A 72089-nucleotide genomic window follows, 5' to 3' on the forward strand; every position below is an offset into this window, starting at 1 on the left:
TTCCCTAAATAGTTTTTCATTAAATTCATTACAACTTGCGTCCCAAGAAACATTTCACGATTTCTTTTATCTTTTTTCCCTAAGTACACATTTCCCTGCAGGACGTAGCCATGGGAGCTTGCTAAAACCCAAACTTTAAATCCCCACTTCGTTGGCTTTCCTTGGATGTATTGTTTGATGTAATGACGTCCTTTAAAAGCAACCATCGCCTCGTCAACACTTAATTCCCTACCTGGTTTATACTTATGCTGAAAAGTTTCCATTACATCAAGAACCGGCCTAATTTTATGCAATACATCAAAACCCTCCTCTCCCTGTTTTTTTTCCTGAGTTATATCACTAATATGGAAATATTTTGAAATTTTTGTGTATCTTCCAAAGGTCATACAGTCACGAACAATTGAGCAGTCAATATCTTGGCTATGCCAGTAATCCCTGCTTTCAGGCAAATCGAATATTCCCATGTATACTAGCACTCCAATGTATGCCACCATTTCATCGCATGTAACATCTACCCAGTCTTTGTCAGCCTTTCCTGAGGAATGTTGAAGATGTTCTGCATATTTGTTTGTGTTCTTGACAATGCTGTGAAAAAAATCTTCGCCCCCTAGCATATATTTTAGGAAGGAAAATTCATTGTCACCTATCGCCAAGTTATGAATAGGCCCTCTCTCTTCTTTGAACTCCGACGGTTCTTCAAAAATCAGGGTGTCCCTCCAAGAGTCATGCACCTGATGATCACCTTTTAAATCACTCGTGCTTGGGGTAACGTCATCCTCCAATGGTACATCACCTGATCTGACACTATCACTGTATCCTTCTTCTCCATTCAAACAACTAGAACCATCTGAATCACTCGAAAATTCGCTTCTGTTCACTTCTTCTGCGATAGCATCCTCACTTAACGAAGCCATGGTCAGAACTGAGGGGCATTAGGTTTCTTTTTATTTGAGCTGAGCTTCGCCTCCTCGCCATATGAGATAGGAAAAGTGTGAGAGTGCCTGTGACCACCCACAAACAGAACTGAGGGGGATTAATTTTCTTTTCATTTGAGCTGAGCTTCGCCTCCTTGCCATGTGAGATAGGAAAAGCGTGAGCTTGTGTGTGACCACACAGAAAGAAATATCGCCATTAGACGTGACAGTCACTCTAAATAACACAGGACAGGCCTAGGGTTTTCGTATCACACCATTTCAAAACTGGCCCTCCTAAAAATCCCATCATAATGGCTTAAAAATCTTTTCTCATTATTTCTCAGTTAATGTGCCACGCTGGAACAAAGCACCTTATTGTCTCGGGATTTTGGCTTATGGTGACGACCCTCTGCTTCTTCTTAATGAAACGAGAGATAGGAAGGATGCTTGGGCTAGCAAAGATAAACACTCTCAAGATAAAACAGATGCCTATGAAGCTCAAAAGGCTGCCCCAAGTATAGCAGGCCAGGCCGGGCGGATTCGGCCGGTTTATGAAGGAGCGACTTAAATGCTGGCGGCCGGTTTCGGCCGGGTTAGGACGGAGCGGAGAATGAGGCATTTAAACTTCAATAGGGAGAGGGTTAAATCTATTATCCAGATATAAAAGTGAATGTGGTCATATCGCATCCACACGCTTACTCTGTTGCCGTACTCTCCGCCGCCGCTAACCCTAACCGGAGTCGACCCTATGGACCACACGCATTGAACCAGAAAAGTTACTTAGTAAAATAATAATATAGCCGTCATTTTTTTCGCAAAAATTCTCATAAATGTCGAGTTATAAACAATTTGGCGTCAATTTACGTGTAATGTAAATGGTTAAAATGTAAATCTGTGACAAGAGAGTAAGGTATTATTAAGATGATAGTAAAAAAAATCAGCTGCAAGGTTTTGCAAGGATCCGAATAACAACCATTTTGTGCCTATCTGCCGCACGTGTGAGTGTCAACGCGCGAGTATCAGCTTAGTCTAGGCTCACGGTAAAATGTGTCTTCATTTCATTGACGAGGATTACAAAAAAAGAATTTTCATTTTATATATTATTTTCTATTTTATAACTGCCCAAAAGTACCATATGGAGCAATAAAAAAAATTGGTTTTCAATGTTGAGCGCATTCGTGATGCTGGGACAGGAGGAGGAAAATATTTTGGTCAAGGGAGTGGTTGCCACGCAATACTAGGTGATGCTCGTGCCAAGGGAGATAATTTGTCGACGAAGATGGAAAATGGTTGGCTCAGATTAAGCATAAAATGGCAATGGAGGTTCTACTAATGTAAGTCTAGAATACCTGTTTCAGTGAGCTCAGTTTCAAGAACCTTTTGCAAGGAATAATTATTAATTAGCCCAACATATGGAAAACTTATAGCAGATTGAAATTGTGACGGAAAAAAACAGAGAAGTACAGACTGATACAAAATAAAATAATTTTCCTTGAGAAAATATGGACGGATGTAATTCATGTACGGTTGTTTGAGGTACCTATAATTAGTATATCCCGAAATAATGAGAAAAAGCCAGTAGCACAGCGAAAAACAGAAATATAAATCGTGATGCAAAAAGCGCTTCAGGAAAACAAAGTAAAGCATAAACATTAGAATAGAATATATTGGACACGTAAGCTATTGAAAAGAAGCTAAAATATTCCACTTAATTATTTTCTTCAAAAATTTTCAATTATAAATGACACACTAACAACGTCTCGCCTCAAATTACATGATTAATTTCATTCATTTGCGGGGGACCAAAAGGGTTCTCTAATATCCATTGATGTACAAGCTCTAGGATCGATTATCTCTGGCAGAAGAGCCTCCTTGTAGAAAATAAAACAATTTTTGTTCCATTTTCTCCGACCAAAATTCGTCATCCCGTAAAATTCTGGTATAGCGGCAATCTTGCCTCGTCCATACCACGAATTCACAGAATGGCGCACCTGTGGCATGCAATTGACCTTGCACCTGATAATGGTAATTATGAATTTTTTTTAACTGAGAGTTTTTGTCAAGACAAAAGCACTTAATAGTTTTTGCTGCATCTTCCAATGTTAAATTTTCCGCCGACTAGGTACATTTCAATTCAATAATGCCACCGTCATCGGTTATGCCATCCGGAGAAGCGGCAAGGAAACATTGATTTAGGTCAATGAATAATCCCGATGGCGATACTCGACGTCCTGAGATTTGCTCGTACTTCCTTATCGCTTCCTTTTCGTGCATCTTCCCATACTGAGTCGCTTCATTGGTGAACTTAGTGCTGTACAGAAGGCGTTTCACAATCGGGACCCATTTACTTGTCGTGCGCCTTTAGCAGATAATACCGAAGTTGGACGACGATAGGCGATTCTTCCTCTTCCCACCATCTTTCCTGCTCCGATTGACCCTGAGTTTCTTTCTCCAGTCTATTTCTTGAAGCTGGATTAACTTCCAATGATTTCATTAGTGCGGCCGCTTCTCTCTGCAATTCTTCGTTGTCCATGTCCACATTTCACCATAATCAGCTCCATCATTCTTCTTTGAGAGATTTTTTTTGTTTATAAACGCCTTTCTTGGCTAAACACCTCTGCACTGCTTGTACACGCCGAAGTCTTCGCTGGTAAGTAAATTTAAACACCTTGTGGGGACTTTTTCCACTGAGAACTTACCAAGCTGAATACCTCCACATAGGCCAACCTGGAAATCGAGACCAGAACCATAAGCCCTGTGTTGGTATGACCCCCTTTTTCTCCTGTTCACTTGTTTACCACCGGAAAATTTGGCCACGAGTGACATAAAATTATCCGCATGATTACTAGTGTCGTTGGTAATTAACTGCCCTGATTTGCGCACAAGCGGCTTCAAAGCCAACTCAATTTTTTCTAGGCCAGCATTTTCTTCGGCACTGAAAGTCTTCAGGTGCCTGTCAGCAGCTTCGCAAAAGTAATCCCGGCATTGTGCGTGACTCCCAAACACATGCTTAGGTCCATTTTTCAAGTCATTAATTAAGGATTCAACGCTATTTCCTGTTGTAGAATTATGCGCAATGGCTCCGCGAGCTGCTTTTTTTAATCGCAGAATTTTTTGTCTCGTTAAAATGGCTTTTAAATCGGGCCCTTCGTCAACAATTTTAAATAAAGCTTTGGTGTAGCACTTCACAGCATGATTAGCGCATTCCATTTTTTTTGACATGTCTACCTTATGGAACTAATTTCCTCACTTTTTTCATTACAGTGGAGTCGCCATCTCCAATAAGGTAATGATACTCCAAACCATGCAGCTTCATGCTAGATCTAAATGCATTGACAACCTTATCGGCTTCCATAGCCCCCGAGGAGGAATTCCAATTTTTATAGCATTTCTCACGAGTAGTCGATTCCCCTATTTTTTCTAAATAGGCGCACATGGAACAATATTTATTTCTAACATCCAAGTGAAGCAACCTTTTAGTGCGATGCCCAATCACACATTTATCAGCCTTACCTATCCTAATTTTTCTTCGCATTTTCCGAAGGTTGCCTTGTCTATACTACGCATTCCTATGGTAGAGAATGCCTCCTCTAAGTTGGCATGCCCTCCTCCTGTTGACATAAACCCCCAAACTGCACTGTCTGCAATTTTTAAGGAAGTATTTACGTTTTCCCCAATTTTCTCCTCAGTTTCCACATCTTGGTGGCTGGGTTCGCTAAATACTGTCCTTTTCAATTTACAAAAAAGACACTGAAAATCCAAGCGCCAAACAAGAGATTTTGTGGACGTAGACAATAGTCTGAAATATCCATTACTGCTTAGTAGGCACGTCGTTCGATGGAATTCAAGAGATCGAATTTCTCTCAAGAAATGCTGTCTGTCAACGATAAATCTCCCATTAATCAGGCTGATTGCTGAATCAAGACCCGGATTATGCACTTCTTCTGTACTTAAGTCCAATGAGTCCCTGAAATACAAAACAAATCCATATGCATTAAAGCAATAGTAGGTACTATATGCAGCAATAATAGCATATAAAGCAGCTTAGAAAATTATAAACTAAGGGTGTGCTGCAATTCCCAGATGGAATTATATCATTGAAATAACGTAATTAATTAACTTTGAGTTCAGCACGCCAAATGCTCAAAGCTACAGCGAACGTGAACGGATTCAAGGTATTTATTAACCTGGGGTAAAAGTATTCTTCTTCAGAAGGTGATGTATCCCGAGAGTATTCTGTCCATCGTGCAGCGAAACTATACGAATTTTCGTCTCAAATAACCTCTAGGGAAAAGCTTTCATTGAATCTGGCGCAAGACAATACTTCATAAAGGCGTCTTGGATGGGTTTGAACTAGTAGTGAATTGTACTTAATTGCCAAATTTTTAGCCATAATTAACAAGGCTAAAATATTATTTTCTAGCAGTGTCCCTTGTGCATGATTGTGTCCGCTAGAAACGAAGTCTTTATCACACAGAAAATAAGGATTCTTCATTGCGTTTAATTTGCATCAAACTTGCTAGCAAAAGCATACGATGTAATTTATTCATCCCAAATAAAATGTATTCATGTATGTCATCTAGCGTGTCAAAAGTATTGTGAAAATTATTTCCCTCTTTGCATTTCAACCTAACTCCGATCGTGTTGTCAAGTTGGACTAGCCATTACGTGGAACGAATCCTCATGACAAGACGCTCTGAGCCATTCATGTAACATGATCCCACACTCCGGAATATGAGCTGGAGTTTGGATCAGGTGTGTCGACTGCCTGACGCCAGTCCCCCTGCCCTCGCTATTTCCCCTCTCAGTTCGAGCGGCCGCTGCCGTTGCCAGCCCTAGTGCGCAGTGAGACTCACATGCCGGATAAATGGGAGGATATGTGGTCCGTGTGGTCGCGCAAGGCTCGTGCGAAGTGCGGTGTGTGTGTGTTAGGAAGATTGGTCTTTGTCTCTATAATTTGAAGCATACAACAGTGGGATGGACTAAAATAAAAATAAAAGATACTTAATTTGAGTGGAAGGAAATTTTATCTTTATCTTCTTATTTGACAGGCCAACCCGCGGAAAAACATAGATTTTCGCTAAATTGTCGTCTGCGCAGTTAAATTTGTCTCAAGATCAAATATGAGACTTTAAATGAAGAATATCAGACCTCAGCGGAGGCTACTTTGAACTTGGTACGCGAAAAATTAAGTTTTTCCTTCAATAATATAGGAAGCGTAGAACATAGAGAGAATTATCAACCAATCTATTTTCGTCCGCCCTATACACCTCCCAAATCCCGTCTATTCCAAAGCTTCACAAAAGGAAGTCCGAATACGATTACCATGCGTTATAGAAAATTAAGTATTACTCAGGACATAAATTTATTTTACGGATATTATTTCTAAAGAACTTTACGGAATATGAGCCTGTTTACCGTAAAGAAGTGGAATTCTAAGAATAATTCTAAGAACATCCTTTGGAACTTAGATATGGTACTTATTCTACAGCAACAAAGTCGATTTTCTTTGATTGGGGTATGTGATTTTGTAATGGAGAATGATTTCATAAGTATTAGAAAAATTCGTATTTAAACTATTACTCAAAGAAAAAATGTGAAATAACAGCTGTATACTTCATCTACATCTACATCTACATAATACCCTGCAAGCCGCCTAAAAGGCGTGTGGCAGGGGGTGTTAGGACACCAGCCGTTTACAGATATAAAAAAAAAAAAAAGAAGTGCTCTAACGAGGTTGGGACAAGCGTTTATTAAAGTCCTTTATTGTTCGGGGGAAAAACGAATTCCCATATCTATCCGTTCGGCAAAAAATCTCTCTTAATTTATCGCTTCTGTCGGACCTGGAAATATAGTGTGGCTCTAAGATTATGTTCTCTGTGTGGCTCTTAAAGATATCCATTCTTAATTGTTCAAGCAATCTAAGCCTAGCGCGCAGCCTCCGAGTCTCCAACGGCTCCCAGCCTAATTCGCTTAACATCTGGGTAACACTGTCTGTACGCCCGTAGCGGTTTTTGACGAAACGCGCAGCCTTCCTTTGTATCTTATTCAGTTCGCGGATTAAGTCTTTCTGCACTGGATCCCATACACTCGCTGCATATTCAAGGTGCGGTCGGACGAGAGCGAAATAGCACCTTTCTTTTACTTTCTCATCCGAAAATCTTCCCACAATACGCTTGACGAATCCTAATTTCTTCAGGGCTATGCCGCAAATATTCTTTATATGTGTTCCCCACGTGAGGTTCGAGGTTATCGTAACTCCCAGGTACTTCACTTCGTCTGTTGCCTTTATGTTAATGCCATCCACTGCATAAACATTGTTAGTGTTGGATGAATTCCGCAAGAAATGTACCGCCATGCATTTGCTCAGATTGAGTTCGAGTTCCCACTCTTGACTCCACAAATGAACGTTGTTTAAGTCCGATGATAGAATTTCAGAGTCAGAGTGATCACTAATTTCGCGATAGATGACAGCGTCGTCAGCAAATAAACGTATTTTACTATCGTCAGTAGTGTATACACTTTCGAAGTGGGCATTTAAAGTGTTAGCTTTGCCAATATTTTCGGTGACAAGTTTACCATCTTTATCAAATAACGAATCTACGGTTGAATGTTTTCCCTGAAGCTCTCTCGCATACGACCAAAAGGATTTCGGATTTTCTTCGAGTAATTCACCAAGTACTTTTTTCTTAAACTTTCGCATTGCAGTTCGCATTGATTTCTTGGTTATTGAGCGTTGAGCAGCGTAACTTTCTTTAGCTTCAAGTTCCTTCGATTTATTACGAGACGTGATGGACTTTCTGTACAAGTTGTATAGTTTTCTCTGTTTCCTAAGTTCTCTTCTGACATCGTTATTGTACCAGCGAGGTTCCTTATTATCACATTTCAGTTTTTGCGGAATATGTTCGTTGATTCCTTGGCGCAGAATTTCTAAGAAACGTGTCCATATTACATCTGTGCTTTGGTCCTTTGATGTAACAACGAATTTTTTGTAGGAGTCATTAAGCATCTCGCCAAATTTAGTGAAGTTACATTTATCGAATAGGTAAATATTGCGTTTTGGTTTTACGGCTGACACCACATCAACTTTTAACGTCGCAAAGATTACTCTGTGGTCGCTTATACCGTCAATAATATCGACTTGTTTTATCAACTTAGGATGGCTTACTGCTAAAAGGTCTAATAGCTTGTTTCCTCTCGTAGGTTTGTCAACTACTTGGGCGAGAGAGTGATTTGCAAGTATGTTGAGTAATACCTCGCTGATTTCTTTATTCCTTGAATTCGGTTTTACAGTGTAAGTATCCCAGTTTATGGATGGAAGATTAAAATCTCCCCCGATTACTATTACACCTTTACTGTCTCTTTGAGTAAATGCGGATATTTGATTTTCTAGAAGGTACATAATATCGACTTCGGACTTCGGCGGTCTATAAAAAGAGCAAACATGAATACTCCTTTTGTTTCGTTGTTTAATTGTACACCATACGCTTTCAATTTCGTTGTCAATTATTTCGTGGGCGGCGCTTTGTAAATGGGATTTAACTGCAATAAAAACTCCGCCACCTGTCCTATTGCGTCGATCGCATCTGTAAATTTTATATTCTGGAGGAAAAACTTCGCTGTCGCTTATATCTTCCGTAAGCCAGCTCTCTGTCCCCATAACCACGTCTGCGTCCTGAAAAATATGCTCGATTTCGGCGCGCTTGTTTTTTACACTACGGCAATTAACTACAACAAGGTTAATGTCATATTCTGTAGTTAGAGTTTCGGTTGGTTCTTTTCTAGGCTTTTGTATACTCAGCGGGAGAATTTTATTGGCAGTACTAATAATATTTGATATTTTTTCTTTCTCTGGAGCCCGCGTTTTGGGAATTATGACGCTATTGTCCGGCGTTAACGCTTCTAAGCTTACTTTCTTGTATATTTCGCATTGCGGATTTCCTCGGAGGCTACGTTCAATTAAATCTTTGCTAACCCCGCTAGATGACCTACCCTCTAGTCTAAAAAATACCTACAGTGCTCAAAAATCCTACGAGCCACCCGTTCCGACGCCTCTTTGGAATAATGCACCCCAGACGAATTGAGGGGAGCCCGGCACGATCTAAGCACCGGCCGAAGATCCACGAACTCTGCTCCAATGCTCACACAGAGTTCCCACAGCCTCTTGTTGATCCAGGAAATCCTGTCCCAAACTCGAGGGCCGCAGTCCGTCCGTGGAACAATGCTACAGATGGACAGTCGCATATCAACACCAGTGCCCCTCCGAACGCGTTCCACTTCCGAGCTTAGATCCCTGAAGGAATTTAAGATCTCATCAGCTCTGCGTTCGGAGGCATCATTAGTGCCGACATGGGCCACCACCCGCAGTCTAGAACAGCCCGTGTCCTTCACCGCTGCTTTTACCGCCGCCGTAGTGTGGGATACAAGACCTCCTGGTATACACCAGGAAGAGACCCGTTGGTCCGCTCCGTCTCTCCTTGCCCTCTTCTCCAACTGGGGGAAAATCCGCCGGACGTTGGAACTCCCTAACAGAACAATCCCCGCCCTCCCTCCCCGGCTGCCTCTCGAAGCTGCATCCCTCGCGACAGGGGGTTCCTTCACGACCTCGCCAATTAGCTCCCCGGAATTGTCCTCCGACAAGACCGCGAAGCTGTTGTGAACGGGGATGGGGTTAGCCTTCGCTTCCCCCACTCCCCGACTTGGCCGTGCCACCGCCCCCCGCCCTTGGGGTACAGCCACCCACTCGGGCCTCAGGCTATGAGTAATCCCCCGACCCGAAGACTGCACCGTCCTCTCCAAGGTCTCCGCGCAGGCTACCGCCCCCGAGCTTGCTCGAGACTCCACCTTGGAATTGCTCGGACCCGTAGAGGGGACGCTACGATCCCCGGACCGTGGGATTTCCACAAAACCCGTTACCCGGGCGTGTATTTCTGCCACCAATTTCTCGAGTTCGGTGACGCGTGCCTCAAGAAGGTCGCTTTTCGCCTTACTCTTGATCTTGGTGACGGAAGATCGGCCAGCCATACTACTCTAGGGGCTTTATCGGCTTAAAAAAAAACGCTATGAAATTACAGAAATCGATAATAATGATACAAATATTGCGTAAGAGGAAGTTAGTTTTCTAAACGAGTTAGTTAAGACAGGTAATAATGATGAAGAACAAGGGTGAATGATAGAGCTCGCACACAAATGAAGGATCAAGTAACTTTTAGGAATTAACACTAATACCTTAAATCTATCAATAAGTCCTAATAGTATTATAACTAGGCAATCTTTACAAACAATTGAGGCAACTTGAAATAAGGAAGAGAGAAGAGAAATTAAAAGCAAGTAAGTTGGTCAGCGACTACTTATCCGTTTCCCCGTCGCGTGGCAGGCACAGCAGCAGCTACAGGACCAGGCGGCTTCACAATACTACTTCACTATTACACTTTTACTACTCTTACTACTTCGCAAAATATGAATAGCAGAAGTACACACTAAAATCACTACACTAAGAAAAACGGAAGTAACGGCGTGAAAGCCCAAAGTGATCGCTGTCGGTCAGTGAAGAACCGGTTTCAGGAGCGCACGGCAAACACAACCTCACTCTACGAGAGCTGGTCGAGTTGATACTTACATTAAGCCTTCAGAATTCAAATGATGAGTTGGGTCTAAATATTATGGATTATCTACAGTGGTACTTAATTTCCTGAAAAGTCGGTGGATAAACGTTAATAAATATTAAAAATTGGCTACAAATAGATAATAATATATGCATTGTATTGCCATATCTGAATACTCACTTCACTCGCCACTTCCTGATACTTTATGCTGACCTCTTCTTCCTCTTTGCCGACAGGAATAAGGCTCCCTTTTTGCTGCGTCGATAGTCCCTCTTAGAATTAGTAGTTTCCATCGATAAGCTTTCTTGTTTGACTCAGGCAAAACCAAAATTCAACAATGAAAAAAATTAGCGTCGCATGGGCACGATCGAAGAAAGTGCGACCAGAATCCCCAGCCGAAGAAATCGAAACTCGATAACTCTCTCGGAGTTGTCTAGAAGTGACAAGATCACACGACTGCAAGATACTACTTCTTATCCTGTGCGCTCCTGAGTCGTTCGTTACCTCCCTTTAAGTCCATCAAGCAGCTCAAAGCTTCGAAGAAAGAGGGAGGACGCTCCTTCCCCTACCCGACCCCTCCCCCTGCCGTGCTACCGCTGCCTCCCCTTCCTCTTGCCGAGCGATCAAGTCCTTCTAGTACCCTCACCTCGCCGCAAGCGACGCCCTACGACGGCTCCTGTTTTAGTCATTATTATTCGGCAATTTATGACTTAATGCATGTGTATTTCTTGGTTTTAAAACTCATAATTGACTATTAACGTAGCTGGGTATTTCCCGTTGTGATTGGTTTTTGCTTAACACAATGCGTTCACTTAATTCCTACGTGTTAAAATTGCAATTTCCACTTTATGTAAATTTGGATAAGCTAGGGAGAACATATACATTAACTTTTATGCAATGGCGAAAATTTCACTCCGATATTTTCATTATCACCGCTTAAATTAGAAAACGCGTTTACCGGGCAATCACCTTTCGCCTTAATTACGAACCACCCGAATCTTATACCGAGTGCATAGGGTGGATTCCCACCCCTTGGGTCCGGGGCCATACCTCCATACAAGGCAGTGATCTTTTTCACTGAAGTCCCGATATGTAATTGCGTGCTGCATGAAGACAGCTTTACATATTGGACTCCGTCTGTATGATGGGACGTTAAACTTTGATCCGTCTCCCACGATAAATTTCTTATTGCTGGTTACCTGAATGGGAAACTTGGTTAATGGGAAACCGGTCAAGCTAATCGTAAAATGGGTTTTGTTAAAAGAATATTAGGAAAGTGCGACGACAAAGTCATAGAAATTAGCTACTTTTCCCTTGTTAGACCACATTTAGAGTTCGCTGCCAGTGTTTGGGGCCCTCATGAAACAGGCTTAATAACAGAGTTATAACGCGTGCAAAGAAAAGCTGCCAGGTGTGTGAAAGGCCGTTACGATAGTCTTGTTAGTTTAACTGACCTCTTAGTTAAACTCAGATGGGAATCTCTGTTAGACCGTAGATTGAAAAGTAGATTAAACCTATTACGTAAGTTTGAGAGCAGTGTCTTTTCTGACGAAGTTAACCATATCTTACGGACGCCAACATACTACGGACGATCAGATCATATAAACAAAATAAGAAAGATAGATTACAGAACAGATTGATTAAGGATGTCTTTTTTTCCACGATCAATCAGAGATAATAACGGCAGCGATAAAACTCATAAATAGATTAAATAACTTGTAGTGTAGCTCGCTAATCTAAGTAAAAATAAATGCATGATTCTTAATTTTAATATTATTTCTAACAGCTCATGGCAGTATAATTTGCTAGTATACGTGACGTTTTTTGTACTACATGGTGTGCATGTTGGAGTCCAATTGCATGCTGCATGCTAGAGATTGATCACCCCCTGCCAAACACCCTAGAGGTGGCTCGCGGGGTGTTGGCGCCATAGGAAGTCCTATGCTGTAATCACCACTCGCCTGATTGTTGTTTAGTGGGCGCCCGTGTGGGCGAGAGTCTAATTCTTTTAAGTATTGTTTTCGTGTTTGTTGGCCGTTGGATATAATGCCTATACCTATCCGTTAGGCAATATATCTCTTAATTAGTCCTTTTAGTGGGAAATAGAAGCATAGGAAAATTCAAAGATGATTGCAGGATTTCTTTTCAGGGACTCCACCGAGTCTGGTTATCAATGGCCGATGCCTCGATGCTCGACTCGCACGTTCGGTGGTGAACCCGATCAGAATTCTCATTATCAGTGGACCGGGAAAGTTTGCGATCATGTCTCTTACAAGATAATGCTCTCCACGTCACTCTTAGAATTATTATTCTCTATAGGGTGGTTTCCTATCAGTTTTTTTGCCTAAATCGAAAGATTATAATTCCTGGAGTAGGTATTTAACGCATTTGGATTTTTAAATGACGATATCTAATGTTCGCGATCAAACGAAAATTGAAAATTTTCATGCGCGCGACAACACGACGGCTAAGTAGGAATGATGGGAAAAGTTCGTGTGACGTATTTCTGGATCCCGATGCCGCCCTGTGAGGTGACCTTGAGGAGAGGCTTCAGCGCTGATACGACGAAGGCTGCCAGCAGGTAGCAGAGTACCCAGCTAGCAGGTAGCGCTTGGCTTAATTAAGGACTATTAATACCCTATCAAACGAAGGAAACTTTCCAACCTTAGCCAGTTTTAATAGGTGATTATTAAGACATGTTTCCCTGAGCTCTGTGCCTCCTGCATGCATTGGTTTGCAATCTGCATCTCCAATCCAATCCAATCCAGAGTCCAATCTCGGACGCCGCCCCTCCCAAATATTTGAAAAAGTAAAAAAAATAAATATCCATTAATTTGTAGTTATGCATCTAATAAATCAAAGCGTTTTTTCAGTCCCATACATCGAAAAATTTGGAAAAACACGAAAAGAAATAGCGAGAGAAGTTCGTATTTGTAGCCGTGGGGCGCTGGCCAGAACGTTCCAATCCATCCCAATGCAGTTATATGGAAAATGGTAGTGGTGGGGGCCGCTGGTGCTATGACGCGTCTAACGTTGTGTCTTATGGAAGTCTTGGGACGTCGTCCGAAAATGCGCAGAGCGACGAGTGAGTTGACATCGCTGCGCAGGCCGGCGGGCGTATAATCTGGCGTCTACTTGGTGCTGCCACAGAAAAGGGACCTACGGAATCAGAATGGTCACTGTACTGGGTGTAGTTATACGATTTTAATTTTTAATTACTGGTAGGTATTGCTACAGTAAATAAATTATATTATTATGATTGCGTTTTTTGGTGTTTGAATTCCGGAACACATAAAATCCAACCAGTTAACCCTAGAACGACGGACTGGGTCCAATGGACCCAGGCCCGTCCAGTTGGTAGTTTTGAAAGTTTATAAATATGTCAAAAATGCACGAAACTGATTTTGACGCCGTGACTTTTCCTAAATGTATGTCCTCTAAAACATAGCAAGAAATAACGAAAATGGGCTCATTACATTTTATAGTATACTACAAAGTTACATAGTGGACGGACTGGGTCCATTGGACCCAGTCGACTATTTTCAATGCTATGGGTGATTCATTTCAACTTATAAGCAATTTTCTTATTTACTTTGTAGTTTTTGGAGATTCAATGCTTATGTAGTTATAAACAAAGTCGTAGGCGATACTAATAACCAATAAGTGGGCAATTTTTATGGATTTGTGTGAAGCCTTGCATATGCTCTTACAATGTCACATTTAGAGTGATACGGTCAGAAACATGTATCCACATCGTTTCGTAATGGGTAGTTTTTGCAAATTACTCTGGTTTGACGCATAGACAGTGTGAATTATCTACATTCAGTCCCATAATCTGTCAATTTAATATGTGAGACCGCCCATCTAGCGTCTGAGGTGCTTTGGTTGTGGTCAGTCAGAAGTTACGATCGCAAGCAGGAGTGGTCTTGCTGCCTGCCGACATTTGCTTTTATTCCAACTAGCTGACTGAAGACATTGAAGAATTTGAATTCCATAATTACATTTTGATACCGTACATGGTAAGAAAAACCTTTATGGGTTATATAAAAGAATATACTCGTTCATTCTAATGTACTACTTCAGTATTTACCACATTTACCAAATCGTTTACTCTTCCGATGGATTAGTTAGATGAAGTGGTGCATTGATTTTCATCTACCACTATATACAGCAATTTTATTATTCCTATCTTTACAGGATGCTTAGTGGTACCAAATTTTGTGTTGTGTGGTATCGATGTGACTGAATTCATAGAGTGACTATTGGTATACTGTGTAGCTGAGGAGCTAAGAAATCGGCGTCGCCTTTTGGATATTACAGTCAAAATAACTATCAAGATATTTTTGAGGCAATAATAAAAAAAACATTGTTTATAATAATTCTAAAAATTAGCTTTTCTAGTAAAATAATTGAGCTCTATAATATGAGACAGTGCTTGGCTAATTTTTACCTCAATTCACAACAAAGGACTAACACTAACAATGTTCCATTATTCCATTTATACCTAAATAAAGTTTGGAATGAAAAATTGTTAAATTTCATGATCACTTTATCCACAGGCTCGGTAATAGTGACACAAATTTGGAGTGCGTTCATCTAAAAATTGCAGAAGGACGTGTTCAGCACCTAAACATACAGCGCTGACAGGAGGAGGGTAGTAGTGACTCCGGTGGACATGAAGCCTAAAATATTGAATGAGGATAGAGAAGAACTGACCCTTGGGCGATTTTTCTTCATCTTGCTGAGAAGATGATAGAATTACGAAAATGGGGAATTCCTATCTGGAGAAAATTTTTATTTCACGCAATCTGAAAGAGGTGTGATAAACAAAACCTCATGCCACTAAAATGGGTAGAATGCGAAGGCGTAATATTTTGCGTCAGATCCTGTGTGCCGTGCGGAATTTTTATTCTGTCTCCTACTTTTGCTAATTTTGCGTCCACCAACGACACTCAGTTTTTCAAGCTCTGTAGAATGAAGAAAATTACTCTGAAATAAATAAGATTGTGGGACTGCTAGTATTTATCTTTTTTACAAGTCAAAAATGAAAATGTTTCACAACTTTGGAGTAAACTAAACTGGCTACCAATATTCAACAGTATTATAGAGTCAAAATAATACTGCGGGTTATTCGATTTGATAATGCGACAGAAAAGCAGAGGCAGACTAAGTTGAAGACTATTAGAGAGATATTTGATGGGTGAAATGAATACTTGAAATATGCACACGTGCCAAGGTTCTGCATGACAGTTGACGAACAGTTATTGATGTTCCATGGGCGCTGTACCTTTAGAGAGTTTGTTTCATCAAAACCAGGAAAGTATGGAATTAAAATTTTAAATAAAATTAAAATTTTGGCTGCAAGTGGTAGTAGTGATTCATACAAGTGGAATATCCAAGTATACACAGGTAGAGACTCTAATATAAGTCAAGAGGTCAATCAAGGGAAAAGATTATTACAGGCATGGTTGAGGGACTAATCAGCCAGAAACATAAAATGTGAAAGTAGACCGCCTACTATTCAAAGGTTTAGCGATTGTAGAGATCATGAGGTAAAATAAACGAGGGATTCCACCCGAGCTCACGTCTATAAATGCCATACAGCCTACAGGGTTTCCCAACAAAGTGGTATCTCATAAATCTTATGAAATCCAAGAGAAAACCAAATATAGGAAGAATTTACATCGTGAAAAAGAAAATGTGACACAGTCCTTGATAACCTCAGCAACCTAGGAAAATAATTGTTGTAAGTAAGTGAAATTACAAAATAGATAGAAATGCATGAGCATCCTCTTCACGATGGGCACAAAAAATATGCCAAGAGCATTCAGAAATTTTATGCAATCAGTGCTGGTAGTAAAATAACAGTTTTTAATAACATTTGTAAATGTATCATACTTTTGTTTCATTCAATTTGTTCTATGACTTATTAGTCATTGACAAATAATCCGTTTTGTAATTTGTGTTAATGTAATTGTGCTAATGAACATACATAAAAATGGTAAAAGTGGAGTGACATTTCTGGTAGAGGGAATAATATTATGCTTCGCTGCAGTAATGTCTTCCAACAATATAACTAAATAATAATAAAGTGGTGAAGAAATATGTTGAGGAAGTAAATAATATAGAAACCATCACTTAACTCAGCCTAAATTCATCATAAACTAATAATATTGTGGAAAAAATGTTTGAGGGTCCATTGGACCCAGTCAGGCTACTACGCGATAATTTTTTTTCAGTCTTCCTAGGGTTAAAGGCCGTATTGACGAAGGAAAACTATTCTCGAGTATTTGACACAGTTATGTTATGATTACGAATTTCAAGAACCTTGGGGAAACTAATATTTTAATATTTAGGCCTGAACAATGTATTCATATCTTCCCGATGATTAGAAATGCGGTACCTATTTTTCAGATAAATTTATCAAAAGACCTGCAGTATTAGGAAAAATCAGTTAACATTCCCCACTAATTTATAATTTAAGAAATAGTTGCGTGCGTGATAGGGTGAAGGATTAAATATGATTTAAATCGTTAAGCGCGACTTTAAATAGAGCCATTCAATTAATGTCATGAAGTGCCGCGTACAATGCACCTTTTGTGCGTAGGCTCATCATTTTTCTACCCGTCCTTGTTGTATTAGTTCATGATCACCTAATTCCTCAGCGGCAGAGCGGTAGCTGTCTGACGGAAAATGCCCATTTGGGTCTGATTTAAGTGTCCTCGAAGAGTTCATATCATTGCGGAAATCCTTACAGCTCCCATCTGTGGCTCAGTCGAGTTGTCTTCTTTTACGATCTAGAACTTATTTTCTATTACATCATGGCAATGATTTCGAAGACACGGTTATTCCAAATGCGACCCGTTGGCGTCTCGTGTGTTTACCACATATGAATCTTAGACTCAAGGAGATGGTCCGTGACGTCCTTTGTTTGCTAGAATGCCTTTGCTGACCTTAAATTCGTCCCTCAGCTGAATCAGCATTAGTGGGCCACGACTTCTATCTCCCTTGAGTCGTCCTTATAGTAACGGCAAGACTCTCGGAAAGAACGGAGTGAAATGAGTTCAGACATCATTTTCGAGGAGTTAACTGTGCGTAATTGCCGATTAAGAAGTTTTTTAGTGCTGTGTGTACATTCAAGAAGACAATTTTGAATTAATCAACAGTGCTCGTTTTTTTAAGGGAAATGTAGGGAAAAATTGTTCCAATTCTGTGTCCAGTCACCTTGTTCTTTTTGGTCGAATTTTTCGTCATCCTATTTTGTGTCGTCCCTTGTTTATTAATAGACTAGTGCCCTTGCCGCAACTACACATTGCACATGAACTCATGGAGGAAACCAGATTTAAACAGACAAATGTCATCATCGTTACACAAAATGCTGACAGTTTTCTATCCTCAATACTGACGATATCCAAATCTTTGAACAATCACGATTAATTTATTATGTTATTCCGCATGACTACCAGCTTTGCAAAAAAATATCGAACCGATGGATCAGGCGCGCAGCTAGGAATTAAGGCAAGGGGGGAGTTTCAGAAGCAACAAATACTGGGAGGCATGGAATACGAGAGTTGCGGGATTCTTCCCCCAGAAATATTTTTAGGATAAATGGTTCAAAATGGTGAGTTACGGCTTTCGGAGGAATTATTGTTTTTAATCCTTACTCTATTCCGCAAGTAATATTTATCCAATTAAGTCAAATCGATAAAATATAAAAATTTCTCTGAGTTCTGGGGGTGTTTTATTGCCCAAACCCCCCCCCCCTTCCCTCGCAGCGCCTTTGCGATGGATAGCAGAAGAAAATTCCTTTGCGGCTCGATGATGTACTAAAATATTCTTGTAGTAGAGAAGTGAGAGCGCTTGGTAACAAAATGAAGATGGTTAAATGTAAATGATAAAATGCAAAGCGTCTACTTTTGCTTGAAGCATATGAATTAGCATATCGTACAAGAATTTGCCCAATTAAAACATAAATTCTTTTAAAAATTGCTTTAATTGTTGCTGCGAGGACAATGACTAATTGACCAGAAATACGATAATTTCTTTTCCCAAGAATACGCACTAATTTGGCTTGAAAAGTCGCACAGGGAGATGCAGGTTGCTCAGCGACGGTTTTGACATCAAATCGATGTTAGGCTGATGTATTTCAAAATACGAGCATTCAGTTTCAATGCCATTCACATGTGATTTTAGCTATTTTAATATTTATTGGGAAGATATTTTAATTGGGTCACCCATCCACCGCAATTATGCCGATGTTTGCGCCAAATTGACACCGATTATTGAAATACAAGAATGTCAATCACCAACCAATGAATTGATGAAATGGACGTAAATATAAATGGGAAGAATATAAATGTTAAGCTAGCTTTGACTCAATGAAGTTAATGGTTCCTTGCGATACTTTATGGAATGGGAACAAATTTTTACTTCTCATTCAGATTGAGTAGATTTGACTCCCCAGAAATTGACCCGGCAGTGGTCGCGTGGGGTGTCCCAGACACCCCAGTCTTATATAAGCGCTATTTTTTCATGCAATTGTGACTGCAATGACCTGTAACCTCCTCTAGCTGATTTTTTAAGCTTTCTGAGGGTACATGTAAAAGATAATTATAAAATCAATGCAAGTTTTTAAGAAAAATTACTTTTGTCAAAGCTCTGCAGAGTGGGGTGCGCCAGACACCCCACGCGACCGTTCTCGTTACGGTTTGCCGCCGAATGTTTTTCATCCATTTTCATCACATTTGATAGCTACTTTTCTGAAACTGGCCATTCAAGTTGTCTTTTACGTTTACATTAATAAATATTTATTTATTGGTATATTTTTTGCCTAAATTTATGTAAACAAATAGAAAGTTAGTATTTTTTTATAATATTACAGTGATTTTTCTCGAAGTGAGCCACGAAAAATCGATCATGTAATACTTTTAGCACGTTCATTCAGTACACTATGGATTCCTGCAGTCTTTCTAAAAAAAGGAAAAAGCTAATATACTTTGACTTTTGACTGAAATTTTGGATGAGGATTTATTTGTTTCTGACGTCAACTTTTGTAGAAAATGCGATTTCTTAGAAGTGATTTTTTGAAGACTTCGTTCAATTACGTTAGTGCAGTAGTTATTCAAAAAAAGTCGTTATTTACATGTTTCTGTGAATTTACCAGTGAAGGTTGGCTTTATAATACTTACATTCATCGATTTCAATTCATACTAGATGTCAGCTACCTCTAGAGTAAAAGAATGAGTCTTTGCCTTTTCAATGAATCTTTGAGGGAAGAAGATTGATTCTGATGAAAAAGAAGATGGGTGTCATGTAGCTGCGCATGACACTTACACTGAACAACAGTGCAGAGATGATTAACTTTTGTAAAAGGGAAGGGAGCTTATGTACGTTGGGAAGTATGGAGTTGAAACGTGTAATACGCAGGGATCAAGACCAAACATAAGAACATAAAATTGTAGCAGTGTTACTGAGAGGAGTGGACTTATTAGAAAAATAAATTGGATTCAAAACTCGAATGGTTTGTTTTCGTATGATGTTCATTGAAAGAATGGTAGAGAAAATTGTGAATTGCACTAATATTCAGGTAGAGAAAGTCACTGAAAATAATTCTCGTAAAAGAGATAGTGAAACAGACAGGAAAGAATTAGTGTTCCTGAATAGTATTTTACTTTTAGCCAGGGCAAATAAAACTGAGTAACAGAATTTTTTATAGTTTTGGAACCACAATGGATTAGGAGTGGAAATATGTTATTCCTCCATGAGCCATAACATATTTCTCTTTTCCCCTTTATCTTTTCGTTTCCACAACGTGACTGCTAAAGTAGAGAAAATGAAAAGTGGAAAATTAGCACAAAGTACAGATGTATTTGAGATGTTTGCTCGCAATACACGGCAACATTATAGAATTGGGCCATGAGAAAAAGCTGATGAGCAATTGATTCCTTTTCAAAGAAGATGTTCATATAGGCAATATTTACCTTCCAACCCCGCAAAATATAGCATCAAAAGTTTTGCATTGGCAAATTCGATTGTATTTGAAGATGTACCTACTCAGAGTGGCAACCAGAGGGTCCATTTTTTTTAGTTAACGGTCCAAAAGAGGAGTTAAAGCGAATGTTTTCTTTTGTAAACAGAAACGGGAGGAACATAGTTTGAACTACTGATTCAATAATATTCCGCAAGTACATGAAATTCTAAGCAATAATTTGACGGTTGCGGGAACAGTGCGCAAAAAATAAAAGAGATTTAGCACTGAAAGTCGTATAAGTAAAAGAAAGAAGATAATAGCAGCTTATTTTGGTTTAGGAAGAAAAAAGCTCTAGTTTCCTGCGTCGTAAAATGGTCAAAGAATGTAATTCTTTCGCCAACAATTCACACAGCTATATCTATCAATGAATCCAAGACGAACAGATAATAAAAGAAAACCGGAAATATTGACCTTTTATAACTGCACTGAAGGAGGTGTAGCCACATTAGACAAAATAGGCAGCACCTATCATACAAGCAGAAACATCAGGAGATGGTCCATGGCCATTTTCTTTCATTTGCCAAACACTGCTGACATCAGTGCATTTGTTATACGTAGGTATTCTAATTCACTATTACATTGCAAAGAAGTTTTCTCCGTGAGATAACTCGATCGTTAACTTTTCCATACAGTAAAATTAGATCGATATTGAACACGATCTCTAGAGACTTGAAAAATAGAGGAATATGCGTAAAATGAGCCTGAGAAAAGGATGTGGAGAAAAATAGAAAAAAGTAGGAAGATGTGTTTTTTCCCCACAGATATAAAAACAAAAATATACTGTAAACTGTGTTAGAAACTAATGTGCGGTACACATTTGCTGAAAATTTTGAGAAGTGATTAGAAGCAAATAAATAGTTTACATGATTTATTTTCTGCATTCTTTAGATTCAATAAAACTTTTCAATAGCGTGAAATTGAACTTCTATTGAGGACTACATATTTGTTAGTTTACCTTTCCAATGCTGTATATAATTTGTAACAGGAGTATTTCAATAGTTATAAGTGACCGTAATATCATCTTAAATTTTTCCTCAAGAATACATTTTTGGAAATCGATTCAATATCGATAAGTAAATTAATTTAGTACAATTATTAGTATTTACGTAAGGCAAATAGAGGTCGACGCTGAAAATATGATGAGATACAGTGATTGATGTTTATAAAAGTATATGCCATGTATTTATATCTCAACATTTCAACTGTGTCCTTTGGCTGAAACAAAAAAAATTGGCAATTTTTTCGGAGGAACTGGGACTGCCTACTGGAAAATAGGGTAGGTATTCAAAAATATTTTCTTAAAAAAATAAAAGTTGAATTATGGTTTGAAATATATAGTATAGCCATTCCTAAATAAACAAAGGATACGTCGAGATGTGAAATTTTTAAATGATATATACTATTTGAAAGAAATTGAAGAAAATCTTTTGGGGTGTCAGAGACACCCCACGCGACCGTTTATGTTCGGAAAATGGGCGCGACTACCGCCGGGTTAATTTACCCGAGGAATTACAATATCACTGGTAAATTAGGTATGAATATGAAATTAAATAATCCGTTGAGTGCTTTAAGTTTACCGGGACCAGCCACGGCGATGACTCTTTAACGAAATGCACAGACTGCGCGAAAATTCCACTAGAAAAAATCCCGGCCAAGGCGAATAATTTTTCTCCGTGGAATTTTCGCATAACCATCGAGCATTAAAAGTTTGGTGAATGCTTTGTTTCATTGACTTCTAATATTTGCACAGAATTTGTTCTTAGAGAATAGCAGTTCTTCATTCAAATTTGTCCCATAAGAAGAAAGAAGCATCACGTGACATTGATCAAAATTTGATCATTGATCACTTCCATACATGTTACTTGGAAATATAATACTGCCCTACATCGAGTCACCCTCTCTTTTACTCGTATTCATAGAGTGGCAACACATTTACTCATTAGGCATGTTTCCATGCCAACGTAAGTAAAATTACTGTAAACATTTAATTTACACCTCTGATGAGCAGCGAGCTGATGCCGACGCCGGGTTTCTCTCCACCCTTCCTTCCCCGCTCCAATGGCACATTCTCCCTGATGTAACTCGAGTATCAAATACTGTTTCTTGCAAACCACTACCGATTGCGCTTAAGTACAATTTAAATGAAAGGAAAATTATTGATAAGTTTCCTCAATATTATCACAAACCCATCCTCAAGAAACAATTTTTTTCATCCGAATCCTTAGGAAAAAGTAACAGCTATTGTCCCAGGCAAATGCCACTATTAAAGTCGTTTTTCGTGAATTCCTCCTTGTATTGACAAGAGAGTTCAAAATAAAATCGAATAGTCGAATCCGTTAAGTGCGTATCAAGCGCAGAAACTTAACTTAAATGATAGGATCAGAGACTAAACTTTTCGTGGAAGAAAATACTGCTCTTTTAAATATTATGGTTGCTGATAAACAGAGGATAATAGAATAAATAAAGTAAATAAAATATCACTTGAATTATTATTAACTGAAATATATTCTTTCTTTTCCCGTCAATCTCACTACAATCCATGCGTCGGTTGCCGAAGCACATGCTAGATACTCGGGCACCTCGACTTTCCGCTAAGCTGTTGGTTACATCCAACCGACGTGAAATATCATTTGTAACTATTCGTGATGTAGTGTCGGCCCCTTCGGCCATTCCCAACCCAAACGTGTTCACTCGGCCACAAAACTCCACACCCATCGCACCCAATCGCCTCCATTGGCCTCATCTCACAACCCCAGATATTCACATTCCACGCACCGCTTGCCACTCTCTACGCTGCGCCATTTTCTAGATCCGCACCATCCCTTGATTGACGAAGAAGGGAGGACTAGCATCTAGCCCACCCATCGCAATAACTTCTCATCCACTATCCTGAAATCAAGTTTGTTTATGTTTGGATTGGAGGCTTCCCAATATCTACCACGTTTCCATGGAAGTGGTATCTATTCAACGGAATTCTATGAAAGTTTCATTGGTCTAAAGCATGCGGGGGAATCTTTGTGAAAATAGGCAACGAACCATTTCAAACAAGACAGTACTACAAAACTTTGGCTCGCCACTTGCGTTAGAGCCAAGCGTTCAAGAATAATGCAGCTTCGGTTCTTTTAACATTTTCCTCCATGAACTTTGATATCACAGCCATTTAAATTTGACAATTCCTCCAATAAAATGCTAGGTTAGAACTGTTACTAAATTAAGACATAAATTCAGAATCTCCATTCGCCATGCCGTTTTCCCAGAAACCCTTTATCTCACGGCTAGCAAACAAGGGTAGTGGGCCATCAATTGCGATACCCCCTGCTCTATTGTCTGTGAATGAACGCTTATTCATGCTGAATAAAGAGGCATCTCGATATCGCAGAGAGGTCCCTGGAAACGGCTCCTATGCAACATTAAAAATCTTCGTCGCAAAAGAAACTCATACTTCAGAAAATAAGCCGCAGCATCTAGATAGTTAAGCTAGCAGTAACACGTTACTTCCTTGCGAAATAAACTTAAGCTGCAGTTCTATTTGATTCATTTTTCGAGCAGGAATAATCGGATCTTGAATTTAATTATTATATTCCTATGTTTCACCACTATAAATATAATTCTTCCAATATGGGCTATGATTTACAACTAAATTTACCTTTGAGATGATCAAAATTTTTGCTCACGATATGATTACTGATTTTCTGATTTAAACCCTGATCGAGTGTTGGGATCGCCCCTCATATGATCGGATCTAATAAGAACCTCGATCAGGGGCCGTATTCTGTATTTCGTCGGTACCGCACCGGTTGGTTTCCCTTCCCAGCCCACCGACAGCACATCATTCCGTACCTACGACGGTTTCCATACCGACGACGGAAAATTCAGCGATTCAGTATGGTCGTCGGTATCAATCCAGTCGGTACGGTTCCCTCTCCTTCCCAAACAGGGAAAATCCGAATATATCCGAAGTTAAACGTGTCTCCACCAATGAAAGAAGGGTAAAAACAAGTGAAGACTCATTGGCACAGTTTGCTGTCGTCATTATCAATCTTTTTATTTGCGGAAATTACGACTTATTGCTAGATTAAGATAATCGATATTGGATAAGTTGTTAACAATGCTTATATAATGTGTGGTAGTAATGCTGTACCTACAGAATCGAAGGAATCAATATTACAACATCACAATAAAGTTTGTATTTGATGGAGATTGTTGTTGCTGGAATGAATTATTGAAACTATCCTTGAGATCGTAGTTTCTTTTTTAAAATATTGATTCCGTATAAAGCTATTTATACATGATTTTGTAATAAAGTTGTCATTAAGTAAGTTCCGTCTAAATGTTATCAACGGAAGGTTACGCCATTGGCAACGTAGCAGACGAAAATAACATACCATGGAACGTGAACGTAGGATTCAAATGTAAATGTCATATTAGAGGAACAAGTTAGGAAACTGTTATAAAAATATGGAGCTGGGTGTAGTTAAAAGAATTGTAATGGCGAGGAAGTAAATAAATTGTGATTGGGTGAAATACATATGTATAAGTTGCGCATTCCAAGTGAGAGAAAATGATTATATTGCGGTAAACCTCATACTTATTAACAAATATCTTCTTTTATCGTCAAGGGAATCAATGGCTGACGATGAAATGAAATATAGTTGCCTGTTACAAATGAAAGAAACTGATACCGTTGTGGCAAACTTCATTCTTAAATAAAAAGATCTTATTTCTATGCCGAGAGAAAGGCCAAATTGATGATTGAGTGAAATAACAGTCGCCTATTCAGAGTAATATAAAGTGATAACCTTGCGGCAAAACTCATATTTAATCAAAAATATCTTTTTATGTCAAAGGAGCAAATAAATGATGATAGAGAGAAATAAAGCCAATTACAAGCGAGTAAAATTTCAATCAAGTGGTAAATTAAATGAGAGAAAGTCATTATATGTTAACAAACCTCATGTTTATTAACCATTATCTTATATTTCTGTCAAGGTAATTAATATAGATGATGACACAGTGAATTATAGAGGCGTATTCGAAGGGGCAGAAAAATATAACATTGAAGAAAACCTCATTGTTGACTCGGTGATGAGGTAAAAACAAAATAAAACGTACAATGCGCACTGGGGAGTTCATGAAACCCACTAGTCGGTGGCCGTATCGACACCTTTTTGCTGTCGGTAGGGCTACCGACGATCTCCCGTCCTCTCGCCGGTGCCGCATCGATCGGGTTCGTACAGAATCGCACGACTTCTTACCGGGAGTCGGTGTGACGTCGCACCCGACGAATCGGTGCCGCACCGATCGGTTTGGGGTAACAGAATACGCAAGGTTCTTAGACGGTAAGGTTGCCTCATTCGTAACTGCGCATGCGCCAGCAGAAGTCCCGTTACGTCACTGTAGACCCTGCATCCCAGCTGATCCTAGCCATTTCATTGTTTGCACGCTAGAAATTGAGAGAGAATAAGTTCCTGAGACCTTGCGCCGCCTTGGGTTTAACGCGAATCTGAATACATTTCCTGCAATTTCACTGGAAATCGTCTTTGTAATCCACTACTCGTAAGACGAACTTTTTGTGGGTGAAGAGCGCCATTAATCGTCGGATATGCCAGGCTGCCGTTGTAATGTGGCAACGTGCTCCAACAGCTTGTCGAAAACGAAGAAAGCTAGACGGAATGTCTCATATCACAGGCGGATGCTTAAATTGAAAAATCTTTTTATTGTATATATTAACTAATCGAATAATTGACCGTGTCTCGCCCCCCACACATGTGAAGAAAGTAATGAAAGTGAATCGGTCAGACAAACTAAGTGGATATGCTAAAGATTTCGTAATCAAGAACTTAGATGCCCCTATTGAATTGGAAAATCTGGAATTCTTCCCTTTTAAGGCAAATTGAACTTAATATTTTGCGCACTCATTCATGCAGGGACTATTTTGCAAATTCATTGTTTAACTCGTACGCTATGAGTAACATCGTGTACCAATGGTAAGATATCAGGTAAACAAATTTCTAGTACTAAGTCTATAAATTTGAGTCCTTTCGCAAGCCTTTGAGAGCTATTGAGAAATTTTCAAAATTGGCATATGTAATGGGAAAAGGTCCTAAGTTTTGTTGAGTGTAAGAAAAATTTTAAAATTTTGACCTTTTGACCTCACAATGTGGGTCCAAAGCAAAAATTTCAATTTGCCATATGGGGTTTCAATGTTTAAAAAATCGAGATAGAAAAAAGTCTGAATTTCATTGACCAGGATGACTATTCTTAGGTTTTCGGACACGAGAAACCCGAAAATAATACTTTTATTCACGAAAATTCAACTGCTGACCCAGTAAGGTCACCGTCAAGGTCATAAAGGTGGCAAGAAGAATAGTATAACAACAAAGGTGTCGATCCATGGGTTTTATAGGGTGCCCAAGTCATTGGTAAAGTCCAAAAACCCTTATTTTTCACTAATTGACCTCCAAGGATCACAATGGGGGTCAAAGGTCATCGGGTTAAACGTCGGGAAATCATGATAACCAGCGTGTCAAACCATAGGTTTTGAAGGGTGCCAAAGTAGGTTAGCCAGTTCATAGATCCGTATTGTTGATTTTTTGACCTCCGAAAGTCATAATGGGGTCAAAGGTCATAGAGAAAGTATGCAACGCGCTTACCATCCCTTCCTTCTGAAATTTTTCCATTTCCTCGCAGTCTTTTCCAACAGGCCCCCCGTGCTCTCTTACTTTAACGCCGCAGTTGATTATTTATTTCTCTAAATATTCTTTTCATTTGTCGCCCAAAGTGTAAGACAAAACTCCGTTTAAAAAGATATTGGCTATGTCCAAAACCGTAAGGTAAAAAGTAAAAGCAATGGATGAATCCAGCTTTTATATTGATTGTATCAAGCAATGTGATAAAAATTTGACGATTTAAGAGAAATGTCCTAAAACGACAACATCAATAGGATAATAAACTGAAATATGAACATGGAGTTTTCATTGTGCTAGTCAACCATCCAATTGCAGATATGGTTTCGATTGCCATGCTCTTCTTCTTTTGAAGCTCCTGCACCATTACACTTTCTAGGTCTTCCAGTTTAGAATTTTTAAATTCGTTATATCGCACACCTGTAATTTTCCAGTACACGCTGCGCGGACAATAGTGCGCGGACACAGAGTCGGGAAAAAGGATGTCTAGGGAAATAAATAATCAACAACGGCTCGAAACTAAGAGGGCAGGGGAGGCTTGTCGGAAAAGACAGTGGATATATGTACTACACCACTCCCTTGGTCACCCTTCTAAACCTTTGGCTGGGGACATTAGTTTTCCTATTACTTCAAAACATACCTCTATGACCTTTGACCCCCATTATGACCCTCGGTGGTAAAAAAAATCGACAATATGGATCTACGAACTGTAAAACTGACTTGGGCACACTTTAAAACCCATGGTTCCACACTTTTGCTGTCATATTGGCCCAAGGTTTAACTCTATAACTTTTGACCCCCATTGTGACCCTCAACAGCAAAAGTCTATGAGCGGATCTATGAACTGCCTAACCGACTTTGGCACCCTTCAAAACCTATCGTTTGACACGTTGGTTGTCATGATTGCCCGAGGTTTAACCCTATGACCTTTGACCCCCATTGTGACCCTCGGAGGTCTAAAAATCAACACTACGGATCTATGAACTGCTTAACCGACTTTGGCACCCTTCAAAACCTATGGTTTAACACGCCGGTTATCATGATTTCCCGACGTTTAACCCGATGACCTTTGACCCCCATTGTGACCCTCAGAGGTCTAAAAATCAACACTACGGATCTATGAACTGCCTTTGGCACTGCCTTTGGCACTTTGACTTTGGCACCCTTCAAAACCCATGGTTTGACACGTTGGTTGTCATGATGGCCCGACGTTTAACTCTATGACCTTTGACCCCCATTGTGACCCTCGGAGGTCAATTAGTGAAAAATAAGGGTTTTTGGACTTTACCAATGACTTGGACACCCTATAAAACCCATGGATCGACACCTTTGTTGGTATACTATTCTTTTTGCCATCTTTATGACCTTGACGGTGACCTTACTGGGTCAACAGTTGAATTTTCGTGAATAAAAGTATTATTTTCGGGTTTCTCGTGTCCGAAAACCTAAGAATAGTCATCTTGGTCAATGAAATTCAGACGTTTTTCTATCTCGATTTTTTAAACATTGAAACCCCACAAAGCAAATTGAAATTTTTGCTTTGGACCCACATTGTGAGGTCAAAAGGTCAAAATTGTAAAATTTTTCTTACACTCAAAAAAACTTAGGACCTTTTCCCATGAGTACATATGCCAATTTTCATGAACATTGCTCGATGCAAAGTTACTAAATTTACAGGTCAAAAATGACACACGACCCTTGGGACAGTCTGTATTTTCAAAGCCCGGCGAAGAATGAAAACGAGCATAATTTCTGTTTAAAAAGTTGCAGAACTGTAATTTTTTGAAGCAACTAATTTGGTTTTTGCGTATTTTCATCCCAGCCATATTAATCTAATTTTAAATTATATTGCGGAAGTAGCAAGGAAAACAGTGTTTTGAGAGTTACAGGAAGGAAGTGTGGATACGGAATTAACTGGCACACCTTCCCTTTCATCAGGAAATTAAAGCGTCTGAATACACGAATTTATCTTTTTTTAATCTTAACATCATTATTTTCATAAATCGGAATTCAATTTAAAATTCGGCTTATAGTGTTCGATAGAGGGTAACTTCAAGAACTCGCTGCGGTAAGCAGTTACGTCCGCGGAATGGCTAGAATTTGAAATGGCGCTGGAAGTTGGGTCTACAGTGACGTCAAGCCAATGGGAGCCCGAGTCGCGAATGAGGCAACCTTTACTCTAAGAACCTTGATGGCTGCCAATCAGTGGCGCCGACTTCATGGGGCCTGAGCCCCCTCAAAAATTCGTTACGGGTGCGAGGAAAAATGTTTCAGGCTTGTTGATTTTCCCCGGAGTGTTCAAATATCGAGTTATCAGGGTTTTAATGTTGATCATTTGATTCTTCTAAAATACTCAAAAAACTTAAAGTCACTACTCATAAAATTTCCCGGGGCAAGATCCCCGGTTTAGGCCCCCCAAATATTTTTTTGTAAGTTGGCATCCCTGCTGCAAATTCAAGGAAAATTCATAATGAAGTGACTATATGCTACTGTACTTAAAAGTTCAGATATGAGGCCTAAATTTTACGGCTTCCAAAATGGCGTACACAGAGGCCTTTACCTATATTAAATACTCGCATTCAGTATGTGAGTGAGGAAGTGAGGAAAGGGGGGAAGGTGGTGCTCCCAAATGAGACGGCGAGGAAGGAAGGACTTGTAAGGGGAGCGACGATAGACTACGCCCCCCCTCCCGTCCCTTCTCACAAGGAGAGGCCTAGTTCGCGGGGCCAGTGCAGTTGGGGGGAGGGAGGAAAAGGGGTTGAAATGAGAGTTGGACAGGAGGGTTGGGGGTTTGGGAAGTGCAGCCTCCCCTGGCTAAAATCTCGGGCCGAGACGAAACGAGTTTGAGCGGGTCAAACGAATGAATACCGAAGTCGGCCTTCTCCTTGTTTTCTCTCTCTCTCTCTATCTCTCCCCCACGGATTGAATTCCACCGTCGTTTAACGCGTTCAATTTCTCCAAGAAGCCTCGAGGCATGAGGCGTGATATTAATCATGACCGCGGAGCCATTTTCTTCTCAGACCGGCGGGCAGGAACAACGAAAAAAATCTTTGGGCAACTACTCGAAGCGGAACGTGTAATTGAAACAATCTGAGCAAAGAGAGGCCACTCACGAACTTGGCGGTGCCGCGCAAGTCGGAGGATTGATTTCATTAAAGCCATCTCTCATTCCATCCATGGGGAATCCATTTTGCCAATGAGTAGCGTACTTCGTGGAGTCAAGGTAATTGATCCCCACGATGTAAGACGCTGATTTATTTTCCCCCTGAAATACGAGGTATCAGACCGCATTGATTGAAATCAACACATAGGTAGAGCTACTAACTTATTAGCTTTTTTCTCCTTCATAGCAGGACATAAATTCTATAACTTTCATATGGTAAAAAATAACATCACGCAAATAAATTAAGATGATAAAGAAAATGTTTACTTCAAGGTGAGATAGTGATTCCACCATCATTCCTGAACAGGAGAAGTTGCAACAGCTTCAGGAAGGAAATGATTTTTAAGTAGACTGCCATGCGAATCAAGAGATCTAAGCTTCATCAATTTTGGTCAAACAGTTAAATCACTATGAGACAAGATGAGGAAATCTCTGCAATACGAGAAAACTAATGTCTTGAAGAATTGAGTACTCAGTATGAAAATTGTGTTGCAATTAGATAAATACTCCCACTTAGTGAAACTAAATACATAAAATACACATTCAGACAAGAGTTATTCCTCTATTCCATCATTATAAAGAGAGACTTTCAAATGGAGCATTAATGAAGGGAACGAAGCACGGAAATAAATCCACACTACGAACAATATATAACTACTACAAGACGCAACTACTCGCACACCGTATCAGTACTTTACACAGGAACAACAAACAGTCATTACTCAAACCATGAGACTACTCATACATCTTGCGTTTGATAACTCAAAACTAACCAATAATTGGCCGGCAAATAAATTTGGCATCGAAACAAGAGAGTGAGAGCGAAAGAGGATTCACAAGACACCTGACAGAAAAAAAATCATCATCGAAAGCCGTTATGAATCCAATTCTAGCAGAACATAGAGCAATAGCATGATAGAAAAAATGTTCACACGCACAATCGATAAAGCAGAAGTTGATGGCAACAGGGGTGGCTGTAGTCAAGGAAGTCGTAAGTGGAGGACATAAAGAGAAAATACACAGCTGAACGTGTCATAGGTTGACAAATACATGGGTGAAACCAGAAAGAACTAGGAAATTCCATAACTGATGAAAAACGCCCTGAAATATTAACCAGAGTTGAGCAGTAAATGTCTGTCAAATAAGACAGCATCTTCAAATGAAACAATGCATTGAAATGTGAGGAAATGTTCAATGCTGAGTGAATGACATTATAGCCATCACAATATTTTTCCATGATGGTAAAATAAGGAATAAAGAAGAAAATAGTGGGATTATCAAGAGGAAAGAAGCATCCGAGAAGAGTAAGGAAGGGAAGAGCAGAATGGAGGGGTACGAGAGCTCGGGAGATTGCTGTTCATTGGCCGCTTTTCCCTTACGGTTCGATTCACGGCACTCAATGACAGTCGCTTCTAATGAGGCTTTGCTTCAATGACGCTTCAAGCGAGCGCAGACTGCACAGACGGGTACAGGGAATAACGGCCCGGCGTAATTCTCACGTGAATGAATACGAAGCGCTTAACAAAGAATCAAGAGAGAAGGAGAGATATCCTCAGCGCCGAGCGATTTTGATTATCGCCCCGGCAAGTTGTACATTTCACACTTTTGAAGACGACATGAACAAACAATGCGTCACGCTCCACTTATCACGCCACTACGGTCCAACAGAACTTCTGATAACACGGTTTTTACCACTAAGTTGTACTATTTGTATCGTGATTTGCATGGAAACTACCGACGGTCCACGATTCTACCAGCGAGAGTATAAACTGCAAGGATATTAAGAACCCGCAGACCATTAACGTAGGATGAATAAAATGATAGACGATGCAAAATAAAATTCAATGATGTCTGAAATGCTGTCAATCAATGGATTAAACACGAGCAAAATAATGAAAGTTATAAAAAATAATGTCAAAAAGGCATACATTTACATTTGCATTTAATTTTTTACTTTAACATTTAATCTGAAAAGACCCCAATGAGAAAGAGAAGAAGATTCTAAGTCAGAAGAAAAGTTTGTGAAAATAAAACCGGGGTTTTATTTTCACATACTTGGTGAAAATAAAACCGCCATTTGACGTGTGAACCTCATGAATGCCGCGGGAGTAACGCTTGAAGAAGCCGCAAACACATTGGGTTCGTGGAAATAGTGGCCAAAAGTTTATCATCATTGTGAAAAAAACGTTAATTTTCTTCTGGCTGATTATCGAAATGTACTGACACCATCAACTAAGGCTTGATGAACAATTTTTTGTCATAAAACGAATCATTTCATTGAAATGAAACTTCTTAAGATGAAATGTTTAAAGTTTTGATAGAGACAGTAACCACGGCAGTTATAGTGGATGCTTCAACATGTGGACATACCATCGTAAAATCCTCTACTTATTAATGTTTTTTAGTCTCCGGATGTAAATTATGAAATAAATAAAAAATGTGCTTTAGTTATAGCTGATTTCTTGCTCGAGGAAGTTCGGGGTTCTCTCCGTTTCTTTTAGGATTAGCATACAAATTTCGTTGGAACAGCAGAGTCCTCGCTTTGGTCAACTGTGCTCCTGATAATTCTTCAAGTCAGTTTCGTTATATAAAAAATGGAAGGTAGTTGTCTTCATAATGATAGAGGAACTCAGAGATGGGGATTTTTACGTGAAAATATGCGTTAGTTCCCTTATATTTACATCTGAGCTACGCGTACAGTGACTTTCAAAAGTTTTAGGACAGAGTTTGTGGCACCACTTATGCTTCTAAGTGAAGTTTAGTATCTTATACTCCTTTCGTAGTATTCTGCTGTGCTCCACTAACATTCCGCTTGTGAGTGAATGTATATGCACTCAAAGAGAAAAATTATTTTACACTGCAAATTTATCATTCCGCATTTACTGCATATTTGAACCGGCTTTCACCCTTACTTTTTATAATAGTTACTTTTTGAGTAATTTTATGTTACCAAGGCGGCCAAGTGGCCATTGATTTGAGCTGTGTTGGTGAAGGTTGAAGGATTGGGACTGTCTTTCATAATTTTTTCAGCATTTTCTCTCGTATTTTCCTTATTTACACATTTTTTGTTTTCGTAATTTCGGTAATACGCTTTCAATTAAGCTAATGCAAATTTTTCAAACTAAGAGAAAACATGGTGGATAATATCATGACGTCGGCATTAATGCACACTTTGAAGTCTAGCGAGAGGAGTCACTCATTACATTGTATAATTTGACAATTATTCTAGTATTCATTCAGTACGCATTTGCCTTTGGTTTCTCTGGTTTTCTGTAAGATAAGAAAAGTTAAAAAAGAAAGAAAAATTAGTATTTACTATTTGTGATTCTATTTATAAACCTGGCAGCACCGTGATTCAAATGTGCTAATTTCTGCTTGTTGTGAGTATTTCCAGTTTCAATTTTTCTGCGAGTTACATCAGATCAACTTTCTTTGGATTCGACTTTTCACTCATATTTTTTTCATTTCATGAGATGCAAGGCTGAAACACACAATGAATTTTAATATGTTAAATCTTACATATAATTCTGATATTTCAAATAAATTTTTGGACCATAAAGTGGTACCTTTGATAGCTGCATACAGCAACGACACTATTACGGCTACGGAAATTCAATTCATGAAGGGTAATTCGACAGCAATGTATTCTTGGTACATATCATTCATTATTACCCATATCATTTAAATGTTAAGATGTAATGATTAAAATACATATCGATACCATCAAATATCTCATAAATAAAAGCGAACAAACTATGTATAAATCCACCAATTTATTTTTGTGGTACTCTTAGTTTCGACGCAGTGGCGTCTTGTTCGCTTTTATTTATTAGAATGAACCTCCACAAAGTTGAGCCTGTTACGATAGAGATTATCAAATATCTCCTATAGTTTATAGGCACGCATCCTAAATTCACAGATAATTGTGAGGCTGTCAATGTTTCATAAATAATCATGCATAATACTTTGGACCCCTTTCTGAAATGATATAATAACGACACCTATTTTCAGTGTGAAATAAATGGAAATAATGCTGTGATTACTTTACGTACGATTTAATTCACGATGTGGTTGCTAAGGCGGGACGTGATTTTTGAATCCTGGCTATCCAACTTCAATTCACCTAAGCGTAACTATTTCATTATTTTTGTGTAAATATCGACTTCTTCTTTTACTTTAAACGCAGTTTGCCGTCGCTACACCAATTGACGTTTCAAAACGACTACTTTAACGCAATGATTAAGTCCTCCTCTGTTGAATGGCTTGCAAACTGATCTACAGAATTTCATGCATCGAAGTATTGAATTGTTAGTTTTAGATGAAAATTCATCCATGGACTTCTAAGATGAAAATCGTATGACAATTTCAAGAACCTAATGCTGTTAAAATATTTACTTACGTTTTATAGCATACTTAGGGCCTATATGTTATGCCTGCTGCATACTTCTTTACCAACGCTGAAATCTGGGTTCACGGAAACTACACCCTCACGTAATTTCTCGTTTAAGAATGTTTTACACTGGCATTATATGGGATTCAAGTAGTCTGGAATCGATATCTAATAAAGCTCGCGTAAGGCGTCACGACAAATGAATGCCATAACCAAAAATTGAGTTAATTCAGCGAAGACAATTTGCTGTGAATATGTAATGATTATGAAAAAATCTTGCGCGACCGGTTACGAAAGCTGTGTTACGCTGATTTGCGTTGGTGGCGCCATTTATACAGTGATAATAAAAATATATTTTAGAATATCTATTTTCATGTGTATTGTTAATAAAAAAAACTTACGTGCATGGTGATACTTTGTATCCCGATATTTCGCGTTCAAATTGCCATCTCCCACCTCAGAAATAAGAGCAGGTTTTAGAATAGCAAACTTTATGGCTGTTTGTGAAAATAATTTACAGGCTAGGTGTTAGCTATCTTTCACATTATTCCGCGCTCATATATTTATGAATAGATGAACAGTTTTGATGTGTATGAATTGTCGAATTTTTATAAATAAATAAACCTCAAGGAATATGCGAATACTGGATTTTTGAGTAAAGAGCGTTTGAGCTTCTCTCGGTTGAAAGGTGGTAACATGTAATAGATCCGCGCTTCTTGGATTTCTGTCTTCGAAATTTACTTGATCGGCTGGGTATTGGTGCATTGAATTGGTCTCAGTCCGATAGTAAAAAAAGCTGCTATATTCTTTTAAGTATGTTGGGATCAAACCTTCATAATCAGGAAGAGAAAAGCTACAATTCTAGGACAAGGGTCAAAATACGAAAAAATCGAAGATATTTCACAAGTGCATCCGTCGTTAATTTTATATTTATCTCCATTACGTACGCATACAATTCGAAACGTTCTCTAAACGCTAATATCATCGTGGTTACTAAGATGACCTTATATATTGTTGAGGGCGAATATGTGTGTTTTCCGCCTATTCCATCCATTTAAACGACATTTTGAGTGTTTTTCGCGCTTCTTAAGCAACTTATGGACCCAATATTCCAACACACGTGACACAAATCTGTTCCCACACCACTCCCAAACCCGCTTGATGTAATCAAGCGCCCATCTACTCGTTCTCATATTAAGCTGCAATACCTTCTGATCGATCAATATTTTCAATCACACGCCGAATTTTCAATTTTTTAAAATAATGAAATAAGAGACTTTTTATGGCACATCGTAAAGGCTCCATTGACTGTACTGATGCATTTATTGACTGAGTTTTGTGAGAGCCAGACCCCCAAGAAATTTGTAGAGAAAACAGGGAGACTAGGATTTTGAACGCTGTTAACTCTTTACTTCAAGCTCAATCATGTTCCCAACACCAAAGCATTTCCCGAATAGAAAACATGAAATGGACCTAGAAGAAAAGGAAGAACGAATTGCTGGACATGGTGGGTGATGGGAAGAGGCTTCCAGATGAGATACGGTGGAGAGAGATGAAAGATTTGTTCTGAAGGAGTACCTACTGATTGGGGAGAGGATGATAAAACAGTGTGAGAGGGAAGAATGTTAGCCATGCGAGGGAGATGAAGTAAGATTGTTGGATTTATACACAAAAGGAAAAGAAGTACCTTGAATTAAAGAAATTGGTTCAAGGTAGGGGAGACACGATAGGCTAAACCTGAATCGCACGATCATTTTACACGTACAGTACAAGTTCATGGATGGCGGCAATTATAGCTCTACTTATATCTCTCGTACATCATGACCTTCATGAATGGCAGCAATGATAACATCCATATTTACATAATTTGCTGCCGTTGAGTTCTCCATCACTGAAAACGTACGTGACATAGAGCACCAGCGAAAAATTAGGGAACTAATATCCTGGCGAAGTCAATTATTTCTATGGTTAAGAATAGTCAATAGACAATGATGGCCGAAGCAATCATTTTCCTTCGATCAACTAGCGATTCAACCCGAAGGTTGGTTTGGTGAGGATGGGGTCAATCCCGGAATACGTCACAGGTGTGTGTACTTCAGGCATTCAGGGTAGGAGGGGCATGGCTCCTTTCCCTGGGCCACCTCGCACTTTAAGGATTTTGACTTCCAATGCCTCATTTCAAATCACATTAATATCAATATTCTCAAATTAAATTTTGAAATTCCGGGATTTCAATCCCAGACCCCTCGATAGGCAGCCAAATGTACTTCCCACTAGGCTACTACGATCACTCATTTTCCCTGCCAATGGTAAAAAATAGCTTAAATGATTGATAGCTTGAATTAAAAATAGCTTGAATGATAGCCACTGCATTTGTGCGAGAAAAATGATCGAGTAATAGACATCGTGATTGCGAGAGGCTTTAAATCTCCGAAATTTTCCGTATAAACCTACTTTAACCTGCAGAATAATTTAATTGCTGCACTCCATATTTGGCTCCTTCAAAGATCCTCTTTGTATTCAAGTTGTTTCTCGACACATTGACTCGATTAGAAATTTGCAAATTATTGCCCAGTAGGACTCAAGCAAATAGTTATAAAAAGAAAAATAAAGGAATAAACAAGGAGTGGGTGAATGAATGCTCGGAAATAATTGGTATCAATTGAAATGAAAATAAACAAACACTGAATTCAACTCTCTCAACTCGTTAGGTAATTGGTACGCAGCAAGGGCGTACCTTGAATCAAAACTATTGGGGGGGGGGGGATAAGCCATGGTTGCTCAAGCTGTAGGTATGATTTAAGCATGGAAAAGGTGAATAAAAATTAACATTTGAGGAAACTGTAACAACTCTTAAAATCTCTAAGGAAACTGTAACATCTCAGTTTTAAAAATTATTTGCTAGAAAAAATGTTATTTTCCTAAAATACATTTTCAATTTTTGCTTCTAGGCCGGGGGGGGGGGGGAGGAATCTGCTCCCTCTTACCCTCGCTGGGTACGCCCATGAATCAACTGGCTAGGTTACCACTGGCTCAACGATCGCAGGCAAAAAAACAACCAAGGTGTGATCGTAATAGATAACTAAGTCACCTATGCCCAGTCACTCCACATTTCTCATTCCGTTACCTCTTGCTTCCCGAAGGAAAAATACAGAATCGCCTATTACACCCCCTCAACTCTCAAAACATTGCTGCCCAACTGCAAAGATCGTTTCCCACCAGAAAGAAGAAGTGGAATTTACTGCCTGAAAACGCGACGATTGTGACATGAGATACAACGGCAGAACAGAGAGAAGTGTTAATATCAGAGTGAGTGCGCATCGCAACTGCTTCAAAAAGAAGAAAGATCAATCCAACTTCGCCAACCATTTATTAGATGGTAAACACAATAGTGATTTTAAGCCGGATATCCTACATTCAGAAAGAAACAGGAGACTCGATGCCCTGGAAACGTTGGAGAATATACAACATTTAAAGAACAACACCCCCCTTGCCAACGAACAAGTGCTCCCCTCCCACTCCCCTCTCTTTTCCATCCCCATAAATGAACTCTTACAGTGACAACCTTTAAATTCTCAAGTGCCTATCCACATGTGTGCCGTTAAAATTTCCAAGAACAAATACTAAGCAGTGCCTTTACCAAAATTCCCCCAGTGACCCATGTCCTTCGGGGAAATTATTAACCCATACCAGCACCTTCCACAGCCGGACTCAACGACCTTCCATAGACTATTGTCATTTAGAAAATTCAATGTAACCCGCTAACCCTCTCTTCTTCCCCAACACCGCCACCTTCTTTAGCTCTCGTCTCCTCACCCACTTTAACCCCGCCCTCCCCTGGCTGGTATAAAATCCTCGTCCCAAACCAAGGCTGCCCCTTCTCCCCCTCCCCTCTCCCTATTTCAGTCCGTGTTTAACCCTCACCCGCGCCTCCCAACTAGTCCTTTTCCTTACCGATAGATGTCCTCCCAGTCACTTGTGCAGTTTGTGTATAAATGTATGATGCATGCAGGTTTAGTCACCTGACGATGTAACTAAGTTACGAAACCCGGGTCGTGCCTTTAATTAAACAACCAGTGAACCTTAAAAAGTTTTATTTCTTTAATTCCAAATTGATTCATATAATGCGACCAACATCCCGTAGACTTAAACTCAACAAATTACTATTTCAATGGGATAGAATATCTCCTACGATTAAAATTCACAAGCATTCCCTGCTGGTTTTTGTATTAATATTTTAACGGTGAAAACCTTGAGGGACTGGACGGAAACTAAAATTTATTCCGGGGAAAATAGGGAGAAGCCCATTTTGTTTTCTGGATGCTAGTGCAAGTAATAGACATGTACGCTTTCTGAGCCGGAATAGTCGTCTTTCTAGCTATAATAGCATAGGCCAACATTAAAATTGAAAGGTTCATGAAAAAGAGACCGCATTTCCCATTATTGATTTTCCACACGTAGGTACCCTTAGCAACGCTTAGAATTAGGCAAATAAGATGAGCAGCCATAAATATATGACTACCTATCTTCGACAAAAATCTAAGTTACACCTACGAATAGTAAAAAAAAAGTCTCCCATAACCGTTAGAATCGACCAAAGCAACGTGAAAACGAAACGTAATTTTCCCCCAATTACTTCCATCGCTACTTAATTTGGCCTTTTGTAGCTCAAACTTCACCCGAGGACAAAGGCAACGACTTCATTGGATTTACCCTAGAAAGACGGACTGGGTCCAATGGACCCAGTTGGTAGTTTTGAACGTTTATAATTATGTCAAAAATGCACGAAACTGATTTTGACGCCGCGACTTTTCCTAAATGCATGTCCTCTATAAAATAGCAAGAAATAACGAGAATGGACGGATTACATTTTATGGTTTACTACTGGTACTATAGTATCCTATGGAATTAACCGTAGAAAGCAATTAGCTTGAGATCCCAGGAACCATAGGTAAAAAAAAAGGCGTCAAACGAAAATTTAGTGCGGAACCAAGTGAATTCAACACCAAAATTACCGTAGGATTTTGTTTATTTTGAATTGACGTGAAATGCTTGAGCCACAGTCAGGTTTTTCCAGCGCTTATCCTCCGTGTTTGATTAAATCAAACCATGACTCATGGAAGAAGACATCCCTGATCGAAAAATAGCATGGATACCACTATAGAATGAACAGTTAAACTCCGAAATCGACGTAGAAAGCGGATAAGGAGCATTTCAACTCAATTTTATAACAGTGCGTGAGCTGTGTTTTAAATTCCTATTAATAATGATAGATGGAGTCCATTGCAATTTTCTCTATTTTTAACGCCCTTGAAATATGTATTTTATTTTTCTAATAAATGCGTATTTTTTTCTATTCATTTTTACACAAACCGGCTTACGCCTCGAGTTCTCTCCGATCGGCTGAACAAAAACCCATTTAATGGCGGCATTTGCCGAATGATTACAGAAAGAGAAACCAATCTTTATTTAGTACGAAAAACCGGTTGTCGTTACAGAATATTCGTAGCAGTAAATAGAATTCTAAGCAGCTATCCTTTGGCTTTGCCAATCTCTATATGACTAACTATTCATTCTACCTTAGGCATAAAATACGTTTAATGACTCATTAAATCCAAAATTCAACTATAATGCTAGTAAGCCAGCTGAACGTGAGCTTAAGTTTCCTAAACGGTTAACGCTATGAAAAATAAATATCATTTTCAATCCACTCACAAGATTTCAGATAAGGTTTATGATTTTATTACTATGTCACAGTTTAAGAATACAAACATTACATTTTTTAATTTAATTAATCAGTTTGGCATCCTCCTCGTACACACCTCTGTTGGCAGGATAAAGAACGAGAAACGAGTCACTATAAACAGTCCTGAAGACAAGTAATTTTTCAACAAAAATATCTGAATATTTCAAAGAGACTCAACTCAGAAGGCAAGTAAAAAAATAATAGAAAAAATATTGACAGGAGAAAAAATATAGGATAGGATTGATATGAGATAGGGGTTTTTCGTTCCAGCTTTCAAAGGCAAACACGATCGAAGTACAGAGCGGAGCGCAGACAAAGACTGCGAAAGCATCTTTTTATGCGACCAAAACTTTCCCCTCGGCCGGGAAACTTAAGAGAACCTTCACCTCAGCTGTGGAGACGACGTCCCAACAAACTTCTCGGACCAGGCAACTTAATATGAAATTCTGCGCCGATCAACTTCCTAAAAAAATTCGCCATGATAATTTCACGGACAGCCACCTCGGGCGACGGTCGCAGGTTTATTCCGTCAGACGCATTCCCCAGCGATTCCAACTTTAGGAATTCTGCGCGGAGGGGGGCTTTTTTCCTCAAAAAATACACGCACGTGGAAGGGGAGGTGGCAATGCAAATATTTCAGGACATATATAAAAAAGGTTTCTAAAAACGCCCAGAGGACCTGTGAAATAGGTTTAACTGACATGGTTAACCCTAATACGGGCAACATATTTTTCTGACGTAATCGGGCAAGGCTTACTTAAAACCTATGCTTTTCATTTAAACCATTAAACAGTGAAAAGATATTACTCTTCACATCAGTTAGTACGTATTGTGCACCTTAGAATCATTTAACATAAAATTGATTATTTTTTGTTTAACAAAAGTTTTACATTACTTAATAATTTCATACATAGTAAAACAGCGAGAACAGTGGACTCTTATTACTAATTCTTTCTGTTCGTCACATGTAAATAGTCATAATTTTACATTATTTTGACAATTCGAACCAAATATTTGTAAAATTCACATTACTTTATACATTTCGTGCAAACAGACTCACCTTGCCCGGATTTGTGGGAATTCAGGGAAAAAAATTATTTCTATGTTAATTTCATTCCGAAAGAAGTTTGAATTACTCCAATGTATAGGAAATATATAATTAGAAGAAGTAAAAAATTTACAACTTGCTGACATTTCAATAACATAATAAAATTCTCAAAAATGTGATGCGTTTGAGTCCAAGAGCCTTGCCCGCATTTGGATTAAGGAACAGCTTTTGAATAAAATAAAAAACAATTTATGAATAGCATAGAAATGAATATAGTGGAAACTTTAAAATTGAATACAGAATTGCGCACATAAAAATTATTTTGGACATTATGCGCAGCCTTGTTCACAAGTTCATCTAGATCTACAAACTAATCCAAGAGCTGCGGGATAGATGAGTGGCGCGATATTGAAATCATCGCTAGAAATGGTAATGGATGGAACGCATTTCTTTAATAGTTTTGAGGCTGATTTTATGAAAAAACAACGATCATGAGTAATACGGCAGATTTGTCAATGATTTTCGGATAATTATCAAAAGATATAATTACCTCATGAAATGAAAAGGCTTAAGTTAATTGTGCTTCAAAATATTTTTCTATGCTCTGACTTGGCTCCTACGTTGTGAGCGATCTCCAAATACAATGGGGCATTCCAGAATGCAGACGACGAGTGTGATACCGACACTCGGAGGTGGAGACGCGGCGGCCGCATTTCCTTGGATCGAAGAGTCACAGATGCATGGTGGGAGGGGAATCGCATACTTTGACGACGGGAATGCCATTATCAGGAGGCGATGGAGCGGTGAGAGAGAGAGAGAGAGGGAAGCCTCTTGAGCAGCGACACTCTGCGGATGGCCTTCGAAACGCTTTTGCCGCTTCAAGAGAGCAATGTACGAGTCGAAGCCACTTGAACATTGTGCGAGGCTATAGGTCCAGAATGCGATCATCCACAGAAATGGGAAGGACAGCCATTATGAAAGAGAGCATGTCCGTAGTGATGCCAACAACACAAGAGCGAGTATCAATGCGGTTGCTCTCGTAACAATATTTCACAGCCGCATTGGTCCCAGAGGCAGAAAGATTAAGGCCACGAAGTGAGAACAATACAAGTCGGAAAGCTGCGCGAATCGCCAAAAACTGCAAAAGTGTGCTGATAAGGTGCCAGAAGAAGTCACACTAGTCTGGGAGTTACGGAAGATTCAAGTCTACTTTGAGGAACACACATAAAAAATATATTTTTGGCAAAACTTTAATTTTGCTGGGATTTGTCAAGCGTGATGTGTGAAGGTGTTTGGTTGAAAAAGAGAAAGAGGGACGCGGCGAGTAATACGGGATATGGAACAGATAGATTTAATCACTGGACTTAATGAAATACACGGGAAAGGTGCGCGAATCGTCAAAAATGCTACGAGAGAATAGAAAAAGGATGCGCGGATGTCACACGAATCAAGCGTAAGCCGCCGGATAGAACGAGACTACGAGAAAGGCAAAGACTACTATATTATAGAGAAATTAATAATAGATGTTGCATTTCTGAGGGACACGGATGACATAATCATAGAAATTTGATAGAAATTTTTTTAGGTCCAACAAAACACTATACAATGAAAGAGATATATTGTTTATTATACATTAATGGCGTTAAAAAGTTAGTATTGACAAATTTTCCCGAGTTTTTACGGAAAGATTTTGAATGGCTGTATTTTATCATAGAAAAATTAATGACATGGTTTCCAAAAGTTCTTTTTATGATGAACACACTAGTTCCTGAATTATTCTGATATCTTTTAAAATGTCTGAAAATTAACTTTATGCAAAAGACGTTTTTCGTCTAAATATGCCCAGCCGCCCTTTTAAATTGGCTGCCAAAAAAATATGGCCTCTAATTTTTTTTCAAATGGTGTTTTGTGATTGTCTACTTGTAGGGATTTCCCAAAATTTCCCGATAGATTTTCCGACCGTTGAATCTCGGTGAAAACATAATTTCAGAATGCAAACGTAGAAGAAGTTTCCATCGTAACAAACAGGAGCAAAATACAAGCAAACACAATGCTTGTTATTTATGTAACAACTCAATCATTTGCCCCCTAACGAATATCAAAGAAACACGGACAAATTGCCTGGATACAATATTCAAAAGTAAAATATACCAAGTCATCTGAAATATTAACACTCGAAACACGTGATAAATCACAAAAGCACGAAAAATTATTGAACTTCGCTTGAAAAATGCTTCAATTTTCCCACACAGACTTGAAAATTGAAGGAAAGCTGACACCAACACAAACTAACTATAACCACAGGTAACTTGTGTTTGGAACAGTACTTGAGAATTCGACGGCTCATTATTAAATACATATAAACGAGTAGAATTACAATAAAAATAAAAGCAACCGATTGGAACTTTTGTTCTCCCGACACATAACATTTTCAAACACTTCAACACAAAATATGAGTGGTACTGCATCGGCTCAATCACTCTAGCGAAACAAGAGATACAGGAAATAAAAACTATGGGAAAAAGGTCTCAACGTTTCCAGCAATAACGAGAATGCCATTAAAAAGGAGAAAAAAGTACACTTTCCCCATCTCTAATCAAGAAGCATCCAATTATTGTAACTTTATTCTTGATGAAGTTAATTTATATTGCAGCATAAAAAAGGAACGTTCGTTCTCGCTTATTGTAAGAGCGAAAAGGCATTATTGGTGTGAGTGGCCACTATTACAAGAGTACCGATTTTAAGACCGGAAGAAACGTTTTCACAAAAGTGATTTAAATTCTCCTGGTTCGTTGTAACCTAGAAAAAGGAACTGATCCTCTTTCTCTGAATTTATATGATTTTTCTCGCCTCAGTCCACTAATAAGCTCCATCAATCTTATCTATTAAAAAACAACCTCCGGATTCAATCACTAAGGTTTACCGATGGTGCGCGGTTCCCGTACGATTGAAACGATTAAAGCGACCAAAAAGACGCAACTGAGGTATAGAACTACTACAGATAAGTTCTTAAAATCTCTAAGTAAAACTACAGCGATATATTGAGATTTTAAGAAGTTATCTTTGTTAGAGTGGATGATGGAAGCGGCGTGGCTCAATTTCGAAGTGATCTCCAGGTCTGACAGAAACGATAAAATGATTGAGATATTTTGCCGAACGGATAGGTTTACGAGCGGCTTTTCTCCTGACGAATAAAGGACTTCAATAAATGCTCGGTGCGACTCAGCAATCATGACACTAAATTATTTTCTTATCTTGTCAATGGACGGTGTCCTACGCCCCACCCATCTCACTTACGCAATATGTCCTCTGATGCTGTATTGGCCTCTCTTTCCTTGCCTAATCTGCGAATCTCAGACTTAAAACGGACTTCAACTTTCCACACAATATCTTCAACTCGACTTTTGACTGCCCTGAACTCCTCTCTTTGTTGAATTTGAGAATACCGACTCGTTCCACCTGCCCGCTCTCCCTACTCCATCTGCCTGTTTTTCCCAGAATTTCCCTGACCAAGCGCTCACCCTTATATCGTCTCTCCTCCCTTCTAAATTCGCTCCCTCCTTTCATAGATCCTTTTTACCTGCCACGCAAAAATTCACCGCAAAAGTTCTGACCCATATGTCTGCTAATTGAATGTTATACTTTCCCTACTGGTTAATTCTTTGTTTGTTTTTATGTTATTATTTTATTGTGTCTTATTCATGTCATTGTTTAAAATTTCACTGTTAATTGGCGTCAATGCTGTCTGTGAAATTTTCTTAAATAAAAGAAAATAAAATTAAAAAATTCCTATTGGAGCTGCTTTTGGTGTAATATGAAGATGTAACCATAGAGTAAGTATATACTTACTCTATGATGTAACGCACGGGAGCGCCGGCCACTCCACGTTTAATGGCCTCTTTAAGCAAAAGTCGACCCGCCGCTGCGGCCAGCATTCATAATCCACTCGGTCGCTATTATCAGCTATTATGTAGAGACCTTGCGGCTGCCAAAGGCAACCACTCGGAAAAGTATTCATCGCAGGAGAGCTCCATTTCTCGCCAGAGGCACGGATAGTACAATTAGAAGCTCGATGAATGCGGCAAATTTTTGGCGGCGGCGTGGAATAGGCGAGGAGTGCGATACTGGAGCAAGAGGATACCCTCCTCCCCAACACAATCCCATTGGTTGCTCTCCAGAAGCAGACATTTTGAAAAAGAGATCGATCACACACTTTTGCATAGAGTGGGACCTATATTTCTCTATAATGGAAACCACAAATACAAGGGTCCGAACCCTAGATTGCACGCTTGCAAGGCTGATGGGGCCATCCATCAGGTATCCTGGCACTCGACTCTTTCTTGGATCTCTCTTCCATCAATCCAACTAATTGTTTACCCTGCCCTACACTGGCAGACAGCACAAAAATGAGAACAATTTTAGGGATCGACAGCCAGAAACCATACAACTTTGATCGGGGCCAGGGTGCTGGAGATCTTATGGGAAGAGGTGTGTCAATGCGTCTTTGGCCGCCTAAACCCTGGGTAGTGACGTGAAATATCGACCCTTAGAGGGTGACATAAGCCCATAGGCCTCGGACGATATTCACTACAACATCCAAAAGGCTAATAATTTAAATGAACTGGATCTACCGAAACGATTGTTATTTCATCTTCGTATGGCCTGCTAATTTTTGCCGCAACCAACCTTTAGCGACGAAAGACCGAAATAAAAGCCCGGAATTACCCATTATGTTAACAATTTTAGCCATTAGTATAAAATTATGAACCTAGTAGACTTTGAACCAAGTTCTTATTCATTAATTGCGCACTCAAAATTGAATTGAAATGTTAAAACGATAATCGTTTTGACGCTCACTAACACATAAGAGGTAATTACCACTTGCACAATTTTTAATACTTAACCGTTTCCGCTTTCAGCCAATAAAGAGACCATTACAGGAACTTACCTGCAAAGAAAACATGAAATTTTAGATAAAGACAATGCGTCTAAGCACTATGAATAATAAAAAAAAATCTTCAAGTAGGAAAGGACGGAATTTTTGAAGTGGGAATGAATGTAACTATGTAACTAGAAAATTCATTAAAGCATATATATAAATGTTGATGAAATTTTAATTATTCTCCAAACTGAAAAAAAATTTCGGTCTACTGAAGCTATACTTTCACTCAGAGCCTCATCTCTGAGCTAGATACAGATAACTTAAGGGTGCAGCCCCTCTGAACAAAGTAAGCCCCACATGTGTAAATGTCATGCATCCATGTTCGCGAAACGGCGGAGTCATTAAAGGGAACACAAGAATAGTTACTTGGTTCCAGAATTCAATGTCCCTCACTCTGTCCATACGCTCCTCTAACAAAGTTTTCATTACGCAAGTTTTTTTTAAATATCCACCTTACGATAGTTAGACTTTAACGGGATAGGGACGTTGAAATATAAAAGTGCCTTTTAAATGTCTTTAAAAATACATATTTGAATTCTGTACAAAAATCCCTCATTGACAACGAAAACATACTCAATCAGGTACTTGGAAACTTAAAAGAGTCCAGTAGTAGTAAAACGTACGGTCAAACTTTAATCAATGCTTCTAACAAAAGTACAACAGTTAGCAATTTAGGAGGATATACTTAGTTAACTTTGAAAAGGATAATCAATAAAAAATGATGGTTCAAAAGACGATAAAAGACCTAGTTAGTTGAAATGCAACACATTAGCTACATGTACAGATTTATTTTGGCCAGCGCACTTCGATTATTGTTGACCGAAAAAATGAATTGTGTAACCCATCACGCAAAGGTTACTGTTTTTAATTCTTACACGTGAATATTTCAGTGACCGTAAACTATTACATTGGCAGATATGTGGCAAATGAAGTGAAACTAGAGACTCGTAAGAGTCAGAAACACATTATTATTTCAACGGAATGATAAGTTAAGGAAAGGACTACACAGGAAGATTCATGCAGGTATATGTAAAAACCAGGATATCACAACTTCAAAACACACAGAAAATAGCAATAATTATCTTTCCTAGAAATTTGCTTCACCGTGCATTACTCATGCAGATGCGATAGGCCTTGCTTTAATATATTGCAAAGAGATGTTGTTTCCCGAGGTAAGACGGAAAGCAAGATATTCTTCATAATAAAGAGGGGATCATTACTTTGGGTGCTAGGTCTACCCTATTTAGAACCCTATTTAATTTTCTGAGGAAAGACCGAAAGCACGATATTCTGCAGAATAAAAGGGGGATCGAAATTAATATTGGTGAAAAACTATGACAAATGCCGAAGGACGGTAGAGAAAAATTGTGGTATGTTAGCAATAATTTTTTATGATTATTCTTAGACGTCATGAATGAGAACAGCGTACTAAAATTATTATTATATTGTACAAGTAACAAGTTGGCTATTTTCCAGGTGGTAACAATTTATACAAAATAAAAAAAACAAAAATATTGTGAGTGAAAAATACAAATTTATTATTTCAAACATAAAAACGTTTACCAATCTAATCACAGAGAATAGAGAGTAGTACATCCTGTTGGTAAGACAAATGCGAGATACAGAGGTTAGAATGTGGGAAAGAGGCGATGGAGAATAGGGCAAGGAGGAGACGTGATCGGAGCCGAGAATATAAGGTCCACAGAAGAAAGAAGAGGGAGCGGTCCTATTGATTGTTTCAGGAATAGACGGATGTCGGCGAGGGTGGGTGTGGGTGAGGGGGGGTAGGGAGGGTGGCCGTGTGATAGAGAGACGAACACGCTCGGGGTTGTGCGCCTCACAGACACAGCACCCTGCACCCGCTTCCACGTCCGCTTGGGGGGAATCACGGCGGCGGCGCAGGGCCCGAGGGACGAAATTGAGGCCTCGTGGGCGGGCGGGGGGGGAAGTACAAGGGAGGGAAAGGTGTGGAACGGGGTTGAAAAAAGTGGATTGTGCGGCGAGCTGAACGTTTGGAAAAAAACAGGACGGGGAATCGCTTAAAAAGAGAGCGAATGGCGAAAAAGAGGAAGAAAAGGGGGAGTCAAAGGAGAAGGAATAAAAGAAGAATTAAAGACTTGATAACAACTACAGTCTGATTAAACAAGGAATAAAATAATTTAGAGCCATACATTTGGTAATCGCGCAGCAATAATGACGTGACGACGTGTGTAATGTAGAAGTGGAAGATTAAAAAAATCATAATATGGAAAGGGTATTCTCCGAATCTTTTAACCCCGATAAAGGAATATGTTATGGAATTTTCTGTTGAAAATTCAACCGCAAAAGTATTACTCGGCTCGAATTATTCACCAGTATAGTTTGCTATGATAGGATTAAAACTTATAAATTTCCATCAGGACTAAAGTAATTCTTCATAAAATAGTAGCACTTGCGCTAAGTGACGTCTGTGAAAAGAGCGAATTTTTAAAATTTTTCCTTTCAACGAACGAGAGTTAAAGAATCAAGTCTTGTCAAGGTAGTGAACTAACTTCTCGTCTGTAGGAATGTAAGATGGGGAGAAGACGTGCCACCTCGCCGTCTCCCAGGATTGGGGAATAAACGTGAAGTACAGGAAGGTTTCTAGACGTGATTGGTTCTAACCTGGATTGATTCCGACCTAATTCCAAATAGAACGAGGAAAATGAGCGCTGGGAAGGGAAAATCCTGTCACGAAGGTCTTTCACGTATTATCGCTCTGAGCGCGATCGGAGAATGCTCCGAATTAAAGGCAGCTCAAAATATATGTTACAGGAAAAGACTCCAGTTAATCCTACGTTACTACGTTTTACGAGAAAAAAATCTTTTAAACTTCATTACAAATCAATTTAATATTTCGTAAAATAGTTTCAGAAGTTAGGGATGCCCCCTTTGAAAAAGTATTGGGCGGGTCCAAACCGCAGTTATTGACCAGGGAAATGTTATAAGTAGCAAGTTTTAAGTTTCTAAGCATTTTAGAAGAGCCTTATGATCAAAATTAGAACCCTGATAACTCGAATCTCGATATCTGGACACTTCAGGGTAAATCGACAAGCCTGGCACATTTTTTCCTCACACCCATAAGGAATTTTTGAGGGTGCTCGGGCCCTCTCAAGCTCCACGGTGTCAGTGACACTGACATGAGTACATTGTAAAATATGCGTGCACACATCAGACCGGAAGCTGTGGTTATAAAAACCGCATTAGATATTATTTTGTGGAAACTATTGATACCCCGAATGAAATGAAACTGGGGTCAACTTTCCCCTCTTAATATATGGATGGATAATTGTAAGCTCTCACAACACGTCTTTCAAAAATTGCAACTTTTAACGAGAGCAAAAAAAGCGATCATTTATTTACGTGTACAATGAAATTATAAACCAAAGGTTCATAAGACTGAAAAAGAAGCATTCCTATGCAAACAAAGAGTGGTTCTTTGCTTTTATTTTACTTTTTAAATGTTAATGCACAATGAGATTCGTGACACGAGGTCAATTTATAAAACGCCTTTTAAGGCCTTCGACTTCGTCTCTGAAGCGTCTGCTTCTTTCAACTATGCAACAGTTGCAGGTGAAATAGTGGAAAATTTATTGTTGAAAATGTGGAATAATTGAAAAATTATAAATTTAGTGGCCATCAAACAAGACTTTACGAAATATTAATACGGTAATGAGGCAAGTGATATTGCTAGGGAACTGAAGATGACCATAATAATAATAAATTATGCTCTCACCGGTTTCCTGGCTGAAGTTTTCCAAGTATCTAATGGCTGGTCAACAATCACAGCATCGTCCATGCACTCCAGCGGTATGCAGACTTCCGGCTAGAAGCATAATGCATTAACTCTCACGTGGATAAGTTAAGCACGTAAATAGCCACAATATGGTCACAGTGGAATCACCATCAAAAGCTATAAGTAAATCTGAATTGCGATGCTGGTTGAAGGAATACCTCGCTAAACCGAGTAATACTATTCGCAAAAACTCACTGGCCTAGTAATTTCACGTTTAATTTAAATTATAAGCGACAGTACCACCAAAAGCGCGCATCTCTGCATAGCGACACATGCAAAGTATTCTGTGCAACGCAAAAAAAGAAATATCCACAAAAAACAAGGTCCAGGTAATTTGCAGGTATTCTTCTCAGGTTCTCCATCACGTCAGGATATCCGTGACCCACGTTTAGATACACGAGTCGAGCACCGAAAACTAAGAGCTAAGAAAAACCTGACCCGGATGAGAACCAGAAGAGAATTCATGGGACGAGATCGTCGGGAAAGATTTTTATCTTATATCTAAGTGAATACTATTTCCTTAACGGCTTTAAATGTACTCACTGTCCGTTCCACAGTTCTCCCGTTGTTGAAGCGCAAAGAACACGTATCGCTTATTCTGAACCGTGCAAAATTTAGCACAAATAGCACGGCTATGCAAGAGATATCAAAGAATCGGATTAAAATTCCTACGGAGGCGATCGCGGTACGAGAGTCTTGTCTCCGTGACAGCGAATCCAACACTGGCGGTTGGTGGAGTCGACTCCCGAAATACGCGTGGGCCATTGAACTCCAAGGCCCTCTCCCCCTCCTCCCCCCCAAGCGACCTGCAGTAGTAAACAAACCAGGCGGGAGCCGTGGGCCTCCCGCATTCATGAGTCCGATGTCTCCTTTGGGATGATTAGATAGTTGTCGGATAGCTCCGGATTTTGAAAAGGTAGCTGGAACCCCCTCGATCAGCAGCCAAGCCATCTACTCTTTAGACTACCACTCTCGGATGGCGTACACAGGAATTTCGTTGGGGGGGGGGGGGGTCCTAGACCAGGTGGGAATTTTTTGTAAAACAGGGTACCAATAAATGGGTTTCAAAATAATTTTGACGCCTTTAATAATCGGAAAAACTTCATTTGTTAAAGAAATATTTTGTTTATTCATGATTTTTCAATATTTTGTTTTCTTTTACGAAAAAAAATAACTTTATTTCATGGGGGGTCCGAACCAAGGGGTGCTACCCCATAGCACCATCTACGCTACTGCCTCATTTCCCTCAATAAAACTACCTATCCTACTATTTTACGACATTCCTTTGAAAGATATTAATTTCCTTGGGTCTATTTCTTTATTTCATCTTTTCTAATGAGCCTACGCGAACAGTCAGTGTTTCACTCCAAATGTGAACTCTGATCGTTGAAGGTAGGGCTCAACCTGGAGTAAGCCATAGGCGTGCGATTCTCTGGTATCCAGAGAAAGCAGTTTACTTCCTTAAGTCGCCTCAAACCAAGAGAATTTTCGTTTGGTTTGTCCAAAGGTTATATTAGGGATTTATACTATCAGACATTCTTCCGACAACAAAACGATCTGCCCGTAGTGTAAACACGCCAACCAAATCAACTGCGTCAAATGTTCCGTATAAAATTACTGTACGCATTATAAAATAAATTAAAAGACATTCTTCTATGTACTCTTTAAACAACTCTTAAACCTTTAGAAATAGGCAAGTGCATAGAAAGACTCTAATATTGAAGTCATAATGTCAAAGTGAAAAAGTTTCACCAGCACACGTAGAGTGGAGCTAAATTTAATTTCGAGTCTTCCATTTTCCAAGAAATTGGCGCAAAGACGCAATGAACGAGCCGCAATGTCAGCAAAGTAAGACAGACGTCTGCTTCTGCGTTCGCCGTTTGTAATCTCTTGCAGCAATTGACGGTACTAAAAGTTGTTCTTTCCCGGAATCTGCAACATGAGCCACCGCATGACCATTCAAAAGTCATGTAAGAGGAAGAGTTGGGCTCTGCGAGTGGCGTGCATCTGATCCCATGGCCAGCACGAGGCTAGCACGGCACGCAAATGCATCCACGGAGGTCAAGGAGAGGTTGAAACGTGAATCCCTCTCCACATTTTGACTTCAAAACTATGAACTATCTTCTCACAGGCAAAGCTCTTAGTATTTTACAGCTGTATTGTTGTTCAAGTCATTTAAACACTTCAAGAGCACTTCGAGTGCGTTGAATGTTGAATGAATAGCACAATGATGAATGAAATTTCAAATTTAGGAATACCATGGAGGAGAAAAATCCCATCAAGGTCCTGAAAGAAGAGGGTTTCCTTTTTCGGAAGATATGAACATAAGCCATTTTTAGCTTAGTCGGTTAACTGCGCTTTAAAAGAATCAAATGCACGCAGTTATCGTTCACGCAATATGGAAGATTACCATCCCTCAAAGAATTAGGTGAGCAACTACGTTTCTGCCATTTTTTACATTGCCATCGAATTCAGCCGGACTGCCAGAGAGGTCAAAATACCCTTTTAGCATTCGCACAGCAATCTCAAGCCTTTGTTACAGCTACAGCACCCACTACATGCATGGAAAAATGTCGCAAGAAGCTTCTGTGGCCTTATAATTTCGATTTAAATTAAAAACAATGTGTCAAAAATGCTTCTATTTTCGGAACTTGGCATCCCATTTTATTGATCTGAAAAGCAAAGGACATTTATCTTAAAAAAAACTCTTAGTCTACATTCCGAGAAAATTTTCTTTTCAAACTACTTAATAGATTAAGCTTTAATTATTTAATGACACGCGGTATCTTACAACCTAAAAAACTGGCGGAAATTTAGTTGACAAACTAACAGATACCTTTCTTATGTTTTTATCGCATTAAAATTTGGATAAAAGTATATTTTTGCTTTCGCAAGCATATCTTGTTTTCGGGGGCGTGTGTTCGAATCTAAACATTTCGTATGTTTAAAGATTCCAGTGAATCTTATTCCATGGAGTAGAACAGATCAGTAATATCAAGATCTCGTCTTCTGCCGTAGGAAGGTAAGTATATCATGATGAAGATTTCCACGCTTCATAATTCCAGAACTCAACAACCGACCATGGTTTCAACACATAGTGTCATTTCCAAGTACATACACAATGTGTTCAAACCATGGCCGGTTGTTGAGTTTTGAAATTAAAAAGTGTGGAATTTACCGTTAGTGCTCTTTCATCGAACTCCCGCCAAATCAATCCGGAACGATTTTATGCGTTGAGGACTACCATGAGAAAATAAATTCGGCAATAAAAGTGTGATTTGGGATAAGAGAACTCTAAGCAAGTATACTGCGAGTGGCACGCGCTTTGAGGAAATGGAGTGAACCAATCCTGGGATTAAAGTAGCGGTTACAACTATAGCATTGCATCCCTTGCGAGAGACCCTAAGTAGTGAGTGGAGTTGAACTTCAGGGTTGAGTATAGAAAAAACCACCGATTAAAAAATTATTTTGATCGGAGGGTTTGATGGCTTAACACGAAATTAAATCCGCGAGGGATCTGCCGACGGCCAGAATACCAGATGATGATGATGATGGATTTGATCATGGCTTGAATTCACATTTTTCTGGCCTCATTTCCAGTAGGTTAACGTCCTCGCCCAATAAATCAACGGTCGCGGGTTCACATCCCATTTGAGCGCTTTCTGCGTAGATAAGCTTGAATTCGCTAAACTTTTCCATTAGCTAATTTAAACAATAGGTAGGTAAAGCATTCTAATTTCAACAGTCATAATAGCGTTACTATACGTGTTTGAGTGTGTCTCCGCAGCTCTGGGGGAAGGGAAGAGGCCTTGAGCGGAATGCGAGGAATGTCGACGACGCCAGCAGCCGGCTGCGCAGGTGAGGTGCGCGTGGATCTCAGCAGATCCAGGCGGCGCACAGTGGGCGGAAATCGGAAAAAGCCGGACAAAATTACAAAATGGCTTTTTTTGAGTTATAAACGTGAAACTTCGCAGGTATACTCAAAAATGATTGAAATTTATTGATATGTACTTAATTTGACATAGATCCTACCCGTTACTGAGATACAGAGGCTCAAAAGTGAGCTAATTTCCATAAAAACGCCCGTCTTCAATTTTCTCTGAAAATCTTCCAAAGTAAGTGAATGGTGAAGTTATGGGTGGATTCTTGCCGAATAAAAAACCACATAATCTGTTAGCATGGTGTTTTTTCTTTAATTTTCCGTAATCTTAAAGAATACAGCCCATAAATTCTTACCGTGCAGTAACAAAATGGCGGATACTGTTTTTAGACAAAGTTTTACATTTAGGTAGAGTTTCAAATAGGTTTTCGGCAAGGTCGCGCAGAGTTACTTATATGAGAGCATTGCTTGAAGATTTTTTGAGGTCTTTATGCAGTTTTCTATGAAATAAGTTTGCGTCGCCGGAAATTACATTGATTTTTCGATCGCGCGGCAGGGTTCTTCTCCGCGCGTCGGGAGTTGGATTAGCCGCGCCGCGGTAAGGTTATTGAAGCCGTATGGGTTTTAACACTCAAAATTCACCGTTTTTACGTTTTGCTTCAAGACACCGATTCTCAAATGGTCTATGGTGAAGACAGTGGAGGTTGTTCATGCGATGTACTTGCACGTTTCATCGAAGTTCATTTCGTTATCTTAGGATACGATCGAAAACCATGCTTCTATTAAAAGCGTTCAAACCTCGACAAAGTGAGTTGTTTTCCTGGGACTCATACAAAAAGACCTACCAGAAAGATACCAGCTGAGACCCTTATACCTTCTTCAATCACCGATCCCTGACCCTCAGGATTCTAATTTCGAAAACGGTCGTTTTATGACACCCTGGAGCGGAGCCCTGGACAGTAAGCACTAGAAAGTTGTTGAAGCAGATACGATGAAGACAGGGTAGTTTAGGTAGACAATTCCACGGGAACTTCTAGATTTTTTAAAACGTGTATCATACCCTCAGTTCTACTTGGACTGTGGTGAAGGAAAGTTAAGTTCTCTTGAGTGCGCAGAATTTGTTAAAGTGATTTTAATTTGCTTGTGGAGCGTAGAAATTTCAAACTTCCACTTGCCTGTAAGTACGTTTTTGAATAAATCCCCGAACATCTTTTTCGAAATAGTTAATTTAATTTATATTATCAATTTTAGCTGAAACTTTTCTTAGCATTCCTTTCCTAACTAAAATAAATCAAAATTATCAAATGCTACTGTTTAAATTCCAATCGATACGACATATCCAATATGCATTCAGAAAATCATATGTGGCAGTGCAGCGTACACAAACCAACAGAACATTTATCGATATCAGGTGAACGATATTTTACATCTCCTAAGTTATTCATACCCGACGCTATTGCACCGCAGATTTAGAACCCCATGATTCAGCTGTCCTTCAGTGTGTTGCAAACTAAAAACTATCGTTTTTCTTAATTTCGAAATGACTATACTTCCCTGTAGGATAATAAATTATATGGGTTTTAAGATTAAGAAAAAATTAGGAAAATAAGGTAAGCAATGTAAGCATTACTTTTCCGTTGATCATGGTCAGAAGTAAACAGAACTTGATCGTGTAAAATCCAGAGTTGAAATCATTAAGGCCATTCACCTGCCTTTCGATATAGGTAATGTCTTTCTGATTTTGTAACTTCTTTTGTCTCTTTTTTTCACCTAAAGCGGATGGGATGACAAAATCGTGTCGACGTCGGCAGTGGATTTTCCCAGATAGTATCATCTTAAATTGTAGAGCCTATATGTGAGAAGTGCCTCCGATGCAATTTAAATTCTTTATCAAAAGTTTAGAGATAAATGTAATTAACCAAGAGAAAGTGGAAACTTCAGTCGTTACCTGTAGCGCCTTTGTTACCTGCTGCTTTTTAATCAAACTAAGAGATACAAGGGAACTCATGAATAGGAATTTATCTAAAGCATCCACTTGTTGCCACATGTGCTTATATTGAGAGTGGCCCGAACTGCCATCAAAACCGTACTTAGAGATTAATGTGTAGTTCACCACACATTTTAATTCTTGAGAGGTGGAAGTGGTGGCTAAGTAGGCTATTGTTCCCAATATGGTGTGGTTCAGTGGTGCTTGAAGGTTTACTTCGCACATGGTCTCAGTTATTTTAATTCCTTCGTTATAAGCTGCCTTTTTTTGCTATCGCTATTCTATCATAACTGGAATACAATTCGTGTCCATGGCTCATTGTCAGAGCTGTCCTACGAAAAGACCGATGTTGACGCTTGGTCAAATCAGAGGCAATCATCAATGACAGTGCCTCTTCCACTGTCATCTCAGGGTGGACCTTTTCACTCGTCCTCCACTTAGAAAGAACTCTCTTAGCCCGAGTAGGGGTCGTAGTTGTTATTTCTACAATTAGGTGAGCTGCTGCAGTGTCTCCCCTCTCTCTCAAACTCACAGATGCCGCGAGAGCAAGCTCAGCAGTAGTAGTAGTTTTAAAAGTTTGAATTTTCTTCTGCGTGATCTAACACATTAGGTGCGACATTTTTTTGGTCGCCCTGGAATGCCTGGCAAATATAATATGAATTTTGTAGCATGAAGCTACGGGGGGGATTTTATTTAGTCAATCAATTTGAGAGGAATAGATGTTTACAAAAATACAATACTCAACCGGCTGTCGTTGAAGTATCGGGAAAGTGATGCATAACAAATTCTGGAAATGTTATAGAGTCAGCGAGCCAACTTTTGTATCGACACAAAAATCATTCATTATTTCGAGAACTCGACCCATTTCTTAAGGTATGGCCATAGGATGCGTTTTGTCAGGAAGTCATTGAGAAATTTCAGAGCATCAGGGCCTTGTCTTAAATTCAGCCTCCGCAATAAATAATGGAGCAAATGTTTTTTACCCAGTGAATGATTTTTTTACCAATTCCAATATTATTTTGTAGATATCAAGTCATGTAATAATGTGAGGTGGCATTTTCTATGGAATGGCGGATGGAGCCTATGTAAAATTTAGAAATAATAAATTTGTCGAACCTATGGTGTTCCAATGCCCTAATGCGTACACGGGGAGGAACGTATGGTAAACGTGTAAAGACATGGTAATCTGTATGTCAAAGTAAAACTGAGGGTGTGATGCACATTTTAAAAAAGCTAGAAGTTCCCATCCCAGAATACCTCCGTTAAGACGGCCAAGGGCTCCGCTTCAGGGTGTCATAAAACGACCGTTTTCGAAATTAGAATCCTGAGGGTCAGGGATCGGTGATTGAAGAAGGTATAAGGGTCTCAGCTGGTATCTTTCTGGTAGGTCTTTTTGTATGAGTCCCAGGAAAACAACTCACTTTGTCGAGGTTTGAACGCTTTTAATAGAAGCATGGTTTTCGATCGTATCCTAAGATAACGAAATGAACTTCGATGAAACGTGCAAGTACATCGCATGAACAACCTCCACTGTCTTCACCATAGACCATTTGAGAATCGGTGTCTTGAAGCAAAACGTAAAAACGGTGAATTTTGAGTGTTAAAACCCATACGGCTTCAATAACCTTACCGCGGCGCGGCTAATCCAACTCCCGACGCGCGGAGAAGAACCCTGCCGCGCGATCGAAAAATCAATGTAATTTCCGGCGACGCAAACTTATTTCATAGAAAACTGCATAAAGACCTCAAAAAATCTTCAAGCAATGCTCTCATATAAGTTACTCTGCGCGACCTTGCCGAAAACCTATTTGAAACTCTACCTAAATGTAAAACTTTGTCTAAAAACAGTATCCGCCATTTTGTTACTGCACGGTAAGAATTTATGGGCTGTATTCTTTAAGATTACGGAAAATTAAAGAAAAAACACCATGCTAACAGATTATGTGGTTTTTTATTCGGCAAGAATCCACCCATAACTTCACCATTCACTTACTTTGGAAGATTTTCAGAGAAAATTGAAGACGGGCGTTTTTATGGAAATTTGCTCACGTTTGAGCCTCTGTATCTCAGTAACGGGTAGGATCTATGTCAAATTAAGTACATATTAATAAATTTCAATCATTTTTGAGTATACCTGCGAAGTTTCAAGTTTATAACTCAAAAAAAGCCATTTTGTAATTTTTTCCGGCTTTTTCCGATTTCCGCCCACTGTGCGCTGCCTCAGCCGCCGTGACGGCAGGGGCACCGCCCCTCCATCCCCCATCCACTTCTTCCCCTCACTCCGCTGCCGCGGGAGGGGTTTCAATCCTCCAACCCCTCATCGCTTCTTCCCCTCTCGCCTCAGCCAGTTTTCCGCCTCTTGCACCTCCTCCGACGTGTCCACGGCTCGCGCGACGCGAGACAAGGCTGGCGCTCCTGCGTACGAGAGCCGATCTGACGAACATCCTTCGGTGGAGAGCGAGACAGTGTTTGCTTTCAAAACAAAAAAGATCACGCCTGTCACTGCTGGCCCTAATAAAGAATTTGGAATCATTCTACCGGCGTTGCCTGATACGCCGATACATATTTATGGACTGAAAGTGGGAGAACTGCTCGGAGGTGGGAAATCCATCTCGCATGCAGCCCCATTATCTCATCTGCGTATTTGTATCTACTTAAAATCAAGATATCTGGTTGAAATATTTTTGGTGGACCATGGTGGTATTTCAATAAATAAAAATTAGGTCGAGGCCAGGAGAATAGTCAGCAAAACTGAAAAAAATTATTCTCAACAATGTCCCCACTGAGGAAGGTACTCTTACCCTCGCTGGGTATGCCCATGAATCGCAGTGCTTAGAAGTAAATGAAGGATGAGAAAAAATTGGCGTACAATACATCACTTGGTAATTAGGTGATTTTACGTTTCCTTTTAGTGTGAATGGAACGCCACAAATTCTCTCTTTAATATTTCTGATTGGAAGAAAATAACGTCACGCCACCCTTATTATTGAAATATTACCAAACAAGGCTGCTTGATATTGTTAATTTTGGAGTAAAATACATCTACTGGTGGTTCAATGCCTCCTTTAGAGTGTTAATGGAACGCCACAAAATCTCAAGAAAATATCGTCACATGCTTTCGCACGGGATAGTGCAGCGGGACGGGTGCACTGGAGGAGGATAATCTTGGGCCGGGGATATTAGATTCGGAGATAGAAAGAGCACTTCGTGATATGAAGGCTAGGATAGCAGTAGGCGTTGACAATATCCCGTGTGAGCTTCTAAAGAATCTAGGGAAGGAAGGTAAGAAAAGGTTTTTCGAACTAGTGCGCAGGATCTATGAGGAGGGATGTTGGCCGGAGGATTTCGTGAAGACGGTTTTAATTCCGCTTCCGAAGAAGAAGAAAGCTGTGGAATGCGGAGATTATAGGACCTTGAGCCTAATATCGCATGCAGCGAAAGTGGTACGGAGGATATTGAACAGACGAATGGAGGCGAAGGCAAACGAGTATTTGGGCCAAGATCAGTTTGTTTTCAGAAGAGGGAAGTCAACTCGTGATGCAATAGCAATAATAAGGTCCCTCGTGGACAGGAACATAGAACAAGACCAAGACGTATATGCGTGTTTCGTAGATTTTGAAAAAGCTATAACGATTAAAGCTTTTTATTGTTTAATTCAAAATAAGGAATTCACATTTCATTACGTGGTGTCTGTGACTAAATAAAGAGATGATTTAAATGCTCAAGAGAAGATCAATCATGGAGCAATAATAGCCCGAATCGAAGCAAACTCGGTTTCGTGGTCGTAATGTGCAGTGCGATGCAATTTGTACAGAAACCGCAAAAAGCAGAAAACGTGGTGACGTCCTCCCCACTATTAGGGCCGTATAAAGTGACGGATAACGAGGGAGTAATGAGTGTGACGGTAGCTTTTTGATCTTTGGAAGGAAATGTAGATTCGAAACCAATGTATCCTAGCAACTAACCAGGACGATTTTCTGCCAACTTTGACTCAGTCATTCAACCCGGGGGTCTTTGGAAATGGCGAGGCTAGAGCTCTTTCCAGACCAATGTTGATTAACTTCTAAAGCTAACTTTATCTAAAAAGCTAACTTGATCTAAAAAGCTAACTTAGACTTGATCTAAAAATGATATGCAAGATTACTCGCAAAGTTTCGAGATATTTTTATAACTCCTTCAGGGCGTATTTGCAAAAAATTGTTTATTTAATCAAACAAGTAACATTACTTTGCAAATAAGCCTTAAAGAAAATATAAAAATATATGGAAACGTAGGAGGCCAGTAACTTCTTTTGTGCCACTTCCCGCTTTCAGTATTCACATCGAAGGTTTTCTAAGGCTGTTCTAAGAATTTGAACAGAGAACCCAACAGTCGCTACCAAGCACGCTACTAGTTACGTTACCAGTGTCTAAAATTTTTCCAGCCCCCGGTTACGTTCTCATTTTGACGCTTGGGCAACGGATATTTCGAAGATGCTATTCGCTTAATCGAAAATCGATAAGTTCAGCCAAAAAAAAATTAACCAACATTCAAGTCAGCACATTACACGTTCCGTGGTAAGCTTTCTTTACTCACGCCCTTAGTCAGAAACCTTAAGACACTAATTATAGGCTGCTACGAAATCCAGGCCAAAAAATCATGGTCTTAGCGAAGCACCAAAACAGTTTTTCACTACGGCCAAATAAATAAATACTACGGTCTAGACGATTCTGCGTCTTGTAACGCCGAATACCTAGTTAGATTTTCACTCGCCATATCCACAGAATTTCGAGACGAATTCATAAACGCGGTAGTAAAAACACCTTTGCCTAAAATAAAGAATGGTCTCAGCATGGCTAATTCAAAGTTGCGTATCCATCAATTAGCCACAGGAAAACTATTTATAAATACCTTCTATTCCTTGCAATATCTTCGTAAGGTAGGAATGGAATCGGGCATGGAACAGTGCTAAATTAAAAATGTGTGCAAAAGAGTATTGCGTAAACTTGGCGCGGACATGAAAGACAAGATTCCAGCAAATAACAGCTGTAACGGACACACCGGTCACACAAATCCACGGACTTGGAACTGGCCATGCTCCCGTTCCTTCCATGGCGCTCCTTTTAGAGATATTGTGGTCGCACCGAAAAACGAGCAAGTTTCACATATGGAGACAAGAGAGAATAATTCTCCCACGCTATTGTAAAGAGAAGGGCGGTCCGTTATACCCTCGATGGAAAGATCAAGCAGAATGCGAAAGAAGAAGACAATAGGGTAGTTTCCTTCATCAAAGAAAACGAAAGGCATTGATTGCGATTCGTTACCCACCATTAGTGTATTCATAATACACAAATTATTTGGTTTTTGAAATACCGGTTTTGACGAATGGCAAGGGTCAAATTTTATCCTCATTTGAAAAAGGCCAGATTGGCGCCCATGCGATTCCACTCCGCATGACGTCACAGGGACCTAGTTTCTACACGAGAGGATAGGAGTTATGCATCGTCTGAGGTTACCAATGCATGCATGAGGCACAGAGCTCAGGGAAACATGTCTTAATAATCACCTATTAAAACTGGCTAAGTTCGGAAAGTTTTCTTCGTTTGATAAGGTATTAATAATCCTTTTTTAAGCCAAGCGCTACCTTGCAGCAAGGTACTCAGCTATCCGCTAGCATCCTGCGACGTATCAGCGCTAAGCCTCGCCTCAAGGTCACCTCACCGGGCGGGAGGGGAACCAGAAATACGACGTACGGAGATATTTCCCGACATTCATACTTAAGCGTCGCGTTTTCGCGCGCTTGAAAATTTTCACTTTTCATTTAATCGCGAAAAATAGATGTTGTCATTTAAAAATCTAAAAGCGTGAAATACGTACTCCAGGAGTAATAATCTTTCTATTAAAGCAATAAAAAAATAATAGGAAACCACCCTATTGACATCTCACCTTGAACCCACGTCCCAATCGGAGCATATTATAAAATTATCGGTGTACACACGAAATTCACTGAAAAAGAGTTTTCTTTTCGCTCAGAGCCAATCTTGCAAAACGCGTTAATATCGCAGGTTATCATTTGATGATTATGAGGAACTAATAACCATTCAACCCAAGCGAAATGCGAACAAAAAAACTTCTCATATCAACATATAAAGAGTATACCCAATAATTAAATTCAGCATTAAATGGCAAAGAAGGGACTGATTACTTCAGAATGTGAATCCTACATTTGTAGTGGAATGTCATCATATCATTTGAAGAGGAAACAAAGTTCTAGCAGGCAAAAAAGGCAAACCCTTGCGGGCACATTGCATTCACTAATATCCACATAGCCCATCTGCCAGGCAACCCAATTACTCCGTTTCGACGTGCACTGCACAGCGTTCGATGGTCCTATGCGAATTTTATTTATGACGTCACAGTTTTCAAGCAAAACTAAAAGCTCCAAAGAGGTTCTCCATTCTTAACATAATTATTTCAGCGGGATCAATGCCACGCAGAACTAAAATAAAACGTAATTACGCCATCCAGTAGGACTCATAACGATAAGATGGTAGCAGGTGAAGAGCCCGAAATCAGTTACACGCTTACTTAAAATTATTTTGCAGGCATTAATGCTCATATCTTCGATTTAAGCAAGCATTTAATGGTATCTGAATCCTTCCCTTCAGTTAAAATACCATCAAACCTTGCATTGATGTCAATGTTTTTTATTACATTGATACATGAAATGACGCATGATGTTGAATAGCCAAAAACTCAGAATCGACGACATTCCTCAGTATAAATAAAAAATGCTTCTTAACTTTCAAACAATAGTAAAATATCCCTCGATTGCAATTGAAGTGTTAACTCATCGTAAATGCCTTATATGTGTCACTGAATTGGGTGAGGGGAAACTATGATGAATGGTCAAATACGAATATCTCTACGGGAACGTTAACCGGCCATAAACGCGGAAACACAGATCTTCCCTGGCAGGAATAAAAATCGAAAAATTCCGTCGATAAAAGTAAAAAAAGAAAAATTACATACGCACTTCATTCAACTCGAAGAAAAACCCGCCAGCGAAGTCAAGCGGGCCCTGCCTTCAATTCTCACGGACTGGCACACGAAATAGCGATAAGGACAATGGCATTTGCTCCCTCTCGAGGCCTCAAAAAGATAAGATACGGGAGTGGAGGGGGTGAAGAGGTGTCAGAAGGTGGAGTAAGAAGGGAGGAGCGATATGGGATTCGGGGGGAGGTGAGGGGGCATCGGAGGGGAGGGAAGCGTCCGGCAGTCTGGAAGAGGCTTGACTCACACAGCCAGCGGTCTGCAGGAAAGAAAAACACGGAGAACTCTCTTCACCACTCCCTCACTCCGCCGTAGAATCATCCGCGGCTCACCTGGCCTCCCCTCCCTCCCTCCACAGAGCCTCGCCTCTAAAATCCAAACCTCCCCTGCTGCGCTTCGCGAACTCACACCACCGATATGATCCGTCCACACTGACAAGGCGTGAGTGGCGCTAGCCAGGCCAGGGTGATTTTGTTATTATATTCAATGCCGAAATTAGACAATTTTTAATAGGGTAGTTTAACCTATTAAAATTGCCTATGCTCGAAAAGTTTCCTTTGTTTGATAGGATATTTATAATCCTTATTTAAGCCAAGCGCTACCTACAACCAGGGTGTTCAGCTACCTGCTAGCAGCCTGCATCGTGAGGGCGCTCATAGCCTCGCACCAAGCTGGCCTCACACGGTGGTAAGTGGAACCAGAATGACGTCACGCGTGATTTCCTCAGCATTTATACTTAGCCGCCGCGTTTTCGCGCTCTTGAAAATGTTCACTTTTCACTCAATCGCGAAAAATTGATATCGTCATTAAAAAATCTAAAAACGTGAAATACGTACGCATCCAAGAGAAATAATATTTCGAATAAGGCAAACATAGGAAACCACCCTATTTTGATGAATGGCGATGTAACACTGTATCAATAATTGTAAACATAAATGAAATTTTATTTTGATTGAGAATTCGATCTCGGAAAACACTTTTTTTACGAATACGAAACGCGTTTATGCTAACAGCCATCGTGACAATAACTTTACTTAAAAATTGACAGTAAGTGTATTATCTGGGGATTATTATTACAGTATTCTACCGATTAAGGTAGGTTTCCATGGAGTACTAAAGAGGTGATCTGGGAGCCTCCCTTTCCTTCCAGCACTGTCTCTTTAATTCACTGTAAGGCCTACTCTCTTTCAATCTATCCAAAAACCCTATTCTTTTCCTTCCCCTCCCTCGTTTCCCCAACATTCTACCCTCCAACACCATTTTCAATATCCCTTCACCGCTAAGCGCTAACTCCATCCAAACCGTCTGTCTCCTGCGTATCTCATCTAAAAGCTGCCTCTCCTCGCCAACCATATCCAGCACTTGGTCGTTCCTTTTCCTCTCCGTCCATTTCACCCTCTCCATTCTTCTCCATACCCGAATCTCGAATGCCTCCAATCTTCTCTCGTCTTCTTTCCTCAGTGTCCACGTTTCCGCACCGTAGAGAGCTACACTCCAAATCAAACTCTTCACTGACCTTTTCTTTAAACTCTTACACAACGATCCTCTCAGAAGCTCCTTCCTCCTCATGAACTGTATCCGTTTTCCTCTAACGTACTGCCTAAATAGTAGAATTGCTCAACCTGCTCAAGTTTTTCACCACCCACCTTCATCTTGAGTCTCACATTCCTCGCTCGTGATGCTTTACAAAACCGCATTACCTTAGTATTATTTTAAAATATTTATTCCGATAATTTTCAGCATCGATAATTTGCGAATGCGAAAATCATTACCGTGAAGTTAATTCAACTCATGCATCGAAAGTTAAATTTACGAAAATGATTTTTTCTGTCAATCAATGACTTTAACTATAACTGATATCGTGACGAAAGTTATACTTGAATATTGAAAGTAAGTACAAAATCGGAATATTACTAATTCAAAATATATTAATGAGTCCCGACTGCGATAAATAATACCATCACATCATTGAGGTTACATGTAAGAATTGCGATAACAATAAGTATCTGATATCTTGACGCTAGCTATACTTAAACATTGAGAGTAGGTACAGTATAAAGTATTTTTTCTTATATATTTACTCTTTTTTATCCATTAGATACAGGAATATGCTCACGAAGGTGTGCTCGCTCAATGTTCTTTAGATGAGAAAGGCACAAATTGCAGTTGAAATTAACCGATAGAAAAGTGCATTGTTTTGTTTTTATTTCAACTAAATTTTACCATCGATTTCACGATTTATGCGTCGTCCGTGCTGAGACGAGACGAGAAAAAAGGCGAAAAACGACCATACGATAAGGAATTGAGCCCTCTAAATTCAAACATTCAATTGACCCATTGGGAGGTTGCATTTATGAGGCTGAAAAGTTAAAACCACAGGCAGTTTGAATTTACCCCAGTAAACATGTCAAATTTGCCTAAGGCATGAATTACACGATGAATTATGTCCTGCGGTGCATCCATGGCATCGATGAATAAATTTCTCGCGTCAAATTCCGCTTCTCTCTTCCTCCGATGTCTTTTCTGCCCCTCGCGATAAATAGCCCGCTTCTTGGCCCTCCGCTCAGCTCACCTCCTCCCTCTTAAGCTTTCCCTCCTCCTTCCACCTCACCACTCCTTCCATTTCGCCGTAAGATACCAGCCAGACCACCCATTCACATGTATTCTCAGCATCTTTCACGCAAAGTCCGAACCCACGCCTCTCTTTCCAAAAAATAAGCTCCAAAAAATGTTGGCTCACCCAAGGAGTCGACGGCAGCGTTTCCAGTTCTTGTGAGGCTTTGAATTACGCGGCCAACACGACAACTGGCAACATAGTACCAGAAAAAACTATAGCAACACTAAAACTGGAGGAAAAATGGGGCCATTATGTGGGATACAATAAACACCGAGTTTATTTTATCCCGGTGAAGAGAGGATGAATTTTAAACTGTTGTTCGGTTTTCTGCTTTTTTTTCTTCGAAACCATGGCCAACATACTTTAAATGTTTGCTTCTTTCACGAGAAAACGGTACGTTATTCTATTAAAAACCGAATTTTCCTCAAAAATATCTTACTCTCCGAAAGAATATACAAATTTTGGCTCCAAAAGGAGTCGATGGCAGGGTTGCCGGCTGCAGTCATACTCCCCAGTAGTCGACAACTTGCAACTGGCAACAGTGTGTCTCTCAAACCTAGAGCACAAGTTTTGAGCGCGTAAACGTGAGCTTCAAATAAATACCGAAATATCATTAGCATTGTAAATCAAAATAATATCACCGATATATAAGTATAGAAAAGAAAGCCGGAAATCGTGTTAGTTAGAACACTTATAACTCGAGAAAGGCTTCACCGGTTTTAATGGCATTAATTTATTTGGATTTGTCTCTGCCCTAGATAACATATTAAGAATAAGTTCCCAAAAATCATCTCTTTCTTAGTAATGTGTTTTTAGGAGTTAGTAACGCAACAACAACAGATAAGTCGGTCAAAACTACAAATTAAATTATTTGTTCTAATTTTACCAATTTAATAACTTGACTTCGTACCAATATAACATTTACATTACTAACTATATTCATAATATTCAAATTGCATTAAAAAATTAATTCAAGCTAATTGTAAGCGTAGCTCGAGTTGACTCTTCACTACCGTGTCGGTAAACAAATCTCCAAGCAATTGTTGACAAACGGTATTGCCCGTGTTCCTGGAGAGATATCGAGCAGTTTTTTTTACACTTGGTCGTAATGTTTGCAAATTAGTTTCATCGTATGGTGAGCTCAGCAACAAAGTGTTCCAGAATATGATTGATCACCAAAAAAAAAACAAAATTGGTTGATTGAGCGAACAATTATGACGGCCCAGAACGAAGATGTGGATTACTCAAACTAGGTAAATCAGGATCAAATAGTTGATACCTTGCATGAATTCCAATCTTTTAACTGTGTAACAAATGAAGATAAAATAATCGACTATCTATCTCAATTTTTTAAGTCCTTGGACATACGTGGCTTACCAAGGCACAATAAACAGCTAAATGAAGGCTATGTGTTCATGATCTTTCGAAACCTAAACCAACCACAACTATCCAACGGTCGCTTTTGGTGATTTAAAAAAAATGATAATGAATATGATTCACGCGACTTCACTCAATGGAAAACTCATAGATGAGGAAGTTCTCATTCCGAAGATTCCATGATCGCAACTTATCTGCCCTTTTGAGCTTAAACATATTTAATTTCCAATTCGTATTGCATTCGTGATAACGATTAACAAATCGCAAGGTCAATCTTTCAGTTTTTGTGATGTTTGTGCTCATGTACTACTGAAAACCATGATTTACTCATGGTCAACTAAACGTAGTATGTTCATGAATCGGTAAACCATCCGCTGCGTTTCTTCCTCCTCTTCTGAGGGCGCTGATAGGAATTAAGGATAGATAGGAATTAAGGTTTAAAGCGCAGCTAATACTAGCGGGTCTGTCGGGTATAGAAAACTCGCCAGGGTAAGCGAGAGGTGTGGGGGCCTTCCCCCAGACATTTTTTTGAGATAATTGCTTCAAAATAGTAGTATATCGGCTGTAAACATAGGCTGCTATTCAGGATAAGCGTTGCAAAAAATAGCATATGCTATTCTGCAGGTCATTATTGCAACGACCCCGTATTCTGAATGACGTGTAGTAATAATTTTGTTCGGAATAGCATCATGCTATTTCTTGCGCGAGCTATTAGGAAGCTCCGCCTCTTCCCGTATGAAAAACTTTCTGAACAGCTTTTGCAACCAATGAGGGAGAAGATATTTTATATATGTTTCTGTATTTCATGGAACATTGACTTGCAATTACAAATAATTGCTTCATTTGTATATAAAAATTATATTAAACCGTGGATGTATATATAATACGCTTTGAAAATCTCATTTAGGAAACCAGGTGTTTGTTGTTGTTGTGATAATATCACAATGGCTTCAGACAGGTGGGTCAGGTCATAATTTTACTGTTATAATGATGATTTATCGGGCATAAATATTGAATCATTTACCTATATCCGATCGGTCTTTTACCGTGGGATATATGTTATGCGAAATAATCATTGAAAGCTAAATATGTTTGATTTTCTTCGTTATTTTCTTAGGCTTCGAAGTCTGTTTGTTCGTTGCATGTCAAAATAAATATGTATCAAATTTTATTGCTTTGGTCGTGACGATATAGCCTTACTGTATGGACTAGAAGCTTTCGTTTCTAATACTAGTTTTATATTATATGACTCCCTAATTTCAGTATTCAATCACTATTGAGGAAATGAAGTGGGTGGCAACGTCACAGCAGTGCTTTCATGTATTATGATGGAATAGTATCGATATTTCAGCTGCAGATTTGGAAAAAGCAGAGGGAGGTGATGGTGAATTTGAGGATGGATGGAGCAGCTGTGAAAAAGTGAATCTAACAGTAGTGAATCGTGTGAAAAGTGCTGTTGTGTCACTTATTATTGTTTTCGTATCAGCTGATTTTAATATGCTCATTGAAATTTATGATAGACCCTGAACTGTGCCGATATACTGAAACTTTGTGTGAATAACTTACTAGCCTATAGAGGAAACAATTTTTATTGAATTCCACATGAAATATATTACATTAATGATGTAAATACATGGATATTACATTAAACGATTGTCGTGAATCATATTTGTTCGGAAACTTTATTGGTGTTCGGAGAAATCCTTTGTTTTGAAGCAAGTAATTTAAGTCTACTGCCCGTGTTATAATTTAGTAAATTTTAAGTTATAGTTGTAGAAGGTAGCGAATAGTGGGGAAAATAATTTCGACTCGTTGCATGTATTTGTATATACTGTCCAATTGAGGAAACAGCAGATCAAAGTATATGGTATTGTTATGGTAATATATGGTTTTCATTGAAAGCTATAACTATTATTATATTTGGCGAGTTAGTGTGTCAACGCAAGCTTGAAAATTTTCAAGAATCGACCTGATAGCTTACATTTAGGATGCTTTAGTCGCAAGTCAAGTGATGAAATAAAATTATGAATTGTAAATATGAATAAAACACGGAAAATTTGGGCTAATCGTATTAATTCTTTGCATTTATTGTTATTTTTTTCGTACTGTCGATGAAGTAAACATGTGCCTCACATATTAAGCTCGAATGTTAATTTCTAGCCATTTCACTTAACTAGTTAAATATTCGTCACTTATGCTACGATTATTTAATTAAAATAAAGCAGATATCATTTCATTTTTGGCTATAATTCCATTTTTCAAAACTTGATTAGGTTACTTTAACCTCAGAAAAACAATTCGACATCGCAATGCGCACGTTTTCTGGGTTGCAATACCGAATAGCTCGGCCTCGAAGACCGCGTTATATTATTGCAACCCTATCGGTTGCAATTCACCGTTCAGAATAGTGAATTGCAACGGGCGTATGCTATTTTGAGAATTACGTCTTCCGGTGTAGTAAAAACACGAATTGCAACCGTTCTGAATACCGAATAGCATATGTGCTGCAATACGCTATATTATAGCAACATCGGTTGCAATATCGGAGAATAGCATAATGCTATTCCATCCTGAATAGCACCCTTAGTCAAATGTGCTTTGCACTATTATAATCCATTTTCGGGTGTACGTCTGCATGCTTAATATTTGACTCAACGTTTCATTTCACTTACTGAAAACGTCGTCAGGAGAATGAAAATAAAAACATCTCTCTTACCGTTGGAAAAACTGGTCCATCGTTGTCAAGGTGTTTGAAAAAGTAATCTTCTTATATATAAAAATGAATCGCAAAATGTGTTGGTAAGCGCATAACTCAACAACGCCTGGACCAATTTGGCCAATTCTTTTTTTTAAATGTTCGTTGAAGTCCAAGGATGGTTCTTACGGCGAGAAAAAATCGAATAATTGCCGGGAAACCCTAAAAACAGCCCTTTTCTTTTTCACACCTGGGACCTGGGACGACGAAGTCCAGAGTCGGGACCTGGGACGACGGAATTTCGGATCTCGAAAAAAGATCAACCCACGGCGGGATCAGACTACGGCACCAGTACGATCATACTACGGAATAGACCTACGAATCTGCAGGCGCTCGAAGGGAAGAAAATTTTTTTGACGATTTTCGAAGTGCCGAAAAATTTCAGTCCAGAGTCCGGACCTGGGACGACGGAATTCGGACGACATTTTTCAAAGTCCGAAGCCGGACCGGAGACGACGGAGGGACTTTGAAAAATTTTCGAAAGCGGGGGTCTCGCCGAGTAAAGCAAGACGAATCCCCCAAGCTAGGGCTGAGTCTCAAGAGATCGCAGCGTGGCAGCTGCTCTACCGAGTACAACACCCCGCTCGGTACCAAAGTCGTCTACAGACAATTCCGAGACCCGACGCCGTCCTCAGTCGGTCACCCATGTTCGACCGCTTGGGGGAGGCATCCCGTCGGCGCTGGATACGCCCCGGGAGCCCCGGTTTCCCCGATCGGCAAGTCGGCTCGGATGCCGACGCACCCCTAAGCAAGGCGCGTCGACTAAGAGCAAGAAAAGTGTATCGAGCCTGCCGGCTCTCGGGCCTCCTCAAATCACCGTTGCCTCATCGGCTAGAGGGGATTCTGCCTTAGAGGAGTTCAGGCACAATCCCAATAATTCACACCGAATTATTACCAGGGTGACGGTTCTGTTCAGGATAATTTTTTGCAAAGAATATAAAAAAGGTAGGAACAAAACACTGCCACATTACAAATTTTTTGACAGGACGAAGTCTGTCGGGTCAGCTAGTTAAAAATAAAATAAAGGCCAACTTCTTTAAAACATCTACTATAAAAGGAAGATGAAAAGTGGAATATTGTTATTAAATTTTCGAAATATATCTCTTCCACACATGGCTTAAATTATATCCATCATCCCTGTTAAAATTCATAGGTCGTTTAGAAATTTCTATCGCCTATCTAATAAGCCGTGGATAATATGCAGATTTTCTTGCAATGGCTTTGGCCTCATCCAGGAGGATCTTGTGTCCTGGCCCCAACATAAAATGATCGGCGACAGCTGATATTTCCCATTGCCTTGCCTTCAGCGCCCTTTATGCTCTTTCAGCCTTGTCACTATCTTCCGTTTGGTCTGTCCGATGTAACTAGACCCACTTGAACACGGAATCTCATATATACCTTCCATTTGTAATGGGGGAATAGCATCAATGATGGATGGAAGTAGGTCTATGATCTTCCTCAACGTGCCAAACCTGGTTTCAACGTTGGCTTTTCCAAGGATGCGAGCAATCCGGTCCGTTGTTCCTGATTTGTAAGGCAGAACTGCAAAAGCACTTGGTTTTTTTCTCCATCGGGGCCTTGGCCTCCCTTAAAGCTCTCCTAATGAATGAATTAGCATATCCGTTTCCTTTTAAAATTGAAGTAAGATGTTCCATTTCACTTTCCATGCTATCTTCATCAAAAACGGCAAAGGCTCTATGTCTTAAGGTCTTGGTAACGCAGGACTTCTGACGCGGGTGATGGTGTGATGCCGCGTTTAATTACCTGTCTGTGTGGGTCTTCTTCCTAAAGACCGAATGTCCCAAGCTTCCGTCTTGCCTTTTTCTTACTAGAAGATCAAGAAACGGTAAGGAGCCATCTTCTTCGATTTCTTTGGTGAACTTGATGCTATCATGAATATTATTCAGGTGTTCATGGAAATGTTCAAGAACCTCTTTCCCGTGTGGCCAAATAACAAAAGTGTCTTCAGCATATCGGAGCCAGCATACCGGTTGATATTCACTCGATGAAAGAGCATCGGCTTCAAACTTCTCCATGAAGAGGTTAGCTATGACCGGAGGGAGAGGAGATCCCATAGCAGCTCCCTCTACTTGGGAATATATT

General features: G+C 39.5%; 1 long non-coding RNA gene across 1 annotated transcript; it reads right to left on the reverse strand.

Moving 5' to 3' along the window:
- Window positions 1–3273: 3273 nt before the first annotated feature.
- On the reverse strand, window positions 3274–10975 carry LOC124156962. Its single transcript, XR_006864479.1, has 3 exons — window positions 10700–10975; window positions 10534–10605; window positions 3274–4881 (listed from the first exon to the last, which is right to left on the reverse strand). It is a non-coding gene; the product is annotated as an uncharacterized LOC124156962 (long non-coding RNA).
- Window positions 10976–72089: the final 61114 nt, after the last annotated feature.

Source organism: Ischnura elegans, chromosome 4, assembly GCF_921293095.1.
Source record: "Ischnura elegans chromosome 4, ioIscEleg1.1, whole genome shotgun sequence".
Lineage (NCBI taxonomy): Eukaryota > Metazoa > Arthropoda > Insecta > Odonata > Coenagrionidae > Ischnura > Ischnura elegans.